Here is a 60,120-nt window from a genome sequence, read left to right as displayed (position 1 = left end):
CGAAACGTTCCCACTAACCACCGAAGCACAGAACACAAAACTGAGAGTGGCGATCTTCAACAACTGAACACGCGATTTGACGATCTGCAATGGCACTAATTTCATCCAAACAATCGCAGCGTAGCTCAGCAACGAACAAGCAATCATGTGACAGAGAGTGAGGAAGATCGGGTACTTGAATCCGTAGTTGCTGAGCAAGTACTTGTTGAGCAAGAGAACACCAATGTTGGATGCGTACCAAGCCGATACGAGGCCGATCGTGAACCATTTGAGCGAGCGATTCATCGAATTTGGGGAAACTAGGGTTGGGAGATCTGGGAATGAGGATGAAGGTGGGGTTTTGGAGAGAGAAAGAGGGTGGGGAGAGAGGAGAGAGAGGGATTCATGGATCTGAGAGAGGGGGTTTTGTGAGAGATTGTGTGAATTTGAAGCGATAATTTGAAATGTATGTTATAGTATTATTATCCTATAATAGAGAGAAGAGACTGATATGGACAAGGTGCGAGCTTGAAGCAGAGAGAGAGAGAGAGAGGAAAACTCGTTTTCAGATATTTTTATCAACGTAAAAGGGTAGGAAAAGTTGGTGAGTAATAAAAGTAAGGAAGAGAGAGAACACCTTTGCGACAGTCTTGGCTGCGGTCGGAATGTATATTTTGGTTTTGTGGTCGGAATATATATAGGTTGGTTATTTTTTATTTTCATATTTTTAAAAGGCTTTTTTTTAAACAAAATATTTAGTTTTCAAAATTTGGGCGATTTTAAAAACAAAATAATTAGTATGAAAATTTTGAACTTTTTTTTAAAAAAAGGTTCACTAAAATAAAAGCTAACTTTTTATTATTTTGGAAGGTTAATTTAGGGGTGTTTGGGAAATGATTTTTTTAAGCTTTTTGGTATAAAATAACGCTCAAAAATAAAATAAATTAAAATAATCAATATAATAAAATATTACATCAAATCTATAATCATTTCACTTTTTCTTTCAAAAACATCTTATCCAAATATTAAAAAATTCAACCATATTATCAAACACAACTATTTTAGCATACAGTCAAAAATCAAAAGAAAAATACTTCAGAACTCGTCAGCATCTATATATATATATATATGTATATGTTTTAAATTTGCATTATCAAATTTTCTTGTAAGTTTTATAAGTATGTAACCCAAATATTCTATTTTTTCACTCATTTCACTCAGTAGAAGTAGAACAGTAGCTACTTCTCATTTTTTTCTCTCTCGTTCTTTATGTATTGACTGATTGGTGATCGGCGAATCGATACACTGAAAACCTTTGGCCGGTGGCAAGGAGTAGAGTTGCAAACCTTCGACGAATTAGTAAACCCCTTTTTCTTTGGGCACCTTACGACTTGTACGAACACTTACGTGAAAATGTGGATCAGACTAATTGGTAAATTCCTCTAATTACTTTTTTTTTTTTTGGGTTCTGATCATCATTTTGTAATTGTTTGTTTATTTACTTTGTTTCTTGTGTTTTTATTTATCTTTTAACTTTTAATTTTCCTTCCTTCTTCTTCTTAGGCCAATTTGTATTCTATTTTATTAATCTTGCCTTTGAAAAAAAGAAAAAAGAAAGAAAAAAAATGGGGATTATTGAATTCAATTGATGTTATCGTTTTGATAATGTTGTTCATAGTATGTTTTGTTGTGTCTGGTAGATATAACATTACATACAATACTCTGTCAAGGAAATGAATAAATAAAGAAGAAGACGAACCACCGACATCACACATGGGACTTGAAAATGCATTGTTAGGAAAGTGGGATGAAATTATGGAAATGACGAAAAAGGCCCAAAAAGAATATTTAAAAATGGGGAAAAACAAGTCTAAAAAAAAAATTTTAAAGGAAAAAGTCCAACCGCAAACCATCCGCACATCCGCGAACCTTATCCCCATAAATCGCAACTAGCACTGCGGACGGTTACGAATTCAATTTTTCCCAAATCGCAGACATGCGAATGGGTTCAAACCGCAAACTAAATCGTCAAAAATCGATCCGCAAACACCCCTAAAGGAGCGAGCATATAACAACCTCGACCTCTGATTAATGTTAATCTATATTTAATTACGCCTAACAGTAATCTATGAGGGATTTGGAATTAATTTACATGTGCCTTGCATTATTTTTGTGTCTCTATCTATTCGATGTCGAGAGATATGTTCATGTTCTAGTTTCGATTTGCGAATTGAAAGCCTTATCGGTGTCCTAATCGAAAATTGACTTGATTTATGTGCTAATTAGGATTTATAGAATTACCACTTATTAGGCTAATTGAACCCTACTCACCTCTTTTATTCATTTTTAATCACACTTGAGCTTTGAGAGGAAGAAAACGTGAGGGAGAGTAAGAGAAGGGAGAATTGGTGTAGAGCTTGAAGATTGAATTCACAAGGAGGGGAATTGCCAGGAAAACTTGGAAGATCACTCAAGACCATCTCTAGCATAAGGAATTGAGACCCCTAGGTAAGAATGTTAACCTCTAGCCTTGAAGTTTGGTTGATTAGAACATGAAATTAATAGTGTTAGGTGGATTAACATGTGAATTGAACTAAAGGATGAGAATTAAGAGTGAATTCATGCATGCATGCATGTTTCATGACATTATGGAGATTGATTTTCAAGAATTCCTTCATGCATGTGTTGAGTTCATTCTAAGTTTGGAAACACAATGAGTTTCATGAGATTTAGTAGCATTTGATCATGTTTTGGAGAGCCTTAGCTCAAAAATGTACATGCATGTGATGTTCATAAATTGATTTTGAATTTAAGTTGAGTTTGTGCATAATTGATATCCTTTTGGGCCATGATTTCTTGAAATGATCCTTTAAACATGTTGTTCTATGAGTTATTAGTGTTTTCCAAAGTTTTGGGCCCAGAAAATTGAGTTTTGAATGCTTCAAGGTCGAATTTGAGCTTGGTGATCAAATCTGGAATTTCCAGAAATTTGATCTACGCTCGAGCGTGGAACTCTACGCTCAAGCGTGCGCTCTGAGTACGTGCACTTTCGCTCGAGCGACGATGTTTACGCTCGAGCGTGAAATGCATATACCCAGAAGTTCTTGTGTTTTGCAGTCCGCTCGAGCGAGGCGATTCACGCTCGAGCGAGGGTCTGAGTCTCACGCTCGAGCGGAGGTCAAGCGTCCGTCGAGCGTGAAAATCATGCATCCAGCACTTTTTCATGAGTTTACAGTCCGCTCGAGCGAGGAAAGTCACGCTCGAGCGGGCTTCATTGTCTGCATGTCCGCTCGAGCGAGGAAAGCCACACTCGAGCGTGAACCTTATTTTCAGCAAATTTTGAGAAATGTTTTCCATGCATTCTTGCATCCCCATTCCATTCTAGGCATTCCTAGGCCATGTTTAAGACTCCACAATGAGGATTAAAAATTAGAAACACACTAGGAGTAAACGACACAAGTTATGTATAGTTCGAGCGTGTGTTTCAAGTGTGTATCTGTTATGTGTCGTGTAAGTCACGTGTCGCGTACTGTCTGACCAATCTGCTCTGTCTGCCTGTCTCAAGGCCAACTGTGAGTAATAACTTAGTAAAGTTATGTTCAATTGTATTTATTTTCTGTGCGATAAAATAAGATTTGTTTTCTAAAGTGCTATGTTCTGTACAATGAATGACTGCCTAATTTCTGATATATATATTCGTGACATCCTTAGCATCATGTGATATCTGTGGATGTTACCCAGTATCGGAGGTTTCTTTATGGAACTTAATCTTTCTGCACTCTGTTACCCGTACCGGAGGCTCCGTCATGGGAGCTCAGTGTATCTGTTCTCTGTTACCCGGATCCGCAGGTTCCTTTATGGAACTGGTTATTCGTAACCTTTACGTGTCTGTATCTGTTCTGTATCTGCTCTGTTAATGCTAATGGATGTATCACGTATGCTTACGCATGACTTATGATTTCTGTATACGATCTGGACAAACTATGTATTTGATACGAAACTGAATTATGATTTCTGAATCTGTATGGACACATTCATTGAAACCCCCTTACTCTGTTGTTGTTCACTAAGCTTTCGCTCACAGTTTATATTATGTATGTAGGTGATCCGACGCGTGATCAGGGCCAGAGTTGACGGCCTTTGTTTCTGTTTTTGTCAGCCAATTGTTGTGTCTCCCGAGGAGGTTCCGACCGAAGTCTAGCTACATGGCTATTTTTGTACTTATGCTAGTCTCTGAATGTTTTGTAATGTCGAGTCCTGGGGATTGCACTTTTGTAAATATTTTGTAAATATTGGTGTCCTTTGACCGACATGCTTATGTATATATAAGTTTTGAAATTTTCTGTCTCATGTGTATTAGCACAGCTCGTTGGACCTTATCTATTTTATATATTTACTTCCGCAGCCCTTTATTATTTGCTAATCTATCAAGAGGCTTTTGGTAATCCAAAGATTACTGGCCGATTACGATGCTAAACATACAGGGACGGGTTTGGGTGGTGACAGAGTGGTATCAAAGCACGTGTTCTACCGCACACACAGGTCCATATGAGCTTAAGATGTCCTAATAAGAGTTAGGAGCATTCCATCTGCATGTGTGAGTGTGTGGTAATCCAAATGAATGTGAAAACTAAATGTAAATTTGAGCAAATGAATTGAAAAAAACGAATGAGATTATGCCTATGTTTATTATCGTTTGATGTCTCTATAGTAACATGGAGAATGCAAGGGGAAGTGATGTAAGTGAATCTTCGGAGGCTCGCATGGGCCGAATGGAACAAATGCTTGCAGCATTGACTAAAACTTTGACACAGCAGCAAAGACAACAACCTTTACCCCCTCTACCTCCGCCGGCACGAGCTGAAGTGGATAATAATGACATCATCAACTTGACACAGAAGTTCATGAAAATGAAACCGCCAACATTCTATGGTGGAATTGAACCGTTGAACGCGAAAACGTGGTTAATTGAAATGGAAAAGCTGTATGAGGTGTTTCCTTGTTCTGAAATCCAGAAAGTCCTCCTAGCCACCTATATTCTGAAAGATAAAGCCCGAAGGTGGTGGTTACTGATTCGAAGTGGCAATGAGAATATGACGTGGGCACAGTTTAATGCCATCTTCTATGATAAATATTTTCCCCAATGTTTTAGGGATCGAAAAGTGTCTGAGTTTCAAGAACTTAAACAGGGAAGAATGTCTGTAGCAGAGTATGAAGCCAAATTCACCGAACTAGTACAGTTTACTCCACATATGGTGGACACCGACTACAAGAAAGCACGAAAATTTGTGGGTCTGGATTTAGAGGTGTTTAATCGAGTAGGCGTATTGAAATTGCCTACTTATGTGGAAGTTTTAGACAGATCCTTAATGGCGGAAGCCACCATAGCCGCTATGAAACAAAGCAAGGCCCCCGCAGCTCTATAAACCGATGGGAGAGGAAAAAGGTCTGGGTTTGGTTTTAAAAGAGGCTGGTCTTTTGTCAGTAAGAAGCAAAACACGGGGTCTACAAGCAGCTCGAGTCAGAGTAGTGGGTCTATCCCGGTCTGTTCTGATTGTGGTACGAAGCATAAAGGTGTGTGCTACCGAGTATCCGGTGCTTGTTTCCGATGTGGCCAGTCAGGTCATGTGGTGAGAGATTGCCCACTCAGGTCTGAGAATACTAGCCGTCCTACAACAAGTTCAGCTGGATCCGCCTCTACGGCCAAAACAAATGCAAAGGCCAATACTGGGAAAGAACCTCTGAGACAAGGTCGAATGTTTGCCTTAGTGCCCGGTGACGTACAAAACACCTATATTGTGGTGTTAGGTACACTCTCTGTATGTTCTCAAAATGCATGTGTATTGATAGATTCTGGTTCTACACATTCCTTTGTATCGCATGCTTTCTCTCGAAAATTGACTAGATCATTAGAACTCATGACATATGTGTTATCTGTATCTACACCGTCAAGGGGTTCTATGATGTGTGCTCATGTTTATCCAGCATGTGATATTGTGATTGGCGATATGATGTTATATGTTGACTTATTTCCCTTGAGCATTGATCACTTTGATTGTATTTTGAGAATGGACTGGTTGACTAAATACCGTGCTACCATTGACTGTGCAAGTAAATCTGTTGTGTTTAGACCACTGGGCATGCCTAAATTTACTTTTACTGGGAATGGAGTAGTTCCTCCCCCATATCTGATTTCGGCTATGAAAGTTGTAAAACTACTTAGGAGGGGATGTAGGGGTTACTTGTGTTGTATACTGACTCTATCATCTGATGGAACTAATGTAGAAACTATCCCTGTTGCTTGTGAATTTCCCGATGTGTTTCCGAATGACTTACTTGGGGACTTAGTTGATAGAGAAATTGAATTCACTATTGAGGTGTTTCCGGGGACACAACCTGTTTCCAAGACTCCCTATAGAATGTCTACTTCAGAATTGAAAGAATTGAAAACTCAACTTCAGGAACTGCTAAACAAGAAATTTATCCGTCCGAGCACTTCGCCTTAGGGTGCTCCAGTCCTGTTTGTCAAAAAGAAGGATGGGTCTTTGAGGCTATGTATAGACTATCGAGAACTAAACAAAGTAACTATCAAGAACAAATATCCTCTGCCCTGAATAGATGACTTGTTTGACCAACTTTAGGGAGCCCAAGTATTTTCCAAAATTGACCTCAGATCTGGGTATCACCAATTAAAGGTTAAGGCCGAGGACATAGAGAAAACTGTATTCAGAACTAGATATGGACATTATGAATTTTTAGTAATGCCGTTTGGGGTGACTAATGCACCTGCCGCCTTTATGGACCTTATGAACAGGGTGTTTAAATTGTTTCTGGATGAATTTATTGTTGTGTTTATTGATGATATCCTGATTTATTCCAAAAGCAGGGAAAAACATGAGAGTCATTTGAGAATTGCCCTCCAGACTTTGAGAGAAAAGAAGTTATACGCTAAATTGTCCAAATGTGAATTCTGACTTGATAGTGTGGCATTTTTGGGTCATGTAATCAACAAAGATGGTGTTTCTATTGATCCTCAGAAAATCGAAGCTATTGTGGATTGGCCTAAATCGACAAATGTGACATAGATTCGAAGCTTTCTGGGACTTGCAGGTTACTACCGAAGGTTTGTGAAAGACTTTTTCAAGCTTGCCATGCCATTAACCCAGTTAACTCAGAAAAATGTGCCATTTAACTGGAACGAACAAAGAGAGGCAGCCTTTCAAGAATTGAAAACCAGGTTAGTGACTGCACCGATTTTAACTTTGCCCAATGGTACTGATGGGTTTCAAGTTTATAGTGATGCTTCCTACAAAGGGTTGGGGTGTGTATTAATGCAAAATGAAAAAGTGATTGCCTATGCTTCTCGACAACTCTGACCCCATGAAAAGAATTACCCAACACACGATCTTGAATTGGCAGCAGTGGTGTTTGCTTTGAAAATCTAGTGTCACTACTTATATGGGGTAACTTGTGAGGTGTACACCGATCATAAAAGCTTGAAATATTTCTTCACCTAAAAGGAATTGAACATGAGACAGAGGCGATGGTTAGAGTTGATCAAAGATTATGATTTACAGATTTTATATTACCCAGGGAAAGCTAATACCGTGGCAGATGCCTTGAGTCGAAAATCTATTGCAAATTTGTCATGTCTGTTATCCAATTGAAATGAATTTCTAGATGATCTAGAACAGAAGGAGGTTGAGATTGACGTGCGAGAACAAGATGGGATTTTAACTGCTATTTCCGTTCAACCTACAATTTTGGATGAGATAAAACAAAAATAACGCGATAATGAATACTTGAAAAAGATCATAGAGGAATTTGATTCAAAGCTGAGGCCGGGATTTGTGTTTGAGAATGACATACTGAAATTCCAAAACCGTCTTTGTGTACCCGATTGTTGTGATTTGAGAAAACGTGTGACGACCGAAGCTCACAGTCTTAAATTTGCCATACATCCGGGGAACACGAAAATGTATCACAATTTAAAATAGAATTTTTGGTGGCCTGGAATGAAAAAGAGTATTGCAGATTTTGTGGCTAAGTGCCTACATTGTCAACAAGTTAAAGCTGAACATCAACGACCCGCTGGTTTGCTACAACCACTCCCAATACCAGAATGGAAATGGGAGCACATTACCATGGACTTCATTGTGGGATTGCCTCGTTCTTCCTGAGGTATGGACTCTATTTGGGTTATAGTCGACCGTTTAATTACGTCTGCCCATTTTCTGCCAGTCAAAACTATTTATAATGCAGATAAATTGGCCAATATTTATATGACTGAAATTGTGAGATTGCATGGAGTGCCAGTATCTATTGTGTCTGAGAGGGACTCAAAGTTTGTGTCAAGGTTTTGGTAGAGTTTGCAACAGGCTTTGGGGACTGAATTGAGGTTGAGTAGTGCCTACCATCCACAGACAGACGGACAAATCGAACGAACCAATCAAACTCTGGAGGATATGCTCAGAATGTGTGTGTTAGACTTCTAGGGGAATTGGGAGACCTATTTGACATTAGTTGAATTTGTGTACAACAACAGTTACCATTCAAGCATTGGAATGGCTCCTTACGAAGCTTTGTATGGAAGAAAATGTCGTTCTCCGATATGCTGGGCTGAAGTAGGTGATAGACCTTTGTTGGGACCGAAACTTGTGCAAGAAACAACCAAGAAAGTGAAACTGATCTAGTAACGTCTGAAAACTGCCCAGAGCCGGCAGAAGAGCTATGTTGATGTTTGAAGAAGAGATAGGGAATATGAAGTTGGGAACCATGTGTTCATTAAAGTGAGCCCGATGAAGGGTCAAACTCGGTTTGGTGTTAAGGGCAAGTTGACGCCAAGGTATGTTGGACCTTATGAAGTCCTTGAAAAGATCAATTCGGTATCGTATCGGGTAGCCTTACCATTGGTAATGGAGCATATGCATAACGTATTTCATGTATCGATGCTTCGAGAATACTTGAGGGATCCACTTCACGTCATTGAGCTAACACATGTGCTTTTGAAAGATGACTACACTTACGAGGAAAGACCTATCCGGATTGTGAATCGCAGGATCAAAAGATTGAAAAACAAAGAAATACCGTTGGTGAAAGTTGATTGGCAAAACCACGAAGGAACCTATGCAACTTGGGAAACAGAAGAAGACATGATGAAGAGATATCCGGATTTGTTCCCATTAGACCCAATGTTGTTCTAGAATGAAGGTAATTCGAGTTTGGAGGACCAAACTCTTTTAAAGGGGGAAGACTGTAACAACCCTGACCTCTGATTAATGTTAATCCGTATTTAATCATGCCTAACAGTAATCTATGAGGGATTTGGAATTAATTTGCATGTGCCTTGCACTATTTTTGTGTCCCTATCTATTCGGTGTAGAAAGATCTGTTCATGTTCTAGTTTCGATCTACGAATTGAAAGCCTTATCGGCGTCCGAATCGAAAATTGACTTGATTTATGTGCTAATTAGGATTTATAGAATTTTATGGTAGGTTTAATTAAAATTCGGTTCAGAATGATTAAATTTGATTAAAATAATGCCATTTGTTTATTTTTGAGCCATTACCACTTATTAGGCTAATTGAACCCCACTCACCTCTTTTATTCATTTTTAATCACACTTAAGCTTTGAGAGGAAGAAAACGTGAGGGAGAGTGAGAGAAAGGAGAATTGGTGTAGAGCTTGAAGATTGAATTCACAAGGAGGGGAATTGCTAGGAAAACTTGGAAGATCACTTAAGACCATCTCTAGCATAAGGAATTGAGACCCCTAGGTAAGAATGTTAGCCTCTAGCCTTGAATTTTGGTTGATTAGAACATGAAATTAATAGTGTTAGGTGGATTAACATGTGAATTGAACTAAAGGATGAGAATTAAGAGTGAATTCATGCATGCATGCATGTTTCATGACATTATGGAGATTGATTTTCAAGAATTCTTTCATGCATGTGTTGAGTTCATTCTAATTTTGGAAACACAATGAGTTTCATGTGATTTAGTAGCATTTGATCATGTTTTGGAGAGCCTTAGCTCAAAAATGTACATGCATGTGATGTTCATAAATTGATTTTGAATTTAAGTTGAGTTTGTGCATAATTAATATCCTTTTGGGCCATGATTTCTTGAAATGATCCTTTAAACATGTTGTTCTATGAGTTATTAGTGTTTTCCAAAGTTTTGGGCCCAGAAAATTGAGTTTTGAATGCTTCAAGGTCGAATTTGAGCTTGGTGATCAAATCTGAAATTTTCAGAAATTTGATCCACGCTCGAGCGTGGAACTCTACGCTCGAGTATGCACTCTGAGTATGTGCACTTCCGCTCGAGCGACGATGTTTACGCTCGAGCGTGAAATGCATATACCCAGAAGTTCTTGTGTTTTGCAGTCTGCTCGAGCGAGGGGATTCACGCTCGAGCGAGGGTCTGAGTCTCACGCTCGAGCGGAGGTCGAGCGTCCGTCGAGCGTGAAAATCATGCATCCAGCACTTTTTCATGAGTTTACAGTCCGCTCGAGCGAGGAAAGTCATGCTCGAGCAGGGCTTCATTGTCTGCATGTCCACTCGAGCGAGGAAAGCCACGCTCGAGCGTGAACCTTATTTTCAGCAAATTTTGAGAAATGTTTTCCATGCATTCTTGCATCCTCATTCCATTCTAGGCATTCCTAGGCCATGTTTAAGACTCCACAATGAGGATTAAAAGTTAGAAACACACTAGGAGCAAACGACATAAGTTATGTACAGTTCGAGCGTGTGTTTCAAGTGTGTATCTGTTATGTGTCGTGTAGGTCATGTGCCGCGTACTGTCTGACTAATCTGCTCCATCTGCCTGTCTCAGGGCCAACTGTGAGTAATAACTTAGTAAAGTTATGTTCAACTGTATTTATTTTCTGTGCGATAAAATAAGATCTGTTTTCTAAAGTGCTATGTTCTGTACAATAAATGACTGTCTAATTTCTGATATATATATTCGTGACATCCTTAGCATCATGTGATATCTGTGGCTTTACTTGGTATCAGAGGTTTCTTTATGGAACTTAATTTGTCTGCACTCTGTTACCCGTACCGGAGGCTCCGTCATGGGAGCTCAACGTATCTGTTCTCTGTTACTCGGATCCGGAGGTTCCTTTATGGAACTGGTTATTCGTAACCCTCACGTGTCTGTATTTGTTCTGTATCTGCTATGTTAATGCTAATGGATGTATCACGTATGCTTACGCTTGACTTATGATTTCTGTATACGATTTGGACAAACTATGAATTTGATACGAAACTGAATTATGATTTCTGAATCTGTACGGACTTATTCATTGAAACCCCTTTACTCTGTTATTGTTTACTGAGCTTTCGCTCACAGTTTATATTATGTATGTAGATGATCTGGCGCGTGATCAAGGCCAGAGTTGACAGCCTTTGTTTGTGTTTTTGTCAGCCAACTGTTGTGCCTCCCGAGGAGGTTCCAACCGAAGTCTAGCTACATGGCTGTTTTTGTACTTTTGCTAGTCTCTGAATGTTTTGTAATGTCGAGTCCTAGGGATTGCACTCTTGTAAATATTTTGTAAATATTGGTGTCCTTTGACCGACATGCTTATGTATATATAAGTTTTGAAATTTTCTGTTCCATGTGTATTATCACAGCTCATTGGACCTTGTCTATTTTGTATATTTGTTTCCGCAGTCCCTTATTATTTGCTAATCTGTCAAGAGGCCTTTGGTAATCCAAGGATTACTGGCCGGTTACGATGCTATACCTACAGAGGCGGGTTTGGGTCGTGACAGAGCAAGAAAGGGAGAGAGAGGAAGGTAAACTTGTTGTCAGATATATATTTTTTTGGGAAATTTGGCCATAAATTCCTCAAGAGGCACTTATCTTGTCAAAAGGACAAGAATTATACAAGTACTTTCAAAAATCCAGTATTTTAAAACATCATTCTTATCATTTTCATAGTCACTGTTTGTCTCCACTATCTCATATGAGATTGTTGACCTCGGATCTGAGATTTATTACCTTAGATTTGAAAATCAATGGTTCGTTTTCTCTCTTTTTGACTTTGTTTCTCTCTCTCCTTTGATTCCTATCTCTCTCTATTTCTCTCTCATTCAATCTCTCTCCTCTCTCTCTCTCTATTTCTCTCTTTCGTTCACTCTTTCCCTTGTAAACCCCTATTTTATTCGTTTTTTTTTTCACAGGCAAAATTGTAAATTTTACTTTTGATTCAAAGCAAAATTTTATTATGAATCAAAGTAAAATTTTACCCTTTTAACAAAAAACGGGAGTTGCGAGAGAGTTTTGCAAGTATTGAATTTTTTTTTATCCTTTTAACAAAAAACAAAAGTTCTGAGGGACTTGTGGCCAAATCTTTCATTTTTTTTTTATTTATTTTTTTTTGTCAACATAAGGGGAAGGAAAAGTTCGTAGGGAATAATAAGGTAGCAGGAGAAAGAATACCTTTGTAACTGTCCGGCTGTTGTCGAAAAATGTAATTTTTTGAAAAAATAAGAAAAGTTGAAAAAATAATTTCAAATAACTTTCACCTTGTTTGGTTTTTGATTGATTTTTTAAGAATTAAGTTTTTTAATTTTAGTGAATTTTTTTTAATATTTTAATATTTTTTATTTTCTAGATACATATAAATTAGATGCATCTAAAAAATAAAATGTTTATGAAAAAATAGTTAAAAAATTTAATAAATACACAAAAATATGAAAATATATTGAATTTTTATAATTTTTTTTGTATTTTTAAATATTTTTTCATAAATATTATACTCTTGAAGTGTATTTGTATAATATTTTAAGTAAATTTTTATATTCTTTTGTATTTTTCAAAAAGTTTTTCCTAAATATTTTACTTTTAAAGTGTATCTAAAAAATAATAAAAAAAATTCTTAAAACTTTAAAATTTTTACTAAAAATATAAAACTATAAAAAAAATAAAAAATTCAATTTTCTGAAAAGTGGGATCAATTTTCGAAAACCAAACAAAGTGTTTAATGTTTTAAGATTTATCATTAATATATAAATAATTTTTTTAAATTATATTGAAATGAAATTTCTCCAATTTCTCCAATTTCATTTCATTCATAATTATAGAAAAAGTCCGCAGTTTATAGATTGGCTTATTTTTTGGGGCAATTACATCTGGTGTAACTTAACCCAAAAAATAAAATAAAAAAAATGGGAGAATTACATAAAAGTGTGAATTAGAAAAAAACATATACAATAAAGTCATAAACATTATAAATATTAATAATTAATATTTAAAAAAAAAAACTCAAATATTTATGTGATTCGATCCTAACTTGAATCGGGTTGAGCAGAAAATATTGAATTACAATTCGGGGCATTGGCTGCTCTCAACACAACGTCGGTTGTGTTTGACCCGTCCGGCCCTGCTCTTAGGCTTCTTCTGAAGAAAGGTTGATGGAGGCACTTGATAAAGCTGAAGTGGAGATCAAAAAACAAAAAAACAAAATAATTAATTATAGCCAACTTCCATCATATTTAGAGGGTGTTTTTTTTTTTTTTTTTTTTTATTTACTTTATTGACTTTTCATAAATAAATAAAAAAAACATCAACAATGTTAGGGACCTCTAAAAAGGCATCTCTAAACCCACCTCTAATGAGGTGGAAAAGCAAAAAAAAAAAATAAAAAAAAAATCAAGACACATGATTGGCTGTGGCAGTGGGGGACCCACTGCCACATCAGTAGTGGTACCTCTAAATTAGAGGTCTAAAGCATTTTTGAAAAAACATACAGAAAAATAAAAAAAAGTAATGTAATAATTTGTACCTCTTGCTTGTGAGTTATACTCACAGACTCCTTGATGTCCTCAATAGGAACATCTAAACTCTTCACATTTAAAGCTGATGTAGTGATCAAAGATGCCTTCAATAAGTTCAATGCCTACATCATAAAATAAAAGAAAAAAAAAAAGGAAAAAGAAAAGAAAAAAAGAAGAAGCTCTATTTAATTAAAATCAAACTCCCATCATATTTAATAGCAAAAGATAACATGGTACCTCTTGCTTGCTGATATTAATCACACGCTCCTGGATATCATCAATAGGAACATCTAAACTCTTCAAATAAGCAATGCTTGAAGTTGAACCAGACAAAGGTAGCACTACCAAACCAACAGATACTACGAATATTGCTGGTCTTTTCACAAACTCTCCAAAACTGGTTTCCAATCTAGGGGACTTGGGGTCAATTAAGGTTAAAGGCACCAACACATCCTCTAAATCGGTACAAATCTTATCAAACATAAAAGAACAAACATCGCTTCCAAAGCGAATGTGCAAGTAATAATTTGTTGGTGTTCTTTCCTCGAGTTGAAAGTGCTGCTCGGAGCAACTGAATTTCGAAGCAAGCCCAGGATTGAGTAATAGGCCTTTCAAGCTTTGGGTTCCAGGGTACCCCATGCTTTGCGATTTGCTACATGTTACAAACCACTTATCGTCCAATCCTTTTACACTTTTGTACAAGTTATCTATGCATCCCAAAGAAGAATCACCACCCAAACAATTAACTACATTTGCCAGGGGAATTGTGAGGAAGCTAAAGAGAAGGTCAACAAAATCTTCTTTGGCCTCAGCACACAATGCCTTCCCATCAGACTTTCTTACAATAATATTCACTACCATACTTCCACTAGTTGCTTTTTCCGCTATGTTTTGAGGTAGGAAATGATGAGGTCTTAACTCGGGTGGGTAACCTTGATTTCGCAAAAATACGTCGGTTAAAGGGGACTTGGAAACCAAAAAACGCTCGAGCAGATTCAAAATCTAGAAGAGAGTAGATAACAATTAGGGCCATAGTATGGTAGATGTCATGTCCATATGAAAAAAATATGCAACTGTAGGACTACAATAATTTCTAAATAGAGCACATGCTTGTAAAATTTTTGCAAAACAATATGAACTACAATGATTTGTTTCCAGATGAGTAAGTTACATGTCATTCTCTATATAAAAATAAAAATAAAAATAAAAACAAAAATTGTAATGCATTTTTTTTATGGAAAATGTTTGGGACCCCCTTTTGGGGATACCCCACCACCCTCACAGTAATGTGGACCAATGATGTGTTTGTATTATTATTATTTTTTTTTCTCTTTTTTACTTATGGACTGAGATCTACTTGTTTTGATTTACTAATATAATTTAATAGCTGAAAATGCATCAGACTTAGAAACAAAAAAATCTAAGGACAGAGGGTACTTGGCAAGTTGGATGAGATCAGAAATACAACAGTTGGTGAGAGGGCAATAATTTTGAACAAAGCAAACCAAAAAAATTAAAGTTCCATTTGGTTGGATGTAAATTACAAATAAAAAAATTGGAGATTAAAATTCTTTATTATAGGTGGGGGAAAAAAAAATTATAGAATGGATGTATTTTAGTAGGATTCTTGCAAATAGAAAAAAAAATCTTAAAAGAATTTCAAGAAGCTACATACATAATTATTTCAAATAGTCATCACAAAGTTATTTAATTCAATTTTGAAAATCATAAATAATTTACCAAACTTAAAATATGTTAGGGAACATGTTCGACCATTTTTTAATATTATTAATTAAAAAATGATTTAATTTGAGACATTTCACATGATCCATGAATGAGAAGTAATTGGGATATTATGGGCATTGGTGGGTATCAAGTACTTGGAATTATAGAGAATCTCACATTAAGTAGGAGAGTAGAAAAAGACAGGTGCAAAGAAGGAACAAGTGGAGGAGGTATGAGAATGATGGAGCTTCGGCTTCATCATCAGAGTTTGGTGGCTGTTGCACCAGTATTAGAATTTCTCACCGCAGTAGGGTTAATCTTTTTAAAGAAAATGAGGTAGCTGTGTCTTAATCTAATTTGGTTGTATCTCATTTTTTTTTTCTTTTTTTTCAATTAAATTTTATTTGCTCTGGTATTTTTATCAACAGAACATAATTAAGAGAAGAGAAAAAAAAATGACTACAAAAATTAAAAAAGAGAAGAAAGATAAAATGATTGTGATTTTTCTTCTAATTACGAATAAGAATGTGATTACCTCCTCAAAGCCAACCTTGACAACCCTTTCCTCGAGACAATTCAAATCTTTGATACCAGTATTACGAAGCAATTCAACTAGAGCTCCTGGTGTGCTAGCAGTTATTTTGAAACTGTCACTGACAATATAAGCTGTCGATCGGGTGACAAACACGCCATCTGTCTCACTGGCATTGGAGGCCGAAGTCAAAGCAAATATCTCTTTGTTCATCAACTTCCCACATTTACATTTAGAGTTCGCGTAATTACTAAACAATCCAACCTTCAGTTTCCGACTGCACTCTAAATCAGAACATATGAAGTACCTTGCGGGCTCTGAATCATTTACATTTATTTTCAAGCCCCTGCAATAGTCAGAATTAGAACTTTAATATTGATAACGAAAAAATAAATAGAACATTTAAATAAAAAAGAAGAAGAAAACAATGTTAATTTTTAATAATAATAAAATGTTAGATAATATAATGAAAATAAGACACATGAAGGTGGGAAGATTGACTTCCTAGTAAAGTATAGAAGTTCTGGTCAAACAAGATAGCACTGTTGGATCATTTTAATGTGCAGTTAAAACATGAAAAATTATGGTTTCCGCATAAAATTTCATGTAAAATGATTTTGTTTAAAATATATATTTTTTTTTTTTGTGGTTCTTGGTTGGCACTTAAAATATTTTCTACAATGAAAAAAAATTAATAAAGAATCAATTATAAAGAAAATTTTAGGGCAAATTACATATACACCCCTCCAGGTTTGACAAAATTACAGATACCCCTGAGGTTTGAGAAATTACGAATTCCCCCCTGAATGCTATATTTGCATAAGAAATTAGGGGGTAATTTGTTATGAAATATAAACCTCAGGGGGTAAATTGTTATGAAAATACAAACCTCAGGGGGCGGGATGTAATTTCCGAAACCTCAGGGGTATCTGTAATTTAACCAAACCTGGAGGGGTGTATATGTAATTTGCCCAAAATTTTAAAATGAAAAAGAATATATAAAAATATGATATTCATACATAATTTTCATGTAGAATTAAACTAAAATAATAGGGCAATATCATTCTTACAATTATGAACTATAATAATCTGAATTTTAATTTTCAATAAGTAAAAGTAAATGTGATAAATCATTATATTAATTTTTTTTATATAAATTCCGTTTGTATATTTTTATTAAAGAATAAAATAAGATAATAATTGAATGTATAAAAAATAGCAATTTCAAAATCTAATTCCAATCGATTGATCAACCATAATATACATATATGCATAAATATATACCGACAAAGAGAGAATAAAGACATGCAATGTGTATAAAAATAGTGAAACATGATATGTAATTTTATCAACTACGATTTATTATGTAATCAAACAACAAAAAATAGGTAACGATAATACAAACAGAGCCTTACACTATGTTTGGGAACCCAAGAGAGGAAAGAAAAGAAATGATTACTTAAGTAATAAGAGAAAAGAAAAGAAATGAAATGATTGTGATTTCTCTCCTATTTGTTTGGATAAGGAAAAAAAAAAGAAAAGAAATAATTGTGATTTCTCTCATTCTTGTTTGATTAGGTTTCATTAAGAGAAAAGAAAAGAAATTATTTTATGTTATATTACCAAAATAACATTTTTATATTTTTAATCATTTTATTTCTTTTATTTTTATAGGGACAAAATAGGTATTATGAAAATAGTGGTTTCTTTTCTCTCCCAATCTCTCCACTTTTGGGAAGATTGACAATGAGGCTTATAAGAGAAATGAGTTTCTCTCCATTTCTTTCCATTTCTTCTCATTTCTCTCTTATCCAAACAAATAAGAGAAATACATATCACTCAATTTCTTTTCTTTTCTATCCAAATCATTCAATCCAAACATAGTGTTAATTAATCTATAATAAGAAAATTATTTATTTTGATTAATAATATCTTTGATGAACTTGTTTTAAAAATTATTATGTCAAAATATTCCTTTCACCAGAAACAAAAATAAAATAAAATAAAATGACACAATAATAACAAAAATAGTATCAAACTAAAATTTAAAATATAAATAAAAAAACGCAACTCTCTATTAATGAGAAGTATCACATATTTCTTATCCCCAAATTACCCATATACAGCGTACCACTTATAACTCCGTATTTAGATTTTTAATATGAAATTGCAAACACGCAAAATTATATAATTTTAAAAGTGTAAATTACACTACGAATTCAAACCCAATATTAGGGGTACAATGGTTCAAATTGATTCAGCTTAAGAATAAATCATGATCAAGTCATTATTTACAGTTTCATAAAATTTGAAATTAAACTAAACCATGAAAATTTTGAAAACTAACAGTGTATTAAGAAAATCAAATCAAACTATACAGTTTGGTTTGGATCGGACTAATATGCGATTTTTTAATTTTTTTCTCAACCTTCCCAATAGTAAAACATTTACAAATATCAGAGAGAGAGTAGTATAATTTGCCTGCAAATGGTTTCTAATGGAGTTCTGGGATGGAGCAGCATATCCATGCAAGCATTAGTCCAGAAATTGTCTAGGCTGAAATTTGCTTCTACGCTTCGGTACAAGTTGGACATGGATCCAAGCTCTGACCGATGCTTGCGGATGAGTCGGACAATGGTGCCCATTGGCAATGTCAAGAAACCGAAGAGAATGTCGACGAAGTCATTACCAGTTTCAGCACAAACTACCCTCTTCTTCTCTTCATCTACCAGAATTCTCACAGAAACTGTTGCACCTTGTTTGGTAGCCATGCCGATAAAAACAATTTCACAATTTTTTGTTTTTGTAAATTTGAATTTGCGTCTTCTATGCTAGAATCAGGTTGCGTGTTCTCTACTAATATACATACCCAATAAACAGAAGAGAGAAGACGCTATAAAGGGTCGAAGCTGTGATGCCTTTGAAGATGAAAACCGAAGGGTCTAAAGACTGCATTTAAGGTTAATTCGGTATTCGTGAAATATCAACAGGCACATTTATAGGACGGCTAGGAAAATTCTAATATGAGTAATGCAGTGGGTGGCTGGGAGAGAGATTTGATAGAAATTTTAATAGAATTTTAGGGTCTTTAATATTTTTGTTCTAATATATACACTTTTGAGAAAAAGATATATCATATGTACTTATAGTTATGATATTATTTTTTAAAATTTAGTTATGATTCAGAAATAACCAAAAAAATCCCATATTAAAAAAGTTAAAAAAACTAAAAAATTAACTAAAAAAAGTCATTGTCAAACGAGCACTTAATCAGAAGCTGTTAATCTGTTTGGTGTAACTGTTGGATTATAGATTTAAATTGTTGAGTAGTGTTTGTTAAATAAGCTGTGAAGTAACTTTTTTAATTAACTTTTATTTTTTGTTATTCATTACTTGTCTACATTTCTCATAAAAATAAAATAAATAATAATCTATAGTCCATTTGGATCTTTTTCTATTTTAAAAAAAAATAAAAAATAAAAAATCTAAAAGTATAACCGTAAATTAACATGTCTATAGTAGAAGCTGATAATCAGAAGAAATGAGTGAGCAGCTTCTTAGAATCAACCTATTTGAGTTAAAATAAATTGTTAGAATAAAAAACTATTTGAAATAAGTTTAACCAAACAGTCCAAAATAACTTTTCGAAAGTTAGAAGTTATATGTTGGCTCAAAAAAATCCAAACAAACACCCCCATTATATTGTAAAAAAAGGTACATAAATAGATCAGAGAAGTATATACTCATGAAATATAATTGATTTTTGTGTAAACAGAATAATTGTTTGCCTATATCACCATTTTGAATAGAAAATTTTAGTTTCACAAAAAAAAAAAAAAAAAGAAAAGAAAAACAAAAGAGCTTAAAATCCCTAAACATCATCTCTTAATTCACTAGTATTATACAAACAAAGATAATTTATAAAATTTTCTTCCAAATTTATGTGACACTTTGTTTATTAGGTTTCATTTTACTTTTTAAAATTTTGTTATTACATGCTAACTCAGTTTCTAATTACAATTTGTAAAAAAGAGGTCTCAAAATCATGAAAATGTAACAAAATTATCATAACAAGAGATGAATTGTTGCGATTTAATTAATATATTGTGGGATTCATGTACCAGATGAATTTGAGCCTATACGGGGAGCAAATATTCAGGCAAGCCCGTATTCCTTTCTTCCAAGCTCCGTTTCTGTCCGATCACTTGCGAGCACAACAGCGGTGAACTACCCGGCGGTGTGTAGCCGGAATACCCCTCCGACGATCAAGTTAGAACACACACAGGGGATAGATAGAGAGAAGGGAGAGTGTTTAGTGTATGTCTCACCAAATGTTCATCTGTCCACGTATGGAGGGCGCAGACGTGCTTATATATCTTCTGCGCCCCAAATCTACTCCCAGTGACCTCTCAACACGTGGCACTGCTATCCCATCCGTCAGCATAAACCCTGCTGGGCACCACCTAATCCAACTGCCTGCCCATTCTCCTGGGAGCTCGGCAGCCGGGCAGTACCATCTCGGCCATCGTCTGCCATGCTGCGCTTCATGCCCAAGTACTCCAACAGCTAAGCTTAGACGAGGACCGGACTCGACGGCATCTCGGCAAGGCCGAGCTCGGAACAACTCACGCTTGTCTCTGCGGTCGGCCTACCTGCCGAGCAAACAGGTACCTCGGTCCAACCTTGCCTTTCCTGGCGCTTGACTTTTCACCTGACCAGCTTCGCAACCATGGATCCTCGCAGCTCGGTCAATCCACGCGTTGCCTTAACCGAGCAGCTTCCTTCAAGGCCAGGCCACAAAACTTGGCCCAACACCTGTTCGGCCCAAATCTGTCTGGCACAACTCTGTCTGGCCCAATTCCATATCATTAATCTCCCTCTCAATTTCCCCTTAATTCCGTCCGCTGAAGTGTGACTGAGATTACCTATTCTGACCGGGGTAATACTTCCTCGGTCCTCAGTATGCAAAATGGCGACCGAGCTAGTTGACATTGCTGTCTTCAAAACTTGCCCGGTTCAACTCCTTGATTGACGTTCCTGTCTCCAAAAATTGCCCGGTTGACCCCTCGACTCTTCATCCTGTCTCTTCAGTTCTGATGCTGCCATAAATGGGGATATGCGTCAATCCTCTATTGGTCCTCGAGCAGCCAACTCAACCGTCCCCTCAATTTTGAATTTGGGCGGCCTCACCACCCCTATAAACATGTATCTTCCTTCTTCCTTTGATTCTTACTGACTCTCTGGTATTCCAAGCACTTCGAAGCTGCTGTGCCTTTGACAAGCTCCCATTCTCGTTCTTACTCTGTGTTTGCGTTGGAAGGAACTGCATTCGCACCAAATCTTGGTAAGTCTCTTCGAGATTTTGCTATTACATTTGTTATTCTACACTTTAGGGCACCTATTCCTTAGGTTTTAAGATTTAGGCACACAGAATCGTCCCAAACCCCTTACTGTTCATGGTGTTCTTCATTTTCTTTGATGAACTTTGAAGATCTGGGGACGACCGGGCTCCAGGTCCTCCTTAGATCCAAAAGACCGCTTAGACCGAGCAAAGAACCTGTTCGCCCCAACCTTAGTAAAAACTGGGATAGCCAAAGGACTTGGTCGCTCGACCGGGCTAACATTTGGTCCGCTTGGGCGACCGAGCTCCTTAGTTAGCCTTTACGACCGAGGTGGTTTGGCACTCTTCATGATCGAGCTAAAGTCAAGCTCGCTTTGCGCGACCGCGCTTCCTCTTACACTTGCCATCATTTTCCTGCAGAGTCCAAGTGGACCATTGACCATTACCGAGGTTAGCAAAGACCAGTCAGCCTCCAATCACCACTGTGCCAAACCTCCTAAGCCGAGCTAACTTAGGCCGGCCGTATATGGGGAAATTCCAGTTCCTAGTAGATACTCCGGCTGCTCTGGCCGCGTTCAGGGAGGAGTACGGCATCCCGGCCGACGTCCACCTTGAGCTTGCAGAAATTGAGACAACGCCTTGGGGCAGAGAGCAGTGCCCCTTTACCGTGCTGTCAATCATCGAAGGAGGCCTTCGTTTCCCCCTCAACCCATTGATTACAGAGTTCCTGTGCCGCACCGGGCTAGCACCCACTCAAGTGTCCACCAACACATACCGAATAATAAACGGCGTGCACGAGCTTAACAACCGGTTAGGCACTAACTTAGGTTTAGTCGAGATACTGCGGCAGTACACCCTCGAGCACACCGGCGACGGCCTCGCCTATTACCTTAAGATTAGGCCGGGCAAAGAAAAAATCGTGATCGGAACACCAGACAAGGACTTGCACGATGACGATTTCTTCTGGGTAACCGGCAATTATGAAACAGCTGAGGTACCGGGCTGGTTCATAAGCAAGAACTTCGGTTCCACATATAAGCCGTGCTGTCTTGTTCGGTCAATTCACTTTATTATTCTGCACTTAACCATTCTTCATGTTCCTCTTGTAGCAATTCAAGCCTTGCAAGCAAACTACCAATACCTCAACGTAGAAGTAATCCGGGCCGTGCTCCGCTACATCCACCGAGATTACAACGAATTGCTCGGTTACGTTCTAACTTACAGATACTCAGCACCACGCCGGAGTAAAGTTACAGACTTTCTCCGTGCTCCAACTCCTCCTCGAGACCCAACTCTGCCAGACGTCCCGTTTATCCGGTTAACTGAAGCTGAGGAGATGGCGAAAAGGAGTCGCATCAAGAACTTGCTCACCGCGACCGCGGGCGAAACACCGAGCATCGTTCCCCATTCCCAAGCTGCCTTCAATCCAGCGGCCCTGTGGTTGCCTTGGCGTCTCCAGCTGTCGGGCAATCCAGGCAAGAAGCTCACCGGGCTAGCAAAAGGCCTCGCGCAGACCCATCTGCTGAGCTGGTTGTCGAGTTCACCACTGAGCAACCCATAGAAACCGCAGACCCAACTCCAGCATGGCGACCGCAGCTTAAACACCGGGGAAAAGACATCCCGGCGAACGCTTCGATCAAGGGCGACAAAGAGCACCTGCTTATCTTTGATCTCTCAAAAGCCCTGCTCCTACCGAGCGATGTGGTCGGCAGCGACCACGTTCCGGACACTCGGCTTGTGAAGTCTTCAGTCAAGTCCATGGCCAGGGTAAGTCTTAATCCTTTGTTGAAATTTTTACCAAGTGTTTGCACGGTTTCTAATTTGATCCAACTTTCCCCTTGCAGGCCATCCAAAAGCAGCACCTGGTCATGGAGCGCATCCATCGACTTCGGCAGAAGGCGAATAACACCGCCAGCCAGGTCCAAAGCCTTCAGACCGAGATCGGCCGAGCAAAAGCTTCACTCCAAATTGCTAATGTTGACAACAACCGGTTGCTCGACCAACTCGACGAAGCCGAGAAAAAGAGGGACGAGCTCCAGGCCGAGCTGGACGCGCTCAACAAGTCCAGGGAGAAGGATTGTGAAGATGCCAATAATGCCAGCTTCAAAGAGGCGGAAGACAACTATAAAAAACAAGTCTTCGCCATCCAGGACATATATTTCAAAGTTGGATGGAAGGCTGCCTGTCAACAGCTCGGTCAAGATCCTGACACTGACGTGTTTGCCTCTCCACCGGCTGTCTTCTTACTGACCTACCTCATTCCATACGCCAATGACGTCTTCAGCGCGCTGCAGACTGAGGCCGAGGAAAGACTCGAAGAAGCCGAGGCAGACGCTGAGGGAGATAACCAAACCGAGCAGGGGCAGCCCGGCCAGACTGGAACCGGTGTCCAGGACCAGACAGCAACGGTCAACCTAGAAGCGGATGAGGAATTCCCAAACCTCTCCCCCTTAGCTTAGTTTTCTTTTTTTCTTTGTCTGCAAATGTAACCGGGCTAAGTTCCCCACCTTTTGTATTAACTTTTTATCAATGAAAAGCTTTAATTTCATCAAGTGTTTGCACGGTTTTCTCCAACTCTATCTTCAGCAAAACATCTCGGTTTGAACCACCTGGCCTGACCGGAATTCACATCACGGTATAAGTAGCAGAATTGAACTTCTTCAACCGGAAGAATCATCTCGGTTGGAAGAACAAAGTTGAACAAATCACCAAGTCTCTCAACCGGAATAAGCCATCTCGGTTGAGAATACCTAAGCTGAACAAAACATCAACTTCTTCAACCGTAATAACCATCTCGGTTGGAACAACAAAGTTGAACAAATCACCAACTCTTTCAACCGGAGTGAACCATCTCGGTTGAGAATACCTAAGTTGAACAAAACATCAACTCTTCCAACCGGAGTGAATCATCTCGGTTGGGAATCCTAAGTTGAACAGGTCATCAACTCTTTCAACCGGCGTGAATCATTTCGGTTGGGAATCCTAAGTTGAACAAGTCATCAACTCTTCCAACCGGAGTAAATCATCTCGGTTGGGAATTCTAAGTTGAACAGGTCATCAACTCTTCCAACCGGAGTAAATCATCTTGGTTGGGAATCCTAAGTTGAACAGGTCATCAACTCTTCCAACCGGAGTAAATCATCTCGGTTGGGAATCCTAAGTTGAACAGGTCATTAACTCTTCCAATCGGAGTAAATCATCTCGGTTGGGAATCCTAAGTTGAGTAGGTCATCAACTCTTCCAGCCGGAGTAAATCATCTGGGTTGAAAAACTCAAAACAAAACAATAATCAAAATACCAAAGCAAGGAGGACACTTCTATATATTGACAAAAAGAATTACATTCTGAAGTGTAAGCCAAAAAATTCCTTTGCACAAAAAGAAAGCTAAAGCTAGAAATAATACAGTTTGAGGTTGGCCGCATTCCATGGCCGGGGTATTCCTCTACCATCCAGATCCTCCAAGTGGTATGCCCCCTTGCCCGCCAGACTGGTTATCTTATAGGGTCCTTCCCAATTTGCCCCTAGTTTGCCTTCACCTGGCACCAGGGTGTTGCCCATAACTTTCCTCAAAACCCAATCACCTACTTTGAATGGTCTGGAGTGCACTGTTTTATTGTACTTCCTTGAAAGCTTTTGTTGGTAGGCAACGACGTGGATGAGAGCCTTTTCCCGGCGCTCTTCTACTAGATCCAATTCCAGAGCAATGACCTCGGCGTTTAGCTCGGGCTCAAAACTTTCACTTCTGAGAGTGGGCATGCCTACTTCCAAAGGTATGACTGCCTCCATGCCATAAGCCAAAGCGAATGGGGTTTCCCCGGTAGAACGCCGCGGGGTAGTTCGGTATGCCCAAAGGACGCTGGGAAGTTCCTCGGCCCACTTTCCTTTGGCCTTCTCAAGCCTCTTCTTCAGTTCGTCAAGAATAGTCTTGTTTGACGCCTCGGCTTGACCGTTGGACTGTGGGTAAGCCGGAGTGGAGTTGTAGAATTCAATCTTCAAATCTTCACAAAACCCTCTGAATAGGCGACCGTCAAACTGGGTGCCGTTATCAGAGATCAAAATTTTAGGGACGCCGAACCGTGTTACCATATTCTGCCAGACAAACCGCTTCACGTCTTTCTCCTTGATTGTTGCCAAAGGCTCGGCTTCAACCCACTTGGTGAAGTAGTCTGTTGTCGCGATGAAGAACTTCCGGTTACCTGGTGCTGTTGGGAGCAGCCCCACTATGTCTAATCCCCACATTGCAAAAGGCCAAGGGCTGGTTAGGGGAAGAAGTTCTCTGGCCGGCTGATGGATCTGGTATGCAAACTTCTGGCACTTCTGGCACTTGCGAACATATTTCTATGCGTCGGCTTGCATGCACGGCCACCAATAGCCTTGTGAAATAGCGCGGTAAGCCAAGGACCTGCCCCCTATGTGACTGCCACAGATGCCTTCGTGAATTTCGTACAAGAAGGCCTCCACGCTACTCGGGTGCACGCACTTCAGATAAGGACCGGTGAAGGACTTTTTATACAACGCTCCAGATGGAGAGAGCCAAAACCGCTCTGATTTCACCCGAACTTTGTGCGCTTCTTTCTTGTCGGTTGGCAGAGTCCGATCTCTGAGAAACAGGGTTATAGGGTCCATCTAGGAAGGACCTAGCACGGCGCAGAATACATCCGTCTGCCCGGCTTCCTCTATGCTTGGCCATGGAAGGAATTCAATTAACAGGGGGTTAGGAGATGTATAATCAACCATTGAAGCGAGGTCGGCCAGCTCATCAGCTCGGTTGTTCTCTTCTCGGCCAATCTGTTGAACTCTGATTGCCTGAAATTGCTTGATGTGTTCCCTGACCAAAGCTTGGTACTTTGCCATTCTGTCATCCTTTGCTTCATAAATCCTAGCGACTTGGTTAACCACAAGCTGGAAATCACTGTACACCATTAGCTCGGAAGCCTTCATCTGAAAGGCGCTCTTGAGTCTGGCCAAAAGTGCCTCGTACTCAGCCTCGTTGTTGGATGCTGGGAAGCCAAGGGTGATAGAATGTTCAATAGTTAGGCCATCCGGCGAGATAAGAACGATACCTAGCCCGGCAACGTGACGGTTCGACGCTCCATCAACGAAAAGTTTCCACATCTCCCCCACAAAGAGCTTCAAACATTCTAAAGGGTCTTGAGAGTTTCGAAGGTCGATGAGATCACGGTTGTTCGGCTGTTCGGCTGCACGTTCTGTGCCGACTGGTTCCACTTCAGCCCCTCTTGGTGATTCGGCACCGAACTCGGCAAGTTGATCTACAATGCCCAAGTCCGTAGGCGAATCTCCAGGCTGCGGTATTATGCCGGCTGCAGGCTCTGTGATGAGTGCTTCCACTTCTTCCCCTCTTGGTGATTCGGCACCGGACAGAGCACGTTGGACGGTGATTCCCAACTCCATTATCGCATCACCGTGCAGTTGATTTGTACAAACTGAGGGTGTGTCGGAGGGGCGCGCAAAGTCCGCGTCACCAACTCTATCAAGTTGTTGTGTTTCGGTTATGCTTGCGTTCACCTCATCATCTGCCACGGTAATGTCGACCGGGCACACCGGATGAGTTCCAAGTGAGAATTCCGCAACAAAATCGGCCAAGGTCTGGGCTTTTATAGCACTGCGTGACTGGAACTTAACATCAAATTGACCCAATTCGACCGCCCACTTGAGAATTCGGCCAGAGAAGTCTGCCCGTTCAAACAAGGCCTTAAGGGGGAATTCGGTCAGAACGATGATGGTATGGGCGTGAAAATAGTGCGCCAACTTCCTTGAAGCCATCATCAATGCTAACGCAAGCTTTTCCAACGGCAAGTATCTCGACTTTGCCGGTAGCAAGGTCTTACTGACGTAGAAGATTGGGAGGTGCTTAATTCCTTCAGCTCGGACAAGCACCGCACTGACTGCATGCTGTGAGACGACAAGGTAAAGATAGAGTTCCTCGCCTGGCTTTGGTGTAACCAACAGTGGCGGAGAAGACAGATACTCCTTGAGCTCGGCCAAAGCCCGGTCACAATCTTCGTCCCACGAGAATTTTGATTTCAATGCCTGAAAGAAAGGGCGGCAGCGATCTGTTGACCGGCTTATAAATCGATTAAGCGCGGCGGCCATCCCGGCCAGATGCTGCACGTCCTTAGTTGAGCTGGGCTGCTTCAAATCTTGCACGGCACTGATCTGAGTGGGGTCTGCTTCGATGCCTCGGTTCGTGACTAGGAATCCTAAAAATTTTTCGGATCCCACGCCAAAGGCACACTTAGACGCATTCAGGCGCAGCTTGTGTTTTTTGAGAATGGCGAACATTTCGGCCAAGTCGGATAAGTGGTCTCATGCATGCCGGCTTTTAACCACCATATCATCAATGTAGGCCTCCATTGTCTGCCCAAGCAAAGGAGCAAACATCTTGGTCACCATCCTCTGAAAAGTTGCCCCGGCGTTCTTCAAACCAAAATGCATGACTCGGTAGCAGAAGAGTCCCCTTGGAGTCGTGAAGGAAGTAATCTCTCGGTCGGGCCCATGCATGGCAATCTGGTGGTAGCTGCGATAGGCATCCAAGAAGCTGAGCCGATTATGTCCAGCCGTCAAGTCCACAAGCTGGTCAATACGGGGCAAAGGGAAGCTATCCTTCGGACAAGCTCGGTTAACTGTCTTGTAATCGACACAAACTCGCCACTTCCCATTCTTCTTGGACACCACTACTGTGTTGGAAATCCACCGAGGGTAGTGCACTTCCTGAATTGCTCGTGCCTCAAGCAAGTTTTTCACTTCCTCTGCAACTACTTCGGCGTGATGAAGCGCCGATCTCCTTGTTCGCTGAATGACTGGCTTTGCTCCGGGGAAGACATTGAGGTGATGGCCGATAAAATTTGGATCGAGGCCGGGCATATCGTAAGGCGATCATGCGATGACTTCGATGTTGGTCATCAAAAACTCAACCATCTCGGCCCTTTCTTGGGCCGTGAGGCTGGAACCGAGCAGGAAGAACTTATCCGGCTGCTCCATATCAACTCGCACCTCCACCAATTCCTCAACAGCTTTGTCCTCTGTCTTGGTGCCCACATCGTCAAGAACTCCCCGGTCTTCCGGTCCTTCTATCATTTGAACGAAGCCTTTGGCAGCACGGCTCTCGTTCATTACCACGAAGCATTGTTTGGACATGACTTGATCTCCCCAGATCTCCTCGATTGCCCCCATAGCCGAGGGGAATCTCATCACCTAATGGTATGTCGATGCTACAGCTTGCATGGCGTGGAGCCATCCCTTTCCAAGGATTAGATTGTAAGTAGAAGGAACTTGTAACACCCAGAACTCCACTTCCTTGACCACGGATCCCGCTTTGACCGGTAGGATAATCTTTCCCAAAGGCCACTCCGGTTGTGAGTTGAAACCAACCAGTGACGAAGTTTCCGGAGCCAAGTCTGTCTCCCGGAGCTTGAGCTGCTTGAACGCGTCGTAATACATGATCTCGACCGAGCTTCCCTGATCGATCAAGATCCGTTTGACATCGAATTCCTTGACGCGGAGTGTTACTACTAAGGCATCGTTGTGCGGCGTCTGAATACGCTCTAGATCCCTTGAGGTGAAACTAATCACATCTTTCTCTACGGTCTTCCCCCTCTTGATGGCAGGCTGTACCGACAAAACCTCCCTCATATGTTCTGCCTTTTTTATCATACCCCGGAGTTCGCAAACACGCTCCAGTTCCACTATGCCGTGGATGACATTAATAACTCCTTGTGGTGGCGCATCTCGGTTATCCTGTCCCCTAGGCTCAACCGGAGCCTGGTTCACCTTTACGTCCCCATCAATGTAAAGGTCTAGGTATCCGGCCGCGACTAGCTCTTCCAGGTGTTGCCTCAAAGGCAAACAATCCTCAGTCCAGTGGCCTCGCTCCCGATGAAATGTGCAACGATACCGCGGATTGTAGCCGTTTTGTCCATCGCCCAACTTAGCAGGAAACCGGACATACTCCTCGTCTCGGATTTCACTCAGTATGCGATAGATTGGAATCTTGAAGACCGTGGTTATGCCAGTCCTTGCCTTCAACCTTCTGTTTGTCTCCGCTACGTCATCTCGGGGGTAGTCATCCCGGTCATTCCGACGTCCTCTACCCCGATTTTTGCGATTCGAGCCACGGTCCGATTCCTCTGCTCGGTCACTTGAGCGGCTGGACTCTTGCCCAACTGCGTGCACTTTGCTTGCTATCTTCTTGTCTGTTGCTACCGGAGTTGCCTTCACGGTAGATGCCGGCGCATCATCCTCGACTCGGATGTGCTCATTGATGCGCTGCATGAGCTGGCCCATGGACGTCGGTTGGTGCATGGTAAGCGAGTCCCGCAGTCTATGTCCGACCGGGAGACCACGCTTGTATTGAGTGATTGCAAAGTTGACCGGGCAATCCAAGATCTCGTTGAAGGTCTCCCAATATCTGGAGTTGTACGCCTTCAATGTGTCGCTCGGTTCCATCTTGACACTCAGTAGGTGATCAACTTCTTTTGGTGTTTTGGTGTTGGTTTTGAAGCGCGTGACAAAGGCTTCGGCCAGCTGATGCCACCTCTCAATACTTCCCTCCGGCAGCCTTTCAAACCATTTCAAGCCCAGTTCGTCCAAACTTGACGGAAAGATAAGGCACATAAGAGCATCATTTCGCCTATGTCCGGCCATGACCTGTCAGAAATGACTTACATGCATGTAGGGATCGGTCTTCCCATCGTAAAGCGTGAACTTTGGCTGGTGGAAGCCTGTTGGAAGCGGTGTTGTCTCTATTTCCATGGAGAAAGGGGTGGCACTCAACCTTGCCAAATCTATATCCACTAGGAGGGGCGCTGCTTGGCGGGGTGGAGGCATTCCGACCTCCTCGCTGGCGTGAACCCCGTAGGATAACCGCTGGAACGCCGGTATCCTCTAAGCTTTTCGCCGACGAGCCCACTCTTTTAAGACCGCCCGCAAATCCTCTGAATGAGCGGAGTAAGAGTACCTCGACGTTGTCACTGGACGTGAGGGCTGGTAAGTGCTATCTTGCGCGCTAGACTTCTCTGCATGCACGTCGGAATCACCAACCTTGTAACTTCTGGTAATAAAAATGGACGGAGTGCGTCGCTGACTCTGACCGCCTGAACGGCGGGATGGGGTGCGTTCACTGTGGTCACCCTCTCCAGCTACACCCTTCCCTTTGACATGTCGCTTGAGCTCTTCCATCTCCGTCGCCATTCGCCGGATGACAGCGTCTTGGTCCTTCAACTTGTGTTCCAGACGTCTGGCGTGTGACTCTCTCCGCCGCCGATGACCGTCTGGACTCCGCGAATGACCATAACTTCTCCCGCGCCTATCCCGCGCGTCCCCCGACTGGCCTCCGCGGAATTTCTCCAAATCCGTCATTGAAAGGATGGCGGGATGTCCCTCTTTCCGTCGGATAAACTCCGGGGTGGCTTCGTCGATGGCAGACAACGGAATCTCATCGTTGTTTGCCATGAACAGCGATCAGATGAGCTTGGAAGACAAGGTTTGTCTGTCAAGTTCCCACAGACGGCGCCAATTGTACGGGGAGCAAATATTCAAGCAAGCCGTATTCCTTTCTTTTAAGCTCCGTTTCTGTCCGATCACCTGCGAGCACAACAGCGGTGAACTACCCCGCGGTGTGTGACCGGAATACCCCTCCGACGATCAAGTTAGAACACACACAAGGGATAGATAGAGAGAAGGGAGAGTGTTTAGTGTATGCCTCACCAAATGTTCATCTGTCCACGTATGGGGGGCGCAGATGTGCTTATATACCTTCTGCGCCCCAAATCTACTCCCAGTAACCTCTCAACACGTGGCACTGCTATCCCATCCGTCAGCATAAACCCTGCTGAGCACCACCTAATCCAACTGCCTGCCCATTCTCCTGGGAGCTCTGCAGCGGGGCAGTACCATCTCGGTCATTGTCTGCCATGCTGCACTTCATGCCCAAGTACTCAAACAGCTAAGCTCAGACGAGGACCGGACTCGGCGGCATCTCGGCAAGGCCGAGCTCGGAACAACTCACGCTTGTCTCTGCGGTCGGCCTACTTGCCGAGCAAACAGGTACCTCAGTCCAACCTTGCCTTTCCTGGCGCTGGACTTTTCACCTGACCGGCTTCGCAACCATGGATCCTCGCAGCTCGGTCAATCCATGCGCTGCCTTAACCGAGCAGCTTCCTTCAAGGCCGGGCCACAAAACTTGGCCCAATACCTGTTCGGCCCAAATCTGTCTGGTACAACTCTGTCCGGCCCAAATCTGTCCGGCCCAATTCCATATCATTAATCTCCCTCTCAAAGCCACATATTGATGATTCTAGATAAAAAAAAATTTAATTTGTAATATTAGTATTGTAAAAAAATAGTTTTGTATAGCATTACAATGATACGATATATTATGCATAAACTTTTGATCTATTACAAAATCAACTACTTGAGGGGTACAAAATTTTGTAAGTTGGGAGCTAATAATAAAAAAATGAAAATCAAAACATCCCTTTACTATATATATATATATATATATATAAATGGAACATGAAAAAAATTGGATAAATTGATTTCATAGTTTGAGTAATGCAACACTTATGATATGACCTTATGTGTCAGCATCTGCATTAGAGGTAGATATGAGTGGTAAGATCTATTATATTAATTAGGTGTTAACATATGAGTTGATACACTAAAAATGATATAAAAAATGGTAAGTATAGCATCACATTTTTTTTTCTCTTTTGAAAAATAAAATAATGGTTTCAAGTGATACTTTGAAATCATATATATATATATATATATATATATTATTAAAAGTAGTGTTTGCTTTCTATTTTTCTCTCTCCTACGTACATGGAACATCTCTCTTTTTTTTCTTTTTTCTTTTTATATTAAAATGCCACATCAATATATCTTTTTACCAAAATTCTTTCTAAAATTTAATATTAAAAAGACTTCTACTTAATTTAAATTACCTATAAACAAAATCTAATAGAATTATACATACTAAAAATGCTTTACCAATTAATTTTATAATACTTTTTTTACTTTTTTAAATAAAATATTAAAATTATTTCTTATTTTTATGCCTATCTTATTTATAATATTAATTATATTGATTTTCTTAAATAATTAGAATACTTTTAATTTTATAACAATTATTTTTAATATTAAGTTATAATTTAATATCATATAAATTTATTATATATATATATATATATGAGTTACATTTTTATAGCACGAAAGGTTAAAATTATCAGATGAATGTTTCTTTTTTTCGTGTTATAATTTAATATAATTTAAAATTATTATATAAATTTATTTAATTTATATTTTTATAATACGATAGAGCTAAAATTATTAAAATATACACAAATAATTTATTTAAAATTATTATATGTACTGATTTAAATAAGAATTTTATAAAATGATAGAACTAATATCAAAGTAAATAATAAAAAAATAATGTTTACCTTTGACTATTTTCTCTCTCCTAACGTGGCACATCTCCCTTTTTTCATTTTTTTTTATAACTAAAATTGCAGATCAATATACTTTTACCAAAATTCTTTCTAGAATTTAATATTTAAAGGACTTCTACTTAATCTAAATTACCCATAAACAAAACTTAATAGAATTCTATATACTAAAAATATTTTACCAATTAATTTTATTCTACTTTTTTCACTTTAAAAAAAAAATAAATATTAAAAATATTTATTTTTATGAGATTTATTATATATATTTATGTAAGTTACATTTTTATAACATGATGGAGCTATAATAATTAAAATATACATAAATAATTAATTTAAAATTAGTATATGTGTTGATTTAAACAACACTTTTATGAAACAATACAACTAAAATTATTAAAATAAATAACTAGAATCATTATTTAAATTTAAAATTATTGCTTTTTTCTTTCTCTAATTTAAAGATTATTTTAAACATTTTATATATTCAAAACTAACCAAATAACTTTTAATAGAATTGAATAGAGAACAAAAATTCATATAACCGATCTCATTTGATGAAATTTAAGCTTTAATTTAATTTGATTTGGTTTATTTTATATATTCAAAAATACAAATAATTTAACCAAAATTTATATAAAAAAATATTTTAACACAAATATGTTTAGTCTGTGCATTACACCAGTTAACTACTAGTAATAATATAAGTAAAGTAGATTTTTACATTAAAATGCTCTAAATGTCTCCACGTGTCAATCTAAATGGATGACAAGTGTCATTATTAATTGAGAGAGTTTTATGTATTTAAAAAGACATTTCTTTGGACATAGAGTCACTGCTGTGACTGTTGTGTCTCATTTTGAAATGCATTATATGCTTATTTTTATGATCTGAACCGTTGTTTTGTAGGATTTGTTGAGTACTTCAAGTCTACCAAAAATCATATTAATCGGATATGAATAACTATATGATCGAATTGCATATTTTTATATTATTTTTCAAAAGAAAAACTTCTTATTTATTTTTTTGGTTATCAATCATATAGTTGTTGGTATCCGATTAATATGATTTTTGATAGGTATGAAGTACTCAACAAACCTTACAATATTAACGGTTCAGATTATAAAAATAAATCCATAATGCACCACAAAATAAAACACAACAGTCACTATTGTGCCAAAGGCACGGCAGTGGCGCCAATTCCATTTCTTTTTGTTTTCTCTCTAGCCTTTTCATGTTTCCTTTAAAAAATTCACCATATGTCCCTCTAAATTTTACTTTGAATGACAAACTTTTTATGTCTTTTTAGTTTTTTTATAGCATCTCTTTGTGATATTTTTGTTAAAAAAATATTACAATTTATTTTGCCGATAAAAAGAAAATTTATTAAGTTACTCAATCCTTTTTTTTTTTATATATATATTTTATTATTATTACTTTCTACTCTCAAAAGTTTGTATTTTCATCATTTATCAACTTTTCTATTATTATTGTCTCCATATCTTTGAGATTGTATTTGTAGCATAATTTTTTACAAATAAAAACTATATATTTCAATTTAATCAAATTCTTTAACAATTGATTATCAATTGATGTTGTAAATTTAAAACTTTGATAATTTTTCAACCTTTCAAAGTATATTAAGTACAATTACTTTTGTATTAAGTTGGAGTTTAATATTATTATTGTACGGTAAACCTTGTGAAGTTTGTTACAGTTCATCATAGAAGATTCGAAATAATGCAACATCCATGCATTACTCTCAACCACGTGAGTTACTAAATGTTACAATGAGACATTTCTAGTGAACTTATAGTGACCGATTTGATTTATATAGATATGCCATAATACTCACGGTGTGCAATAAATTGTTAATTTTTTTGAATTTTAAGAAGCACAATTTGATTGGGGAATTTATATTATAGTACTATAGAATGATTCATAAGAAGATATATCTATTAATAAAGAGTTCACAAGCCGAAAGAAATTACAATTTAATCTAAACTTGTATAACCTGTTAAAATAAATCTTATGTGTACAGTTGTTTTTCGGGACCCCGAACTGCGTATTTTGGCCCCCGAGCATTTGTTTTGCATCGGTTTTTGTTCATTTTTGGCAGGAACCTTTGTTTTATCACCAGGAAGACCGTAGAAGGGTGGGAGGCCAGCAATTGTCTCAACAACCAGTTTTTACTTCTCCGACGCCCTCCGATGCCCGTTTTTCACACTTCCGGGCTAATGTTGAACACCTTAGAGCCATTTTCTTCAAACCCAAACCACATATTTGTGATGTACACACATGGGAGGACCCTAAAAGTTCATGGCCGGCCACTAATGTTTCTTGACCCTTTTGAACCCCTCCTTCCGAGCCAATGTTGAACACACTTGGGCCACTTTCTTGAACTTTGAACCACATATTTGTGTTGTACACACATGGGAGGACCCTAAAAGTTTATGGCCGGCCATTAATTCCATTTGAACCTTTTGAACCCCTCCTAAAATTGGCTTGTTCTCTCTCCTGTTTTAGAGTTTCCAAATTCGAACCACAGGGTTGTGAAGATGAGACCTGGGAGGCCACCAATATGTGGTGGCCGGCCACTATTTCTACTTGGCCTTTTTGACCCCTAGCCGGCCGGCTAGGGGGGGTGGCCGGCCGGTCACTTCCAAGTCCAATAATGGGCCGGCCATGTTCCTTGTGTGATACACTTTACAGCTGTGTAGCCTTTTCCCCCAGAAAAGATCTGTATCCGGGGGATATTTTGTGGGGGAAAGGCTTGGTCCTTTTCCCCCACCCTTTCCTTCCATGCTCCTTCTCCTTTTGGTCCATATAACCAGCAGGTGGCATTGGTGAGAGGGGTTGAAAAAATTCATCTTCAAACTTGCATGCAAAAATCTCTCTCTATCCCTCTCTTTCAAGCAAGAAACTCCAAGCCCTACACCACCATTTCTTCTACAACACCAAGCTCCGCCACCACCACTCCATTTCCAGCAGCAAGGAGGTGTTCTCCAAGGCCTAAGGGAACCACAAACTCAAGCCAAGAGGCAACCAAAGTCAAGCCTTCAAGGGTAAGTAGTGTTCTTCCTTTTTTGAGCTTATTTTGGTATCTTTCCTTAGCCATACATTCTTATTGATTTGAGCTCCGACCAAAACTGAAAAGGCCATTTTTTTGAGCTCATTTTCTTGTTTCATTAAGGGCTCAACCCTGTTTGAGCCCTCCATATTGCACTTGCTTCAATATCCCTCTTTGGTCCCCTTTTCTTGCATGCTTTGGCAGCCTATCATGCTTCTGCTTTTGGTCCTTTTACAGGCCTAGAAATAGTCTTATTTTGACCTTATTAACATGTTTCATTAAGGGTCTTTGGCTGTTTGGTGAATGCTTTGCATACTTTGTGTTATAGCCACTTTTTGAGCCTCATTTTGCATTGCATTTCTAGCATGTTTGTATACTGTTTTGGAGTTTTTACAGTTCTGTAAATATGCATATTTTTGGTCCCTCTTCGATGTTGTAGAAGGGAATTTTTCAGTTTGGGCTTTGCATATACCACTTGCCTCTTTGGCCACCTTTTGGCCCTTTTTCTTGCATGGGAGTGCAGCCATACCTGTGTTTGTTTTTGGGGTTTTTACAGTTCTGGAAAACATAATATTTTGGGCCCCTCTTCAACTTTGTTGAAGGGCCCTAACCTATTTGGAGTTAGCAGCTATGAGTTGCTTCATAATCTCATGTTTAGGGCCATTTTTGCATGCCATTGTTGCCCCATCTTTGCTTGCTGTTTGGCCATGTTTTGAACTGGAAAAATGCTTATCTTGGGATTGCCTCGCTTCTGTATTTTCATTGCGTGTCCATATTGTGCATGTTTGGTATAGCTATAGGCCATTTCGGGTGCCAAAATTCATATTTCGGGACTATTCCGTGCATCGGGTGTGTTTTCGCCTCGTTTCGGGGCTGTTTTCCCCCACATTTCATTGCTGAAAATCCATTAGCATGCTTGCATATCATTTTTCATGCATTTGCATTGCGTATGCCACTATCTCGGTTTGCGTGCCCGTGTGCACGCATTTCGAGGCACTTCATTTGCATCCATGGGCTTCTTATGTGAGTGTGGCTGAGGCTCTCTCATGTTAGTGTAAGTCCATGTGGCATTCTATATGCCATTTTAGCCATATTGCATTGCGTATGCCATTGCCTCGGTTTGCGTGCCCGTGTGCACGCATTTCGAGGCACTTCATTTTCATCCATCGGCTTCTTATGTGAGTGTGACTGAGGCTCTCTCATGTTAGTGTAAGTCCATGTGGCATTCTATATGCCATTTTAGCCATATTGCATTGCGTATGCCATTGCCTCGGTTTGCGTGCCCGTGTGCACGCATTTCGAGGCACTTCATTTTCATCCATCGGCTTCTTATGTGAGTGTGGCTGAGGCTCTCTCATGTTAGTGTAAGTCCATGTGGCATTCTATATGCCATTTTAGCCATATTGCCTTGCGTATGCCATTGCCTCGGTTTGCGTGCCCGTGTGCACGCACTTCGAGACACTTCATTTTCATCTACCGGCATCCTATGTGAGTGTGGTTGAGGCTCTCTCATGTTGGTATAAGCCCATATCATATTTTCATGTCATTTGCATTGCGTATGCCATTGCCTCGGTTTGCGTGCCCGTGTGCACGCATTTTGAGGCACTTCATTTTCATCTATCGGCATCCTATGTGAGTGTGGCTGAGGCTCTCTCATGTTGGTATAAGCCCATATCATATTTTCATGTCATTTGCATTGCGTATGCCATTGCCTCGGTTTGCGTGCCCGTGTGCACGCATTTCGAGGCACTTCATTTTCATCTATCGGCCTCTTATGTGAGCGTGGCTGAGGCTCTCTCATGTTAGTGTAAGCCCCTATCATATTTTCATGTCATTTGCATTGCGTATGTCATTTTCTCGGTTTGCGTGTCCGTGTGCACGCATTTCGAGGCATCTTCTTTTTTTACAGCATAGTGCATACTAGGTTGCATCTTAGGTCGCATTCTGTCATTTTCTCGATTTGCGTGCCCGTGTGCACGCATTTCGAGACATCTCATTTCCATAACATTGTGTATGTTAGGACTGTATCTTAGTTGCATTTCATGCATATCATGCATATTGCATCGTGTTCGGGATAGGAGTTAGCCCGGGCACGGGAAACGAGGTGCGTTTCGTACTCCGAGTGACGGAACGTATCTCGATTCCCCAGTCACCGACACTCCGGATCTTCCATGATGGAGTCAGGTCTTGTTGTGTTTTTTATGTGCATTCATCCTATATTGAATTGTGCATTTCGACTCCTCTGCCATCATGCATCGATATGCGTGATTGGTGGCACGAGGATCGAGGCATGCATATATCTGTGAAAATACATTGCTATGCCCCTTTCCTGCTCTCTGTTGCAGCAAATGAAGAATCAGCAAACTTCCGGAGTTTGGCGCGCTTCCCAAGAAAAATCACAAAACAGAGGCTAATTGGGGCATCCTAGTGGATTTCCGCGCAAAGCAGCCTAACATACATCATTCATCAGAAGCAAGGCAGTCCCTGGCTTGCACGCCAGTTTTACAGTTTTTCTTAGTTAATTTGTTAATTAATTAGGAATTTGTATATTATTCGGACTGTAATATTTGGACTGTAATATTCTTTTACTCGGGACTGTATATTTATTCGGACCCTCTGCGCGAGGGCATAATTGTAATAAGTGTGCGTGCGTGTGTTGTATGTCTTCCAACCCCACGTCTTTCTCCCTTTTATTTATCCGCTTATGATGGTTAGATTAGGGCATGTTTCAATTAGCATATAGTATGACAGCATGTTTGCATCATTCATTTGTTTTGCATGCACCGGGCTCGGCGCATCATACTAATTGCATTTGTATTTCAATTTCAAAGTTGAATACTTGTTAGCTGTTGCATCTCATATGCCATGTTTAGAATAGCCGAGCCTGCTATAGTTGCATTTTTGCATGTGTTGCATTAGGCATTTCTGTATACTTAGGATTCATGCATGATTTCTAATGAGTTTTTGTTTTGGCTTGGAGTACCCGGTAAGCTTTATGCTTTAGCATCCTTGCATGCGTGTGAGTGAATGCCATGATAGCATGCTTACCATGAGGCTAATTGCTTATGTGATATAACTGCCTGAATGCCTGTGGGTGAAGGTTGGGTTATCTGGATTGGAATAAATCATCAAATGTGTGTTTTAAGCCCACTAGATAGTGGCAAAATCATCTTTTCTAAGCCCACCCGAGGGTGGCAAAATTTACATTTTAAGCCTACTTGCGAGTAGCAAACCATCTTTCAAAAACAAACATGAAATGTCTTGTTCCAATTCAGGCGACCCAGTCTATACTTATATGCTGTGTGCATCACATAGTAACCTAGGCTAATAACCGGAATAAGAACATATAATGTTTTCAAAAATAGATATCATGGTTAGTAGAGGCCGATCTTTGATCGGGCGAGCGGGGGTGCTCACGAAGTGACCTTCCCCAATCGTACCCAAGTTCCCGAGCCGAGGCAACTTTGGTGATGACGGACACGTGGCCTTTGGCACCGAGTCAGGGTTTCCTAAATTTCCCATTAAAAAACATTTAGGTGGCGACTCTGTATCTGGCAAAGCAGTCCATGTTTGGCACTTCTTTCAAAAATCTGTTTTTCTCAAAACGATTTGCCGGATTTGGACTCTTTGGTTCAGACTTAGAACCGTGACACAAATCGAGTCCGAGCTGTAGCGAGGTCCCTCGCGGGCTTGTTACAGATACACACTCATTTATACACCTCTATATATTTAATTATGATATTTGAGGAAATTGTTTATTTATTATTTTAATAAACATCAATTATTAGTTCTTAATAATTGTTTATCATAGGTATTTTTTTTTTGTTCAACCACATAAAATTAGCACAAATTTTTTTTTTTTTAAAAAGAAGCTATGGCGGCATTTTTTAAACGTCACTATATCTCAATCCTAACGGCTAAATTTTTAAAATGTATAAATGTCTATGACGGCGTTTCAAAACGTCGCTAATTATCATAGTGTGACGTCAGAGACTGTTAGGTAAGACATTTGGCAGCTGTTAGGTTTTATTCTTGGCAACCCTGTTTGACAAAACTCCTTTCAGTTGTATTTGTTTTCGCACTTCTTATTTCAATGAGGCTATGAGTTTATTAGATGCGAATCCAACCCGAATCGTGCCTTTGTCAATTTCCATGGATCAAAACCAAGGTTGTAACAGGATCTAGTTTTCCAGATTTTTCAATTTTGGTCATCTCGCTCGAGCGGGGAAAGTGACGCTTGAGCGGGGATTGTAAGCTCACAGCATCTTTGCTTCGCCTGAAAAAGTACTGGATGGTGTGATTCTCCGCTCGAGCGTGGAAACTGCCGCTCGAACGTGAAGCCTATATGAATCACACAATTTTGAAGCCTCCGCTCGAGCGGGAATTACCACGCTCGAGCGGACCGCGCGAACACAGATTCTTGGATTTCTATAAGGAATTGGTTTTCTTCCAAAACTAGGATTACTTTGGATTTCTATAAGTAGTTGATTTTCTCCCAAAACTTGGACAAGTCCTCCAGATCTTCTTTTTGGATTCTAAGGTTTATATCTGGGGATATTTTGCTAGTTTTCTTTGATGTTTTGATTGAGTATTCAACTCATGGTTTAAAGAGTATACATCAAAGGATTATTTGTTTGTTCTACACAAAAGAGAGAGTTGTTCTTCAGTGGATTCTAAAGAATTTGAGCCTGAAGCTTTGGTGGATTCCGGAGTGGCTCATCGTCAAGACAATTCCGAGGTGATGACAGGGTTGGAAGAGGCACATAGAGGTTGGTTCAATTCGGGCGTGGATTCGCTAGGTAATTGAGAGTATACCTGTGTAATTCCTTTATATCTTCTTAGTGGATTATTTTGTGGCTGTTGCCCGTGATTTTTTTTATCACAATTGAAGGTGTCCAATTGTGATTTTTTCACGTAAAATCGTTGTGTCGATTTGTCTTGATTGTTTGATTGGGATTGTTATCTATTGCTTAAAATTGATACATAATCACAAATCAACATCTAGGGGATTTCTAGTATCAGAGCGGGTTGCTCGTTTGTTTTTAAAAACTTTAGAGTGAGATCTTGTTTGATTTGTGATAATGGATTCAATTCGTGAGGGAGATTCTATGGTTCGACCACCCCTACTTGACGGATCCAATTATTCTTTTTGAAAAGCTCGGATGAGATTGTTTTTGAAATCTATAGATGAAAAAGTTTGACAATCTGTCATGAATGAGTGGACCGAACCAACAATTACCATTGATGGAGTAACTTTTCCCAAACCAATTGAAAAGTGGGATACAATTGATTACCAAAATAGTAGCTGGAATAGTAAAGCTATCAATTCTCTCTTTTGCGCTATCACACCTGAAGAGTTTAGTCGAATTTGCAATTGTAAAGTCGCAAAAGAGGCTTGGGATATCTTACAAACTATTCATGAGGGCACTCATTCTGTTAAATGCTCAAAACTTCAAAGCCTCACGTCTAGTTTCGAAAACCTTTCAATGAAAGATAGTGAGACGTTTGATGAATTTTATGTGAAGTTGAGTGACATTGTAAATTCTAGCTTCAATTTAGGTAAAAAAATACCAGAATCCAAAGTTGTGGGAAAAATTTTGAGATCCTTGCCCGATTGGTTCCAACCAAAAGTTACGACTATTGAGGAGGCTCAAGATGTTGACAACCTCAAACTAGATCAGTTGGTTGGAAATCTCCAAACTTATGAGGCACATAGGAATTTCAAAAAAAAAAACAAAAAGATATTGTTTTTAGTAGTGCTCATAGAGTTGGAGAGGATTCTGATGAGGATTGTGAGATAGATTCCAAGATTACGGCTGCTTTTGTTAAACAATTTAAAAAATCTTTTTTGAAAAAGAATCATAATATTTTGGAATCTACTCATTCTCATAAATCTAAAAGCAAAGATAAACTCAAAACTAATTCTATAGCCAAGAAGGAGAAAGGAAAGATATAAGGGAACTCTGAAAGACTCCAATGCTATGAATGCCAAGGATTTGGCCACTTTACTCAAGAATGCCCCACTCGGTTGAGGAAGAAGAAAGCCCTCGCTATCACTTGGGATGATGAAATAGAATTTGACAAAGATGAAAGTGACAATGAAGATCAAGGTGAAGAGGGACATAAGGAATCTGAAGGACGAACAGAGTATCCGAAGAGCCCAGTTAAGAATGCCACTGATGATGAATCCTCGGGAAGTGATGATGAAGAACTTGAGCAAGCTTATGAAAAGTTGTATAAGGAATCTCTTAAGTTATCCAAATTGAATGACAAACTCACTATGAAACTCACAGCATGTGAAAGTGAGAATGTCAAATTAAAGAAAGAGATTTTTGAGGCTAGGAATGATGCCCTTAAGATTTCTAATGATCGACAAGCTCTTTGTGCAAAACTCTTGACTTATGAGACAGAGAGGAATGAGCTACAACAAATCTATGCAACATATGAAGAAAAGATTGAAACTCTCGAGATGTCTCAACTTGCCTTGGAAGAACTATTCATCAAGAAAGAGGAAGAACTAAAGTGTGCTATGGCTACCATTAGGATCAAAGACTTTGGACAATATCATTGGGTCTCAACAAATTTGTTCTGACAAGAGTGGCATTGGGTTTGGTGGTAAGAAAGAGCAAAAACAGAGTGCATCTACATCTCATGATACAAGAACTCAAGGAAAGAGGGAACAAAAAATTCAACATAAGGATGGACTTCTCAAACTTCCTAGAGTTGGTAAGGCAAAAGAAAATAAGGTACACCCTGTTTTTATTTGTCATCATTGTGGTATGCATGGATATATTCGCCCTTATTGTTATAAGTTGCATGGGAAAGTGTATTTGCCTAGACCTAGGAATAGGAAGTTGGAAACCATGTCGAGACGGGTTCCTATTGTAGGGGAAAAGAGCCACAACGTCAAGACACCACCCAAGAACCGCAATGCTCACAACTTTGTTTATACTAAAGCTGTTTAGGTGAGAAAACGTGACTTGTGTTAATTTGTTTATTTGTTTTAGCTTTTGGGTTTTTGTGTGTTTTTTTTTAAAAAAAAAATGTGTGCTTGTTCGTTTTTTTTTTGTCTTGCTTTGGTTAAGAAAAAATAAATAAAAAAAATAAAAAAACCCAAAAAGATTTTCTTAGTATGGTTTTGCAAGCTTGAAATTTTTGAGTGGTCCTTGGTGCATATTGGAATTGATGAGAATATCCATTACATGTTAATATATGTGTGCTTTCTGTGGTCATTACTTATTTTGGAGTGCGTGTTTTTTGATTAGTATGTCTCATTCTGTACACACTCTTGGATTAGCAAATTTTGGAGTCTTCCGCCTTAGTGATTTTTTTTCTCTATGGACTTCTGTCATTGATCTTTTGCGTTTCTAGAGGAATTGACCTATACTAGCATATCATGGGTGATGTTGAGTCTCTTAACCATCCTCCATCTTTTTGCATCTCCACGGCTTTCCCCTCTATTCTTTGTAGTCCAGCCATGAGGAAAAGGCTACCTCAGAGTTACCAACCAGGCCATCCTTATTAGATCCATGCTTCTCTGGTTCGGTTTCCATACTCTTGAGCGTGTCAGCCGCCAATGAGTGTGCAAAAGAATAAGAAAAAGAAAAAAAATGTGCAAAAGAAAGAAAAAAAAAGGATGTGCAAAAGAAAAAGAAAAAGAAAAAGAAAAAGAAAAAGAAAGAGAAGAAGAAAAAATGTGCAAAAGAAAGAGAGAAAAAAAAAAGATTCATTGATTGAGGGGGAGCCTCCGCCTTTACTCACCAAATACCCCTTGATTCCTAGTGGTTTGACTTTTCTTTGTTGTGCTTAGATTCTCTTGTCGGAGGTCAAACTTTCAGATCACTACTAGGATTGAATCTAGTGTTTGTCGAACTCCAAGAGTCACGCACACACTTTCATCATGGGATCTATGCTTTTCACATAATTTATCACTTTCTTGCATGAGGAATCTTCTACAGACTGTGCACATTGTGTTTACTAGTAATTGTGCTTCTTTGATAATCTTGTGTGTTTTAAGGTACAAATCTAAAATTCCTTGCTTGCTCCAGCATATTATTTTTTGTCTTTTTCTTCTTGTTCACCGTTTTCAGTGTTTGTGGTTACTTTTAGTGAGGGAGAGTTTGGTTCATCTTGATTTGGGTTGGTAAGGGAGTTTGGTTTTTCATTGCAAAAGTTGTTTAGCATAAACACTTTGATATGTTTGGTACGAGAGATTGGCTATATGTTTTACATGTTGCTATGCACTGTTTGCCCTTCTTGAATGTTCCTGGTATATTGTCATATCATTGCTTGTGTGGTTTATGTTCTTGGTTTTGTTGTTTGAGAGTTGTTTTTCATGAGTCTTAATTTTCATCTATTCATATTTTCTATCTCATGTTTCAAGATAATCGTGTCATATGTCTATTGTTTTTTTCATATACTCTTGTGGGACTAATAGTTGTTTTGGAGATTATGACACTAATAACTGTTGTGCAGATCATGACCTTGAGAAAGAAGTTGGCTTTTGTTGGCTGTAATGAGTTGGGGTGTTTAGGATTTTATTTGTTAGGTGTGTTTTGTCACGGCATTGCCAAAGGGGAAGATTGTTAGGTTTTATTTTTGGCAACCCCGTTTGACAAAACTCCTTTCAGTTGTATTTGTTTTCGCACCTTTTATTTCAGTGAGGCTATGAGTTATTAGATGCGAATCCAACTTGAATCGTTCCTTTGTCAATTTCCATGGATCAAAACTGAGGTTGTAACAGGATCTAGTTTTCCAGATTTTCCAATTTTGGTCGTCTCGCTCGAGCGGGGAAAGTGACACTCGAGCGGGGATTGCAAGCTTACAGCATCTCTGCTTTGCCTGAAAAAATACTGGATGGTGTGATTCTCCGCTTGAGCGTGGAAACTTCCGCTCGAGCGTGAAGCCTATATGAATCACACAATTTTGAAGCCTCCGCTCGAGCGGGAATTACCACGCTCGAGCGGACCGCGCGAACACAGATTCTTGGATTTCTATAAGGAATGGTTTTCTTCCAAAACTAGGATTACTTTAGATTTCTATAAGTAGTTGGTTTTCTCCCAAAACTTGGACAAGTCATTCAGATCTTTTTTTTAGATTCTAAGGTTTATATCTGGGGATATTTTGCTAGTTTTCTTTGATGTTTTGATTGAGTATTCAACTCATGGTTTAAAGAGTATACATCAAAGGATTATTTGTTTGTTCTACACAAAAGAGAGAGTTGTTCTTCAGTGGATTCTGAAGAATTCGAGTCTGAAGCTTTGGTGGATTTTGGAGTGGCTCATCGTCAAAACAATTCCGAGGTGAAGACGGGGTTGGAAGAGGCACATAGAGGTTGGGTCAATTCGGGCGTGGATTCGCTAGGTAATTGAGAGTATACCTATGTAATTCCTTTATATCTTTTTAGTGGATTATTTTTTGGCTAGTGCCCGTGGTTTTTTTTATCACAATTGAAGGTGTCCAATTGTGGTTTTTTCACATAAAATCGTTGTGTCGATTTGTCTTGATTGTTTGATTAGGATTGGTATATATTGCTTAAAATTGATACATAATCACAAATCAACATCTAGGGGATTTCTAGATTTTTCAGCAGCGTTTTTAAAACGCCTCCTATACTTATATCACGACGTTTTTAAAACGCCATAAAGCCATAGCGACGACCGCGTCCTCGGCGTTTGGTGCTAAACGCCATAAAAAGAATTGGCGGCGTTTTCCAGCAGTGAAATTAGAACACTACTCAGCCATTCTACTACTACGATTGAGCAAAGAAAAAAATAAGAGAGAGAGAGAGAGAGAGAGAGAGAGAGAGAGAGAGAGAGAGAGAGGTAGCAAAGAAAAGAAAAAGAGAGGAAGAGGAGAGGGTGCTTGGTGGTCACCATTTCAAAAATAATCTTGAGGATAGTTTGTAAAATCTCTTAAGGTAGAAATACTCAGTCTCTATCCTCCCTTAGATAATTTTTTTTTAACTGAATCTATATATTAAAAATATGTGAGAGTGTGCATGTTTAATACATACATAGCAAGAATAGCGCAATGCATGTTTACATTTTGATAGAATAATAATTTCATGATTATATGATTTCTATTCCATCTTGCAAGCATAGATTAGATGGTTTAGCTACTAATTTTATCTTCTTATGTGTTTAAATATTCTCCATTGTTTGAAATAATATTGTATGGGGGTAAAATCAGATAAGGTTGGTTCACTTTTACTTAAAACTTACATTTTCTTTATTGTTTCAGATTTTATCCAATGTAAAATGCTCTAATAAATTGAAAATAACTTGTGTCAAAAATTTGTTTGTACTGGGAGTATATATAGGTGTTCTCTACACGTGTAAATTTTTATAAAATCATTGGACACTGTTTTCTTACTGAAGTAAATATTTGAACTAAGTGTTGTTTAACACAGCAGAAACAGTGACTTCAAACAGATCCCATTTTCTCTGCAAATGATATTTCTCCGCAAACAGTGACTTCAAATAGTGACTCCTTTTAGATATAAGAGTTATCTTTCATTTTCCTCCGATTTCACAAAAAATGGATAAGTCTAAAAGGAGAAATTATAGTTTTACTAAAATGCGACAGAATCTGTCCAATTTTCTTAGAAAAATTATTTGACCATCTTCCATTGATTTTCAGTTTTCAAACTCTTCTGGAAATATGTTCTAAACTCAAATATCTAGCAAGCCATTCTGACCATGCCTCTTTTTGACATCGTTTGTATAGCGATCCCGGTTTTCCCCTTTCGTGCTTAACTATAATCCGGACTCGGTTCTGTGGTTATGTTGTCGTTTTATCCTCGTTTCTATCCTTTACTCTTAGTGTTTGAGTTTTAGGATGTGTTGGGCATGTTTCGAACAGGTAGATTGAGTTTTGGTCTCTAGTGTTGTTGCCCAGATTTTTTGGTGTTGCGTTCGAGTGGGTCATCCTGAGCTCGAGCGGAGTTTGTTTTTTTTGGTTGTCCGCTTGAGCGGGTCTTCTTGAGCTCGAGCGGGGTTTATACACTTCCAGTATTTCGTGGCCCTGCAAAACTTCTGCAGGTGTGTTTTTTTTTTTTTTCCTTCTTTCGCTCGAGCGGGATTGTTGGCGCTCGAGCGGGTAGTTCTCTTTCTGAAAAGTTCTGGGAGATGAAAATCTACGCTCGAGCGGACTAGTTCTTCACGCTCGAGCGGATGTGTTTTGCTTTTGTTTCTTGGCGCTCGAGCGATTATCCTTACGCTCGAGCGGTACCAGATATTTGTGCCTGACGCTCGAGCATTCTATTCTCAGCTCGAGCGGGTCGTGCGTATATGAGTTATCCGCTGGGTGATTTTAAATCACTTTTCACTTTTCTTTCTCTCTCCTACTTTTTCAAAAAACCCATTTTTGAGAGCTCCTCTCTCTAGAATCTCCCTTCTCTCTAGGGTTTGATCTAGCTAGGGTGTTCTCCTTACCTTTGGTCTTTACAAAAGTTGTGTTGATCGTCGAGGGCTATCTTTTAATCTGAAAATTTCAGGATTTGGAGCATTTCCGTTTCTTCATCTCTTTCGTTGAGTCCCATCATTCGAGGTAGGGATAACCTACTCCATCTTATGAGCTTGCCTTTGAATTTTAGCATTTTGATATGTCGGGGGTTGTTGGGTAATTTTGATATAGTTTAGGCCTTGTTGTAATTTTACAAAAGTTGGGGTTTTAATTATATAAACCTATATGCATGTTAGGCATAGAGAAATGAGATTAATGTTGGGACATTGATGGAAATGGAACCTTAGGGTTGTTTTGTGAATTATGATAATTTGCCCTAATTGGTTTAATTAATTAACGCATATAATTAATTGAAGAAAACGAGGAATTGAATTGAGAATGTTGAAATTGGGAATGTATGGGACTAAAGAGTGTAGCCACATCTTTTGTTGCCCATCTAGTTGAAATGTTGATATATTATCCATTTGTGCATTTATTTCCTGCTTAGAAATAATTGCTTTGGGCTACCGGTGGAGGGTAGTGTTGATTGTTGTACACAATGCATGATGTTTAGGTAAACTAAAACTAATCAATTGGATGTGTCATAGAGTATGACGGTTGGTAGAATACATTAACTTTATGTGTTGGTTGATTGTGCATATGGCCAATGTGTTTATATGCATTATGTGTAGACAGTTGATGGAATACATTAACTTCTTGTATTGATTGATTGCGTATGTGATTCTGTGTTTATATGCATTACTTGTGTATGGGTGGAGATGGGGGATGTACTCCATGGTTTAGGGGAAGATGGGGGATGTACCTCTAAACCGGTTAATGGTTTAGGGGAAGATGGGGGATGTACCTATAAACCGGTTAATGGTTAAGGGAAGATGGGGAATGGACCTAGGGATGCAGCTCATATGCTCTCCCATTGTAATGTTGATATAGCTCATATGCTTATTTGTTGAAGTGTTGATATAGCTCATATGCTTATCTGTTGAAGTGTTGATACAGCTCATATGCTTATCTATTGTAATGTTGATATAGCTCATATGCTTATCTGTTGAAGTGTTGATACAGCTCATATGCTTATCTATTGTAATGTTGATATAGCTCATATGCTTATCTGTTGTAGTATTGATATAGCTCATATGCTTATCTGTTGTAGTAGTGATATAGCTCATATGCTTATCTATTGAAAAGTTTGTTTGAATTGATATAGCACTAAAATGTATATCATTATCGTTGTGAAGTATGGAAGTAGTTTATGTGTTATTGATACAACACCAAAATGTGTATCTACCTTGAATTTCGAAAGTGTTCTAGTGATGAACTATAATCTCATCAAATGTTTTGGCCAGAGTATTGAGCCTTGTTTTCAAACTCAAAGTTGAATAAGAAATGGAAAGTGAATTGTAACATAAACTTGATTGTCATGGAATTATAATAAGATGTAAATGGAAGTGTAAGTATTAACCATCTATCAGTTGCTAATCTTTTAGGCATTGTTCATAGTCGGTTTAGTATATTTCTACTGGGCTGTGACTCACCCTATATGGGAACATCATTTTCAGGTACAGGTAGCATGCCACCTCTGAGGACATAGCTTGGGAGGCTAGGGGCAGACATATTTTTGTTGCCTTATTTTCCTTGATTGTATTACATATAGATTCAAGCCAAGGACTTAATGGGTAATTAAGTTAGCAATCTCTTTTGTAACCAAGTGTTGACTTGGAAAGCTGTAAGCCCGTAGGGCATTTGTTTTCGTTGTAAACATGTAATACTTTTGTAATGAAATACTCTGATGAATAGACGAATGTGGACCTTTTATGTATCAATGCATGTCTCTATATGGATGGGTTTAATGTTATTATTTTGAGGGCGTTACAACTTGGTATCAGAGTGTACCGGGTTCGAATACTTTGGGTACGTGGGAAGTGATTAGCATCACAACGGGTTTGTCTCGCTTGTTAGTGACTTAGACGTAATGTTATGTACTTATGTGATAACATGTTTATGTGATTATTTAGGTATGGAATGTAGTTTCTTGGATGTTGATTGGATCCTTAGGTTTTTGGGAGTCCTGTTGGAAAGGCACTTGATCAATGTTGTTTCTGACCGGAACTCTAGTAACGCCTCGGGACTATCATTATCTGGAAATGAAATTCGTAAGTGCCTATGTGTTTATGTGCTTACGTGGAGTGAATTACAGTTGTCCATGTATTTGGACGTGAGTGTTTGGCTTCGGCACATGTATGAGTGTGCTAACGTGTCTCTGTTACCTTTACTAGGATGCCTAGGCGAGGAAGTTGCGATTTCCCTCCTTCCGCTCAGGAAGAGTTGCGGTAACAGTTTGTGGAGTTACGCCAAGGTACTACACCTTTGGTGCTGTTCGAAAGATGGTTTGCTAACCAATCGAGGTTTGCTCTAGAATTGGTGGAGACAGAGGACTTGCGTTGTTTCGAGTTTGAGAGTAAGCTGCGTGACGACATCCGTGTAAGGATAGTGGGGTCTTGGCATAAAAGATATAGTGTGCTTGTTGAGGCAGCTGCCCATGTAGAGGTTGCGGTGCTAGCAATGGGGCAGAGTGGGGAGGGAGCCATCTCGGCAACTCCCGTGACTCAGGGTGTTGGTAGACCTTTTAAGAAGCAGAGGGTTTTAAACCCGCAACAGGAAGGTCGGGCTAGAACTACCCTTCTAGTGTCGGATTTGAGTTCGGGAGAACGTAAACAGAGGGGTGTCTTTTGTTTCAAATGTGGTCTACTAGGCCACAAGGTTTCGGGTTGCCCACAGAGGAAGGGGGCAGGGTTAGCAGTTCAACCAGTAGTTGTACCACCAGGATCATCTAACCAGCCGGGTTTTGGGCTGATCAAATGCTTAGTGGGGAGGCAGTTGTTGGGGTCTTCATCAGCCCAGATTTTGAACCAGTCTCGTGCTTAGGCACCGCCTACTTGTTGGATGTGTAATCAACCGGGTCATATTCGACGTTTCTGTACTCAGCCGGGGACTTCTTTAGGGGTTTTGCAACCTAGCCAGGCTCGGTTTCATTCGACTGGGCAGGAACAATATCGTTTTGGGGGACTAGCAGGCCAGATTGCGAGGGCCTCAGTAGAGTCGAGTTCCCAAGCCCCAGTTGGGGAAGTTTGTAGTTGTTCCAGGTGTGGACAGAGGGGGCACGTCAGTAGTTCTTGTCCGTGGCTTGTAAGCTCGTAGGTTATCTTATGTTCGGGGATGACAAACTTCGGCGGCCAGCAAGGGACGGTAATGGTGGTAATACCGATGGGATGGTTTTGTTTTGACTAATCCATTTTGTGATCATTGGGTTCTGTCATGTAACCAATGTGTTTTGGGAATGTTGAAACATCTAAACTGTTTGTTTATCTATATATATATACGTATATGCTTTGTTTGTTAATTTCCCTGGAGTGGGTGAATTGGCGCATGTTGTAGCTCTAAAGTTTTATAAATTTTTTTTTATTATGCGTGTGACTTGATTTGGGAAAGATGAGGGCTGAGGAACCATGTTTTTAGAATTTGGAAGAACCACCGAGGGGTGCGTGTCCTAGCCAAGGCGATATTGGAGCGAGAACTGTTTTACTTGCCGAGTGTATGGAATTTCATAGGTATTACCCATTTAAAATTTTGTGCGTGATATAGATTTTGGTCTACTGTCGGGTGAACTCGAGAGGATGTGAAGTGTGCGATTAATACTAGATGTAACACGTATTTAACATGGTGTTCTATGGGGCATAGAGCATAATTTTGTTAAGGTTGGACTTGTACCTTCGTGGTAAGTAACGTTGCCGAGATTGCAGGTGTACTGATTGGTCGTTTTAAGTGAGGGGATGTTAGTCCCTTTATAAGGTTGTGATTGTTGTATCGGGAGCGATGTGTTGTCGGTAGCTGGTACTATATCTCGGGCAGTAGTATAATGGGTGTTTCCCTAAGTTTTCAAATTCCTTTATTTGGATCGAATGTGATAGGTTTGTACCTTAGCACTGGTCAGGTCAGAGGATGTTATTAGAAGGGTTAATTGGGTATATAGCCCGTGGTTAGAGTGTGACCCGTGGGTGGAGTCACAGTGGTATGGTATTTGCGGATGAAGATGTGAGTTAATGACGAGGGAGGCGAGGACTTTTACTCCTCTGGATAGTTAGGATGGTGAGTCTTTGAAAGCCTAGTCGTCGACATGCGACAGTGTCGGGGTTGGTTCATGGTGGTTGCCTAGCGGTAGTTTTGACTAGTGGTTTAACACGGAGGCTGGGCCTCTAGAGGGTACTCTCGGGATGGGTGGCAAGTAAGGTGGGGAGATTTGATGTGATGGCTAGACGTGATGGTTGCGAGAGTTGCGTAGTATTGGCAAGGTTATGTGAGAATGTTCGAGGGAATGTGAGATTTGTATCTCGAGTTAGTGGAAATGGTACTTGTATGTTGGTTCGTGTTTTGGGTCTTGCTAGTTAGTGAGTCCGTGGTGACCCCATCGGTTGTATAGGGGTAGTGTTCGTATTGTGATTGGTTATCAATTGTTGGGTTTGGGTTGTGAGTGGATGCCGGTAGCATTCTTTGAAGGAAGAATAGTTCGTGTTCTAGAGTAATGAGTATAGCGTTGGTCAAAGTGGTCCTTCGTGTTTGGGGTTGTTGTGATTGAAGTTGACCATGTCGGTCTTCAGTCAAGGAAGTGAGCAGGCTTGCTAGATAGTCATGGTGGGGGACGGTGATTTCCTTAGACGCAGTGTTGATGCGGTTCAATTTTAGGAGATCCGGTGAGATTCCAAAATCTGTGGTTTGTGTAGGGAACTCCGTGTTTGGAGTTAGTGGTTTGAGTGGCACATCAGTGTGTGGATTACTGAGTGCAGAGTTTATAGAGTTGATTAGTCAGCTCGTCGGTATCGGGTTTTGGGTTGGCATTGGTCACCTTGAGTTTAGTCTCGTTTGTTGTAGACTTTGTATGTTGATTAGGGAAAACTGAAACTAATCGAACATGTTTTGTCGTTGAACCTGACGGTTGGAATAATACATCTAATATATGTATTGATTGATCATTGTGAAGGATTGGCTTTTTATACATTATGTATGTATGATGTTTGGTTTGATATTGATACAACACTAAAATGTGTATCATTTGGGTATTGAAGGGGGGGTATTGTTGGGATGAGATGTGCTCTCATTTGGTTGTTGGCCAGGTCCTGAGCCATATTTATGATATTTTTTTTTTAAGGGAGGCGGGATGAAATTGCAAAACCATGATTTCCTTATGCCTTATGTGTTGTTAGTACTGTTGTTATTTCTATTAACTATCATTATAGAAATGTTATATTCTGTGTCGGTTGTGGCATCGCTGTGTGAGTGATGGTTGCGGATAGTGCGGTTTTGGAAAGAAATAGAAAACAAAATTTTCCCAGTGTTTGGGCCATCTAAGGGCGTTGTTGAAAAGTTGATTTAATTCAAGGATTTTAAAGAATTCCAGATTAATCTTTTGGGCAAATAAACTGTGGATGACTCTGCGTTGTGGGTAACACTGTATTTGTGAAAAATGTTTACAAAGCTTTTGAATCTTCGCATGGAAAATGCAAGATTTATTCCGGAACGTTAACGTTGAAAATTTAAACATCTTTGAGAAATGCCTCTTGAACAAGAAAATGTTTTCTTATTATCTACTTTAAAGATTTGCTTTGGTCGTGTTGTTGAGTAGTGACTTAGCTTGAAGCACTAGTCGGTTATTGGCGAATTGTTTCGGGGGAGGTTTGGTTTGTTGAGGCTTGCGTACCTAAGGTGTTGTCGTTTAGAATGTGTTCCCTTGGTTAGTCTCTTCCTTGGTAAGAGTGAGTCGGAGGTTTGTTTTGAAAGTAATTTCTTTCCTTGGGGCTCGGTTGTTAAATGCTCTGTGATCAATTGGCCTTGTGTTTTGACGTACCCTTAATTTCGGGGACGAAATTTTTTAAGGGGGGGAGGTTATAGCGATCCCGGTTTTCCCCTTTCGTGCTTAACTATAATCCGGACTCGGTTCTGTGGTTGTGCTGTTGTCTTATCCTCGTTTCTATCCTTTACTCTTAGTGTTTGAGTTTTAGGATGTGTTGGGCATGTTTCGAACAGGTAGATTGAGTTTTGGTCTCTAGTGTTGTTGCCCAGATTTTTTGGTGTTGCGCTCGAGCGGGTCATCCTGAGCTCGAGCGGAGTTTGTTTTTTTTGGTTGTCCGCTCAAGCGGGTCTTCTTGAGCTCGAGCGGGGTTTATACACTTCCAGTATTTCGTGGCCCTGCAAAACTTCTGCAGGTGTGTTTTTTTTTTTTTTCCTTCTTTCGCTCGAGCGGGATTGTTGGCGCTCGAGCGGGTAGTTCTCTTTCTGAAAAGTTCTGGGAGATGAAAATCTACGCTCGAGCGGACTAGTTCTTCACGCTCGAGCGGATGTGTTTTGCTTTTGTTTCTTGGCGCTCGAGCGATTATCCTTACGCTCGAGCGGTACCAGATATTTGTGCCTGACGCTCGAGCATTCTATTCTCAGCTCGAGCGGGTCGTGCGTATATGAGTTATCCGCTGGGTGATTTTAAATCACTTTTCACTTTTCTTTCTCTCTCCTACTTTTTCAAAAAACCCATTTTTGAGAGCTCCTCTCTCTAGAATCTCCCTTCTCTCTAGGGTTTGATCTAGCTAGGGTGTTCTCCTTACCTTTGGTCTTTACAAAAGTTGTGTTGATCGTCGAGGGCTATCTTTTAATCTGAAAATTTCAGGATTTGGAGCATTTCCGTTTCTTCATCTCTTTCGTTGAGTCCCATCATTCGAGGTAGGGATAACCTACTCCATCTTATGAGCTTGCCTTTGAATTTTAGCATTTTGATATGTCGGGGGTTGTTGGGTAATTTTGATATAGTTTAGGCCTTGTTGTAATTTTACAAAAGTTGGGGTTTTAATTATATAAACCTATATGCATGTTAGGCATAGAGAAATGAGATTAATGTTGGGACATTGATGGAAATGGAACCTTAGGGTTGTTTTGTGAATTATGATAATTTGCCCTAATTGGTTTAATTAATTAACGCATATAATTAATTGAAGAAAACGAGGAATTGAATTGAGAATGTTGAAATTGGGAATGTATGGGACTAAAGAGTGTAGCCACATCTTTTGTTGCCCATCTAGTTGAAATGTTGATATATTATCCATTTGTACATTTATTTCCTGCTTAGAAATAATTACTTTGGGCTACCGGTGGAGGGTAGTGTTGATTGTTGTAGACAATGCATGATGATTAGGTAAACTAAAACTAATCAATTGGATGTGTCATAGAGTATGACGGTTGGTAGAATACATTAACTTTATGTGTTGGTTGATTGTGCATATGGCCAATGTGTTTATATGCATTATGTGTAGACAGTTGATGGAATACATTAACTTTTTGTATTGATTGATTGCGTATGTGATTCTGTGTTTATATGCATTACTTGTGTATGGGAGGAGATGGGGGATGTACTCCATGGTTTAGGGGAAGATGGGGGATGTACCTCTAAACCGGTTAATGGTTTAGGGGAAGATGGGGGATGTACCTCTAAACCGGTTAATGGTTAAGGGAAGATGAGGGATGGACCTAGGGATGCAACTCATATGCTCTCCCATTGTAATGTTGATATAGCTCATATGCTTATCTGTTGAAGTGTTGATATAGCTTATATGCTTATTTGTTGAAGTGTTGAAGTGTTGATACAGCTCATATGCTTATCTATTGTAATGTTGATATAGCTCATATGCTTATCTGTTGAAGTGTTGATACAGTTCATATGCTTATCTATTGTAATGTTGATATAGCTCATATGCTTATCTGTTGTAGTAGTGATATAGCTCATATGCTTATCTATTGAAAAGTTTGTTTGAATGGATATAGCACTAAAATGTATATCATTATCGTTGTGAAGTATGGAAGTAGTTTATGTGTTATTGATACAACACCAAAATGTGTATCCACCTTGAATTTCGAAAGTGTTCTAGTGATGAACTATAATCTCATCAAATGTTTTGGCCAGAGTATTGAGCCTTGTTTTCAGACTCAAAGTTGAATAAGAAATGGAAAGTGAATTGTAACATAAACTTGATTGTCATGGAATTATAATAAGATGTAAATGGAAGTGTAAGTATTGACCATCTATCAGTTGCTAATCTTTTAGGCATTGTTCATAGTCGGTTTAGTATATTTCTACTGGGCTGTGACTCACCCTATATGGGAACATCATTTTCAGGTACAGGTAGCATGCTACCTCTGAGGACATAGCTTGGGAGGCTAGGGGCAGACATATTTTTGTTGCCTTATTTTCCTTGATTGTATTACATATAGATTCAAGCCAAGGACTTAATGGGTAATTAAGTTAGCAATCTCTTTTATAACCAAGTGTTGACTTGGAAAGCTGTAAGCCCGTAGGGCATTTGTTTTCGTTGTAAACATGTAATACTTTTGTAACGAAATACTCTGATGAATAGACAAATGTGGACCTTTTATGTATCAATGCATGTCTCTATATGGATGGGTTTAATGTTATTATTTTGAGGGCGTTACAGTTTGATGCCCATTTTTATTTTTCAAACACAGATCACCTGTGTTGGAAGTTACAGTGACTCACTGTCCCAGAAACTAGTTTTCTTCCAAATTTTATTTCTCCATTTTGAAATTGTTTTTAGCCCTGGTATTCTTCGTGAAATATTTTCCTAACTCAATAAACTAGTACTAGTTGAAATATTGTAATAATTGAACTTCGTTTAATATGGGTTTCATTATTTTTAGTCTGACCATACATTGCTAAAAAGAAGAAGTGTGAGAAATTCAATGAAATTTTGTGATGACTCCTAAGACATTCTATAATATTTATTTTGGTTTCCGTATGTGATTATGTTGTGCTATATAAACCTTATGTCACTGTGGTTTGCAAACTAAAACTCGTACATGCATCAAAATGTGAATTCGACAAAGTAAAGAAACACGAAATTGAACCGATGCATTAAAGTTTAAAAATGATGGGGTGAGCCCGGTTTAGAATCTTGTGCAAGTAAGTTGCGAACCCTAACATGGCACGGAAAGGTATTTCGGCTCTTATTGGTATAAACAATCTAAGGTTGGTGGTGCAGGTGTCACAATATAGACTGTTCCCTTAGGGCAAACTGTGATGTCACGACTCGAGTACGTAGCCCTAGTGCGTGGAGATCATTGGTAGTTACAGCAAGTAACATTTAAATATTTGATCAAGGGAGAGTCAGAATTGCCCGTGGCCATTACTTAGCGGTTAAGTGGAAATAGTACTCCACAGGGAATTATTTAAACTTACTTGATAAACTAAACCTATGTGAATTTAGAAGAAAAGTTGACATTTTCCTTATGATGAATTACTTCTTCCGCTTGCAATTATTCTTATTATCTATTGTTATTATTTCAACTGATAGCATTTCTGTTATGCTTATTAAACACTGCATGGTACTCTGTTACTATACAGTATTCATTAACTGTGAGTATTATTATCGGGGTGGGTATTTTCGGGTTGTAGTATCTTATTGAGCTCGTCGCTCATCGGCATTCCCGTTGCCCTGGCGTTTTATGCCAGTTACCGAAGAAACCGAAGGAAACACCAAGGTCTTGGAAGGCGACATTCAGCCTTAGTTAGCTTGAAGTATGCCCAAGTTCCATGAACCCTTTTTTTGAATTTTTTTTGTTCTCGTTTTTCTCTAGTTTTCTCTCTTTCTTTTCTTTTTTTTTTGTTTTTTTTTTTGTTTTTTGTATTTGTGTCTTTCTTTCATGTACTAAGACTAAGTTTAAGTTTTATTGGAGTTGTAATTTAAGAATTTTTAATTTTTGTGTTGTTAATTAATGGAGATGGTAAACTTGGTGGCAACATTGATGATGAGTTTCTTAATTAAGAAAATTGATTTTAAATTCTAAACCTTATTATCATGTCCTTAAATTTTGGGGCGTCACATCTTATATATAAAATAAAAACTGCAACTCATAACATTTCATTATCTTCTCTTCTTTGAATGCACAACAGTTGTTTTGTTGCTATTGTTATGTTATTTTTTAGTTTTAGTTTTGTAATAGTGTGTGCCCAAACACACATTAATGTGTATTATGCTAAAGGTTAGATGTGTATTCAATCTTTTTTTCACCCAAATACACATTCATATGTACTAATTGAGAGGAGTTGTTTTTTAGTTTTGTAATAGTGTAATGGTGGAACCAATTTTAGTTTTTTTTTAAGAATTTCATGATGGCGACTGCTATTGTTGCTGTGAAACTAGATATTTTGTTGGTTTAAAGGATGAATTACACTAACAGTTCATATAGTTTGGGACTTGTGCTATTTTAGTCCATGACCTTTCAATTGTGACACATTTGACTTTGAATTTTGAATCTTGTTCCAAATAAAGACAATTGAAGATATTGTTACTCCATTTGAAGGGTAAAGTCGTCATACAACTTATTTTATGTAGGTTAACTTATATGTTGTTTGAAATATAATTGCCTTTTTTAAATGAATAATGTTGAAACTTTTTTGGTTATAAAGTTCTGTTTGGTTTGATTTTTAGAATCTATTTTTAGAAATTTTTTCTAAGAAATTAAAAATTAAATTGGTGAAAAAAAAAATTAAAAACATATCATTTTTATATAATTTTATCTTTTGGAAGGGTAGAAATAATTTTTTTTTGATATTTATTTTCATTAAATTAGTTTTTATTTTTTGAAAAGTCAAACATGGGGACAATTTTGTTATCATTATTAAATCAATCCATTAAATCAAAAAATTCAAAACTAAAAATATTTCATATATCAAACATATCGATTATACATTAAACACCTAATAATCATCCATTACATGATAATCATCCAAAAATCTGTTAACAACAAATACAACCATCTAGTACCTGATAACCATCCAAAAATAACTACTCATTACATGATCATCATCCAAACACATACTAAAAAATAATGGGACATTTACACACAAGTCTTAATTTATGAACTTATACTCCATTAAGTTCTAACTAATATTTTTTCAAGTCTCATTAAATTTTTAATAGTCGGAATTGCCCTTGAAACAATGATTGTTCGTCATTTATGATTATTTATAAAGGAACATAATGATTTGATATTTATTTTGATTTTCAAAACTTTAAAACATCAACATTCAAATTGAAAAAACTAAAAAAGAAAATTATGTGCAAAAAAAGAATAAAAAACCATGTTTTTTTTAAAAAAAAAAATTGAAAAAAAATTAAAAAATTTGTGTCTATAAAGGAGCATGATAATGGAACATTGATGTGCAAAACTTAAAAAAAAAAAAACTTTAAAAATTAAAAAACTGATAATATTCTTAATTTTAAAACTGGAAAAAACTGATAATATTCTCGATTTTGTTAAATAGTTGAATCAAACTAATAAGTAGAAGAACAAAAACGTATAATTTCATGCTCTATTGTTTTTCATCAGTTAATGAAACAATTATTTAAAACATTACTATGCAAAATTGATAATATTCTTAGTTTTAAAAATTTGAAAAAACTGATAATATTTTTAGTTTTAGTAAATAGGACTTATTGGTTCAAAAAATCTTAGATAGGACCTAAGCTATCGTAACATTTGTAAACAGAACTTTTAGGTAATTAACTCAAAAATAATTTGGTAAAAAAAAAATTATCTTTTTTATATAACTTTATCTTTGGTGAGTAGAAAATAATTTTAAAAAATTTAAAAATATTTTTTTGGCATTTATTTTGTCAAACTAGTTTATATGTTATCAAATTGACAACTTTGCCCTTGAAATAGAGCAATAATATTTTTAATTGTCCTAATTTGGAACGAAATTTAAAATACAGTGTCAAATGTATCACAATTGAAAAGTAAAAGATCAAAGTGACACAAATCCTAAACTTCAGGGACCGTTAGTGCAATTCGTCCTTGTTTAAATTATTGGTGGAACAATATGTATGTTTATGTTTTGAAAAATTATGGGCAGATTAATGTTGAATTGAAAATATTATATGATTTTTCTTTGTTAAAAGATTATGTGAATATGTGGTTTCAAATAGAGCTCGTATTTAAATGGTTTGGTTCGGATTGGTTCACGATTTAAATAGATTGGACTGAGTCCAATTTTTATGGAATCGTACACAATAGATTAATCCTAATTTTACCTCAAAGTGAACCAATTATCCGGACCATGGTTACCTCTACCAATAAAGATTAGATATTAAAATTCGAAACTAGAATTAGAAATGATTCAAGTTACAAGTCAACCTTAATACCAAAAAAAAAAAAAAAACACACACACCCAATCGTCGATCAAAATGTGAAGAATTCAAGCACTAAAATTGCTATTCACCTCATGCCATAGGTTGTCCCATGAAAATGCTAATGTTCTTCGTTAGGCCTCTTTGTGAAGAAGCTGTTGAGGGCACTTGTCAAAGCTAAAGATGCCTTCAACAAGTTCAATGCCTACATCAAGCAAATTAAGACTCTTAAAACACTATTGTCTAATGCTTCTCTCTAATGTTTCATTTTTTTTTTTTGATAATTTGATGAAAATATGATTCTTTCTTAATTTGATGAAAGGATTGGAGATGATTTCTGAGCACTTACGACATCAAATGCATAATTTTATGAGAATATATTACTGTTGATACAAATTCGCAAGTTAGTTTGATACCGTATATTGTTGTTGCTACAAAAAATTAATGGGTTTTTGATCTGGGTATTGTTGATTGACTTTGGTGAACTAGTGAAGAAGAAGAAAAAATGAGATTGAAGGAAA

The 60,120-nt window shown here is 38.6% G+C and overlaps 2 protein-coding genes across 3 annotated transcripts in view; both read right to left on the bottom strand.

The window, feature by feature from the left end:
• LOC114293680 (putative sugar phosphate/phosphate translocator At3g11320) overlaps window positions 1-646 on the bottom strand; it is a 9,641-nt gene extending 8,995 nt beyond the window's left edge. Inside the window, exon 1 of one of the 2 annotated variants that reach the window (XR_014341998.1) lies at window positions 1-645. This exon is cut by the window's left edge and continues 156 nt beyond it. Coding sequence is in view for 1 of the 2 variants with exons in the window: in XM_082891353.1 (XP_082747479.1) it covers window positions 1-285 (285 nt within the window). In the remaining variant the exon portion in view is untranslated. The other variant, XM_082891353.1, reaches the window with a different exon arrangement.
• Window positions 647-13,277: 12,631 nt separating this feature from the next.
• LOC114303542 (uncharacterized) lies at window positions 13,278-18,788 on the bottom strand. The gene is made up of 5 exons (XM_082890042.1): window positions 18,493-18,788; window positions 16,021-16,363; window positions 13,998-14,762; window positions 13,769-13,882; window positions 13,278-13,416 (listed from the first exon to the last, which is right to left on the bottom strand). The coding sequence occupies exons 1-5, from the start codon at window positions 18,786-18,788 to the stop codon at window positions 13,306-13,308; spliced, it is 1,629 nt and encodes a 542-aa protein (XP_082746168.1). The 3' UTR covers window positions 13,278-13,305.
• Between the last annotated feature and the right edge of the window lie 41,332 nt (window positions 18,789-60,120).

The sequence above is a fragment of the Camellia sinensis genome, chromosome 10 (assembly GCF_055761805.1).
Source record: "Camellia sinensis isolate YWXY chromosome 10, ASM5576180v1, whole genome shotgun sequence".
In the NCBI taxonomy this organism is placed as follows: Eukaryota; Viridiplantae; Streptophyta; class Magnoliopsida; order Ericales; family Theaceae; genus Camellia; species Camellia sinensis.
Note: the sequence above shows the minus strand (reverse complement) of the source record. Positions and strands in the feature narration are given on the sequence as shown.

What these genes read in the sequence shown, in the direction of transcription:
- LOC114303542 (XM_082890042.1), bottom strand. Translation starts at nt 18,788, where the DNA reads ATGGCTACCAAACAAGGTGCAACAGTTTCTGTGAGAATTCTGGTAGAT. An exon ending in TTAATATCAGCAAGCAAGAG is followed by an intron (nt 13,883 to 13,997) that starts GTACCATGTTAT and finishes TTTATGATGTAG; the next exon opens with GCATTGAACTTATTGAAGGC. An exon ending in GTATAACTCACAAGCAAGAG is followed by an intron (nt 13,417 to 13,768) that starts GTACAAATTATT and finishes TCTCCACTTCAG; the next exon opens with CTTTATCAAGTGCCTCCATC.